At 40.7% G+C, this 72,089-nt stretch overlaps 1 protein-coding gene across 1 annotated transcript; it reads right to left on the bottom strand.

Moving 5' to 3' along the window:
* Window positions 1-24,269: 24,269 nt before the first annotated feature.
* LOC145101219 (uncharacterized) lies at window positions 24,270-25,833 on the bottom strand. Its single transcript, XM_079038403.1, has 3 exons — window positions 24,837-25,833; window positions 24,653-24,730; window positions 24,270-24,542 (listed from the first exon to the last, which is right to left on the bottom strand). The coding sequence occupies exons 1-3, from the start codon at window positions 25,659-25,661 to the stop codon at window positions 24,537-24,539; spliced, it is 909 nt and encodes a 302-aa protein (XP_078894529.1). The 5' UTR covers window positions 25,662-25,833; the 3' UTR covers window positions 24,270-24,536.
* Between the last annotated feature and the right edge of the window lie 46,256 nt (window positions 25,834-72,089).

The raw sequence follows: 72,089 nt of genomic DNA, 5'->3' as shown, positions 1-72,089 counted from the left end.
AACACTTCCTAAGTGTACATGCAACCCTAATAACCTTGAATCTATGTTTTCTCTATATACATGCAAATTTCTTTTTCAAGGTTATTTCCTAACTAGCATGGCATGGGGAATATATGAAACATAAAAACTAGTATAAATACATACCTTGTTGTTGCTTGGATTCCTTCAAGACTTTGTGAGCCTAGCACCCCAAATGTTGTGCCTCAAATGCTTCACACAACACCACAAAACTTGGAATAACTTGAGAGAATACTTCTAGCACTTAAAATCGGTTATGCCCTCTCTAGTAACCTTACTATCCCGATTTCACTAGCCAAAGGGTCTCTTTTATAGTGGTGTCACAATTAGGGTTTTCACATGAATACTCTTAATTGTCATGACTCTTCATTTCTCATGACCCATGGGTTTGTAACTCCCATGGACTATCCATGGAGCTCCAAATGGTTACATCCATAACCCATAAACCATGGATCATTAATCCACCATAAAAGATTTGATGATTGTCATAATCAACCCTATATATTTAATTAGTCTCACTTTGATCACCAAATTAATACTAGATTAATACTTGATCAAATACTAATTAAATAATACTATTATTAATATATTAGAACTTATAATATATTAATAATCATAAGTTCCATATTCTCTCATTTAGTCTATCCAAGTATTGCAATGCCATGAAACCCAAATGGACCATGCCGGGTCGGATAAAGTACATACCAAATAAAGTTATGGACTTAGACACTATATCCAACAAAGGTCTCATCATAGTCACCTCCGGGAGTTTGAGTAAAGCCCTTCACAACCAATCCCGCTTTATAAGTATGCACTTTCCCATCCATGTTTGTCTTCTTCTTGAAGATCCACTTGCACCCGACTGTCTTGCGACCCGGTACATTATCAACCAAATTCCAAACTTGGTTGTCGTACATGGACTGAATCTCGCTGTCCATCACCTCTTTCCATTTAGCAGACTCTGGGTCTGCCATGGCTTCCTTATAGTTGTTAGGTTCATCCAAATTTACTAGTGTACTATCACTAATAAATGTATCCCCTTCAGTAGTAATATGAAATCCATACAATTGTGGTGGATCACTAGCCCTAGTGGAACATCGAAGAGGTAAGGACTCGTCAATAGGTTCAACAGGAGTTTCCTCCTCAAGTTGAGTGCCAGTGTTAGAGGCTCCTTCATCGCTTTGATCTTGAATCTCTTCAAGTTTAATTTGCCTACCACTGTCTTCTTGGCTTATCAATTCCCTTTCTCGGAAAACTCCTCTTCTAGCAACGAAGACAACATTGTCATTCGGTCTATAGAAAAGGTAGCCAAAAGACTTCTGTGGATAGCCAATGAAATAACACTTCTCACTACGAGGTTCTAGCTTGTCGTGAGTCTCTCGTCTTACGAAAGCCTCGCAGCCCCAAACCTTGATATGTGCCAACGAGGGAGCCTTCCCTGTCCACATCTCGTGAGGAGTCTTGGAAACCTTCTTGGTGGGAACTAAGTTAAGGATATGGGCGGCAGTCTCCAAGGCATACCCCCAGAAAGCTACTGGTAACGAAGTCCGACTCATCATAGAACGAACCATGTCCAACAAGGTCCGATTACGTCTCTCAGCCACACCATTCAATTGTGGCGTCCTCAGAGGCGTCAATTGCGAAACAATTCCGCATTCTTTTAGATAGTCGTGAAACTCAAGACTTAGGTACTCTCCTCCTCGGTCTGACCGAAGCATCTTGATTTTCCTGCCCAGCTGATTCTCCACTTCATTCTTAAACTCTTTGAACTTTTCAAAGGTTTCCGACTTTTGCTTGATTAAGTAGATATATCCATATCTGCTATAATCATGTGTAAAAGTCACGTAGAAGCGACAGGCATCCCTTGTAGTGGATCTAAAGGGCCCACACACATCAGTGTGTATGAGATCCAATAAACCCTCACCCATTTTACAAGTGCCAGTAAAGGGTGACTTGGTCATCTTCCTAAGTAAACAAGATTCACACGTGTCATCGTCCCTAAGGTCGAATGACTCCAACACTCCATCCTTTTGGAGTTGGGCTATGCGTTTCTTGTTGACATGGCCAAGGCGACAATGCCACAACCATGCTTTGTCTAGACTAGTAGACGAATCAATATTCAAAACATTATTTCCTAAATTATCAACAATCATCACAGATTCATAAATCCCATTACAAGGTAATGCATTGAAATAAAAGACACCATTCAAATAAACGTTAATAAAACCATTACTATTATCAAAAGAATATCTGAAACCTTGTCTAAACAACCCGTGAAATGAAATATTGTTTCTTGCCATATATGGCGAATAACAGCAATTGTCTAAATCTATCCCTAACCCATTACTCAACACTAAAGAATAAACACCGACTTTGGTCACAGGCGACGATCTTCTGTTTCCCATAATCAGGTTCATCTTCCCATGTTCCACCTCCCTACTTCTTTTTAGGCCCTGCATATCAGAACAAATGTGGTAACCACACCCTATATCAAGAACCCATGAAGTAGCAAATGATGAGTTATTAGATTTAATAGAATACATACCTGCAAAGGTGGGCTTAATCTTCCCATCTCTTATGTCTTGCAGATATTGTGGGCGGCTTCGCTTCCAGTGGCCCTTTTGGTGGCAATAGAAGCACTATGCTTCTTTGGGATCGAAAGAGGGTTTAGTAGGGCCAGCTTTGGTCCCACTTGAGGACAAACCATCTCGGGGATTTCCCTTATGGTGGCTCTTACATGGAGCCTTCCTCTTTTTACCCTTTCCTTGACCTATTGCCATCATAGGAGCGGCCACAGCAGGGGACGGTGCAACGGATTTGTCCTTGAGTTTGCTCTCAGCAGTCCTCAAGAGTCCTTGGAGCTTGCTTAAGTAGACCTCCTCTTTGTTCATGTGGTAGGTCATCCTAAACTGTTTGTAGCAGGAGGGAAAGGAGTGGAGGATTATGTCGATAGACAAATCCTCATCAAACTTAACATTAAGTTTGAGAAGACGATCAACATACCTCTGCATTTTCTACAAATGAGAGGTTAGGGATTATCCACTCCTCATCTTAGCAGTGATCATGTTAGTAATGATCTCATAGCGCTCTTGTCTCGCGCTCTGGTGATACCTGTCCAGCAAATCCTGATGCATTTCATATGGATACATGTCCTCATAGGACTTTTGGAGTTCGAGGTTCATGGTGGCCAGCATGATGCATTGAACTTTCGTAGCATCAAGCTCATGGGCCTCAAAGGCGGCCAACTCTTCAGGAGTAGCAACATCTGGGATGATCTTCTCAAGCTTTTCATCGAGGACATATTCTTTGTCCTCGTAGCGTGTGATCATGCGAATATATCTCATCCACTCGTTGAAGTTTGAACCATCAAATGTCACTTTCTGACACAAGTTCATCAACGATAATGACCCAGAAGTGTTGTTGTTGTTGTTTGCAAACATCTGAAAAAGAAAAGGAACAAAGTTTGGTTAGAAATGAATCCCTAATTAAACACCCAAATGATAAATTAGGGCTAGGATCCAACAACATTATTTACAACTTAGAAAGGGATGTCGTACTCTAAAAGTAAATAAGTTGAAGGTAAGTGAATGATGATTCACTAATTCTCACCATGAAAACGAAAAGGCAATTTAGGTTTTAAATGTATTGAAAACTCCTATATCTTTGAGATTCATTGAACTCTTCAATGGCATGTTTAAATCTCGATATGCATTTCAAATTTGCGACTGGGATACCGAGGATCGCAAACAAATTGTGAATAACCATGCGAATCAACATGGTGCACCCAATGTCTCTATCACCTAATCAATGTGTCGGTAAACCACACACGCTCTATTGATCTATGACAAACATCGAGTCACCCTTCGCTACTAATATCATCCCCAAATTGATGTGTCGGTTAACCACACGCGCTCCATCAACATTTGACAAGGGTACGAAGTGTAATTCCATGGATTAGCATCATTTTTCACATTTTACCCTAAAGTAACTAAGATTGGGAATTTGAAAAACATATAGTTACTTTGTATCTTACATTATACTTTTAATGAGGAGAGGGTTGCCTTATCCTACCCGTTCGTCTAACGACCCTCCACCAGTCAAGCAAGCGGTAAGTGTGAGTGTACACCCATTAAGCACCATTTTATAGGCAGCAACCTTATACCTACCTTATAAACTGGATTCATGAATGAGGCCTACTAGCGGTAAGACTAGCATTTTAAGTTATACATATATATATATATATATATATATATATATATATATATATATACATATATATATATATATATATATATATATATATATATATATATTAATTAAGCTTGTAATTATATATAATAGTATAGGGTTGAATTTTAAACTTGTAAAATTCTAAGGGTTTGAAATTTAAACCATCCAAAATTAAACTTTTAATCACAAAATTCAAATTTCAAAACCTGAGGGCAAGTTTTGAAAATTTCAAAACATAAGCGATCAAATAACAAATAATTCAATTAAACAATTAATTTCATAATTATCTATATTTGACCTAATCTTATTCTAGTCATTAGATAATTACCAAATAATTTAAAATAATCCATATTTATCATATAAATAACCAATATTCAAAAGATTTGAAATTATCTATTGTTTTGGCAAGGATAATCATTAATTCAAGATAAAAATCGGATTTTAACTTCAAAAAACAAATTAGGCATTAAATCCAAGTCAAAACAACAGCTAAATCCCGAAATACCCTCTGTCTGACTCTCGAACTCGCCGAGTCAGCACTGAACTCGCCGAGTAGGGACCAACTCGCCGAGTCCAGATACTGACTTGCCGATTTGAGTCGGGCAGAGGCAGAAAACTCGATTTTTAGCAAACAAAACAGTTAAGCATCACATACAACTGAAACCAATCAAGGCTCTGATACCACTGACGAGTTTTATGCATAAGAACATTCCTATGTGCTCATACAAACCCTAATGCTTGGATCTAGGTTTCTCTATTGAACATGCTTTGATTCCAAGACTTGCAAACCCTAATCTAGCATACAAATAACAAAAGCCAACATATAGAATCAGATCTAGATGTTTACCTCTTCAAATGTTGGCTTATATCTTCTTCTCTTCTTCTCTTGAGCTTAGAGTCACAAATGCAACTCCTCTAATGGTTCACAAACCCCACAAGCAAGCAGGTAATATGAGAGAGGCTGAGAAAAGCTAGAAATCGGCCTAGGGTTCTCTTAGAATCAAGTGGTAGCCGAATTCAATGCCCTAGGGGTCTTATTTATAGTTACAGGCTACTAGGGTTTCAGTCTAAACCCTAATGGACAGCTTAGCCACCAAGAAGCCCAAGGAACCTTCTGGAATAAGGCCTTGGACGAAAATATGATGGATACCCATCATAATTTCGTTCCCCCTTAAGTCCATTAGGTTTCCTTAACCCAAAACTCAACTATCAAACATTTGACAGTTTATACCCCTTTATTCAATTAATCTCTTTTGGTCACCAAATTAATTCCTAATTAACTTATGACCAATACTAATTAAATAAATATGATTTCTCCTTTAATACATTATTCTTATAATATATTAATAAATCATAATATTCTCTCTTTCTCCTTAAATTACCTTGTTAAGTTGCTTTGGAGAAGGCAACCCAAAAGGACCATGCACAACCGGGTCAAGTACAAACCAAATATAGTTACGGGCTTAGACACTATTCCAAAAAGTTGATGTAGTGATATGTGGTATACTAGTTGGTTATATGTTATGTGATATGCTAGTTGTCGTTGTGATACTTTCATGGAAGACCATGGGGGAGCCTGTGGCACTTAGTTATAAGACCATGTAGGGGAGCCCATGGCATTCCAGTTAAAGACCATGGGGGTGCCCATGACACTTGGTTATAATACCATGTGGGGGATCCCATGGCATTCCAGGTAAAGACCATAGGGGGAGCCCATGGCACTCGGATGTCAGACCATGTGGGGGAGCCCATGGCTTTCCAATAAAAGACCATGGGGAAGCCCATGGCACTTAGGTGTAAGACCATGTGGGGGAGCCAATGGCATCCTGGAGTATGACCTTGGGAGGAGCCCACGACATCCTTATATGTTTGTATGTGTGGCTTATGTAGCTTATGTAGTTTATGTAGCTTTATAGCTAATAAGGATTATGTGATTATGTGGATTGTGTGGGTATGCTTTGGGGAACTCACTAAGCTTCGTGCTTATAGTTTTGTTTATCGTTTTAGGTATCGTTGATTTGGAAAGGAAGGGACCTGCTTGATCGCAGCGCACACACCAGTGTTTCCGCAATATATCATCTTGGGACGAACTCTGATGAATGTTTTTAATTTATCATGCTTTCGGAATGTTTGGATTTAAAAATATTTGTGTTATGACTGTATTGAAAATGAATTTTTTACCCTTGATTTTTGGTTCGTTACATCAAGTTTGGATGGTTTTAATTCAAAGGAGATTTGATGAGACTTTTGATTTTCTTATTACCTTTTCCGAGCATATTAACAATGCTGAAATCGGAGTTGGGACGAAAAAGTTATGGCCTTCGAAAGTTTAAATGAGTAAGGGGTTGGCTAGTATGTTGGGTGTACAAGGTATGTACGTTAGGCGTACTTGGTTGTATGGATCGCTGAGGTTCAACCTGGTACGTTGGGTGTAAGCAACCCAGACTCAAACCCTAATATTTGGGTATTGGATCCTATTTAAAGACCTTAACTTATTCCAAACCCATATTACCTTTAGCCTCCATCCTCTCTAACACTAATTTCAAAACCCTAGCCCCATTTGTGAGATCCTTGAGTTTGTGAGTACTTTGGAGTGTTCTTGGTACATCTTGTAGAAGAAGGATCTCATTGGAGAAGTGTTAGTTGCATTGGAGCTTGAAGATCCAGACCTTGTTCACCTTGATCTTTCTTCTTGAGGTATAAAGCTTCAATCTTAATGGTTCTTTTTGTAGATCTAGTTTTGGGTTAATTTTCCATGTTTTGATCCCATGGTTTTGGTTCTTAAGAGTATAATCTACTCCAGAGCTTAAGGGTGTCATTTCTTGTTAGATCTGAGGTTCATGTAGCATAAAAATCGAATCTTCATGGCTATAATTCTTCCATGCATGAGCTAGTGGCCTTTTGATGAAGTTATAGATTTAGGGCTTTGGTTTGGACACCATTAAAGCCATGAAAAGTCATAAATTCAAGAACGTTTTTACTTAGGACGTCCCAAAAGAATCAGATCTGGAAGTTAGACGTTTTGTCTTAAGTCATTAAAAGCTAAAATAGAGTTTTTGGGCTTCAGCACCGTACGTCGGGCGTATTGGGGTGGTGTGACATCCCCAAAATCTCGGCCAGAAAAGACCGATTTTCATTTATGCTTTTAAATATTTTCAGAGTAAATCCTTTTGATTTGAAAGAGTTGCGGAATTTGTTCCCAAAAACAAAACATGATAAAACAATGTTTACCGAAGCATTTCATAAAAGAAATGTATTTTCATTATAATCAAAACTCGGGGTGTCATGTTCCGATACAGACCAATAAGCATAAACGAATACATTACAAGTCATATAACAAATATAAACATATGCAGACTTGTAAACAAAACAACTTGATGGATCATCCATCTCATGCCCTTCCGCCACTTCCTGTAATACAATTTAAAACTGAGTGGGTCAGGCTTGGGAGCCTGGTGAGCATATAGGGTTTTCAACCCACAATAAATATCATATTTAATTTTCACCAACCAACAATAACCCAATTACCCATTCCCGTTATTCTCACTTTAATGTCCCTAAAACAACTAACATAAGGGACCTAGTCTAAGAATATTTCATCGGGGCGACAACACATGCTTCGGGGGTACCTCAGCAATATAAGTCAAATAAGGCAACCATGAGGGGGATGGAGTACAGCGAATGAACACCCAAGTTCATTAACACCTACAGGTGGCGAACCTGCTAATGTTTCCACAAGACTGTCTAGAATAGCCAGTGGTCGTCATCTAAACTCCGCTAGATGACTCAATCAAACAACAACGAGGCCTCTCATCTGTTTATTACACACCAACTGTCTACCCATGTTCTACCCAACATATTAGTAGATAAAAATATACATTTGTATACATAGTTTAAAAACCTGTATAGCATGCTTTAATCAACACATATATCACATAACAGATGAGGCACACACACACATAACACATATCTCATAGAGAAATGATCAGATCTATAAGATAGAAGAGAATGAATACACATTCACACATAACACAACCAAATATATACACATAGCACGTATTTTTATATAAAATACTTCGTATTATTGTATTAGAAAGAAAATAACTACACACTCACACTTATAAACAACAATACACTTAATACACTCGGACCAAACTTGTATTATTATCGTGCTTATGAAAGTTAGTATACACTCACTTGATCAGAAGATGATCGGACAGCACTACAGCTTATAGAAGTAGTAATCCACAGCAGATCTGGAAGATCTTCACAAAAATCGAACTTCTCGCGGGCAGAGCTTCGACTCGGGAACCGCACTTCTTGGGATCTTCGGGATCTCGGGACTTGCTTCGGGACTAGAGTATGATACCGGGGCTTCGGGGTGGCTTCGGGGGTAAAAATGCAGAGCTTCGACACGAAAATGAGAGGGAATTGGCAAAAATACCCGGAACCCTCGCATCCTATTTATAGGAGGCTGGAGCCTCGGAGTACGCGGGGCGTACTGCGTTACGCGGGGCGTACTGCCCAAAACGTCATTGCTTACGTATCCGAAGTGCTCGAGTGCGAGTGTCGACATCCCTCGGAGTACGCAAGGCATACTCGAGTACGCGGGGCGTACCTCGGATCAGATCGGTGACTCCTTCGGATAATGCTTCCGAATTTTGATTTAAATTTAAATACAAAATGATTTATAAACTTCGGAAATTCATAACTTCTTCATACGAACTCCGTTTTCGATGTTCTTTATATCCACGGAAAGGTGAGACCATGCTCTACGACTTTCGTTTAGACTCCGTCGGCTAATTTCGACTTTATTTTTATTATTTATTTTTAATAGGCCGCGACAGAAAAACTTTCGTTATAAATTCATAACTTCTTCGTTTGACGTCCGTTCTCGCCTAACTTTTCATCGCTTCAATACCAACAATGAGATCTTCGATTCTCATTTAGATTGCTTCGGCTAACAACCGCTCGATCTCAAATCGAGTAAAACAGGCTGTATATCGCTAAGCCGGAACTTCGATAAATCATAACTTCCTCATACGAAGTCAGATTTGGGCGTTCTATATATATTCGGAAACCTCGTTTCAATTAGTACAACATTAACCAAAGATATTAAGTTTATTTTACACTTAAATTTTGACGCTTATTTTTATTCTTAATTAGTCAAACCACATAATTAAGCAATTAAGCACAAAACACATAATACTCAAATAATACACTTTTATTATTTCAAAACGAGTTACAAAGGTTAACCTAGACCATTACATTGCTAAAAGTGGCAAGCCCGGAAACACAGGCGTTACAGGTGGTACACGGAGCGTACGCACCAAGGTGCCATAATGGGCCATTTTTGGGCCTTGAGTATTTTGGGATTTGGGCCATGAGTTGTTGGTTCAAATATGGGGAAGGTAAAATGATCTTTTACCCATTCGTATGATCGAATATGAATTGGACCTTGGATTATGGGAAAATGCCTTAATTATTGATTAAGGATAATTTGGATGTGTTCAGTGTGAGAAGCCCCATGGTAGAAACGTGTTTGATTCGATATCTCTAGATTGAGGTGAGTCTTTTCACTTTACTCATGGGTTGAAGGCATCAATGTCGGCCCATTGTATTATGTTTGTATGATAATAATGGTCATTGTGACACTTACAATTATGCGTGTATGTGCTTATTATCTTTGTGACTCTTGTTGATATGATTGAATGCTTAGCGGTAGGGGGTGAAGTAGACCTAATACCGATTGAAAGAGATCGATGGGGGTAAAATAGACCTAGTTTAGTTTTGAACTGTTTTGTATGTATGGTATGTGGTATTCTAGGGAACTCACTAAGCTTTGTGCTTACAGTTTTATGGTTATGGTTTTAGGTAGTTCCAATTCGAAAAGGAAGGGCCCATCGTGACTGCACAACATCCCCCAAAGTTTATTTTCGCGTGAATGTTTATGATTTTACTATGATATTTAAGCAATATATCCATTTTGATTGGTTTTGAAACGGATGGTTTGTACAGTTTAATGTTTTAAAAATGAAAATTTTTCCTTGGATTTTTGGGACGTTAAATATGTAACCTATAGAGCTGGTATTTGGAGCACTGATAAGTTCTGATATCTTTTGGAGGTTGGGGTGAGTTTATCACTATACTCGTGGGTCGAAGGCAAAATGTCAGCCCCTAGATTGTGTTATGTATCTTTGTGAATAGGATGTTGATATGTTGTAGTGATCTGATTGATTGGTGGATCTATATGATTACCTATGCCAGTTGGTTATTTGTTTATGTGCATATATCGACATATTGTGGTTGGGTTTAAGCGGTCCTACTTTGTGCTAAAGGTCATGATACCCGGGAGGTCCAATTGATACTCTAGGCCCAAGGGATCAGTCTAGCTTATAGTTGATGGTTCAAGTGGCAGTCCTGCCTTGTGTTGCAGGCCTTGTGTGCATGCATTGTATATGTATTGTTGTGTGTGGTATTTTGAGGGAGCTTGCTAAGCTTTGGCTTACAGTTTGATTTCATGGTTTCAAGTATATCAGATGACCGGGGCAAGGTGAAGGTATGGTTATGCACATCATCCTTGGATATTATATTGAGAGATGTTTTTGGATACTCTAATTTGATGAACATGTTTTTGGAAACAATGTTTTGTATGACTTATAGATTACAAAATGGTTTTGAAAATGAAATACTTTGCTATGATTTTTGGGAAATTACAAGTTGGTATCCGAGCCCTAGTTTGAGAGAATTGGATGAATACTTGTGTGATTCTAGACTCGAACTAATTTCTATAAAATATTTTTCAAAACTAACTCTAAAATGATCAACGAAGAGGATGCGATGTGTAGAATCAACCAGAGCTAGGAAAGTATTCCCCAAGATACCCACACTTGTTATATGTATTGATGATATGATAAAATTGCATGCTAGTATGTAGGCTAGGGATCTTCAGGAATTGCATGATAGAATTATTTGATGTATGATGCCTGATCGCCTATGAGAATTTCTTGATATCCTATGTGGAACTGACATTATTACTATGGTTGCTTATTGTGTGCATCATATTTGTAAATAACTAAGATTTTATAGCATGAGAATGCTTAATTTAGCCCTATTTCATGTTCCTTGTTTGGTTGTGGGTTAGGGTAGAATCAAGTTTTCGACTATCTATCAAATCCAATGTTATGTATGATTTAGCATACACGAGCGGCTACAGGGTTAGATGAAGTTTCATGAGTGATTATGGTTTGTAGAGGGCCAACTTGAGGAATGATTAGCCACTCTCAAGAAAATAAGTATAGGATGTATGCGTATCCTTGTTTTTGGGCCTTGTGGTTAGGTGGTCCGTAACGATCCTTGAGAGAGATACGGGTAGGTATGGAAGGTGGTATAGGCCCATACTACTGGAAGCACATGACCCGTACGTGTATTGATGATATGATAAAATTGCATGCTATATGTAGGCTAGGGATCTTCAGGAATTGCATGATAGAATTATTTGATGTATGATGCCTGATCGCCTATGAGAATTTCTTGATATCCTATGTGGAACTGACATTATTACTATGGTTGCTTATTGTGTGCATCATATTTGTAAATAACTAAGATTTTATAGCATGAGAATGCTTAATTTAGCCCTATTTCATGTTCCTTGTTTGGTTGTGGGTTAGGGTAGAATCAAGTTTTCGACTATCTATCAAATCCAATGTTATGTATGATTTAGCATACACGAGCGGCTACAGGGTTAGATGAAGTTTCATGAGTGATTATGGTTTGTAGAGGGCCAACTTGAGGAATGATTAGCCACTCTCAAGAAAATAAGTATAGGATGTATGCGTATCCTTGTTTTTGGGCCTTGTGGTTAGGTGGTCCGTAACGATCCTTGAGAGAGATACGGGTAGGTATGGAAGGTGGTATAGGCCCATACTACTGGAAGCACATGACCCGTACGTGTATCAAGGAAGTCACGAAGCCACCAAAGTTCGGCGTGGTCAAAGACCAGATCGTGGCAATGAGGTGGATATTTGATGTGGATGTTTATTTATTCACATGCTCGTGCCCAGAGGACTTGAAGATCAAGTTTTCCTTGAACCTTCTTCGATTGGGCGCGAAGGATTGGTGGCATCTGGTGACCGGTGCTTATTCTTCTACGGAGAGGGTCGTAGTGACTTGGGAGTAGTTCCTTGATATGTTCCGTGTTGAGTATGTTCCATTGGCCGAGAAGGAGAGGTTATCCCAAGAGTATATGCTGTTGAAGCAGATGACAGAGTCGGTGACGGAGATCACTAAGATGTTTACTGAGAGAGCTCTTTTCTGCCCCGAGTAGGATGCTTCAGAGTAGGTTCAGATGTCCTGCTACTTGAGCATGCTCATGACGGAGATCCACAAGTTTGTGTCGACCCAACGGTATAGTTCTCTCTCAGCGTTGCAGTCTTTTGCTCGGAGGATGGAGATTGAGATTGAGACCCATACGAGAGAGAAGAGGCAGACTCCAACTTAGTCAAAGCCAGCAACGAAGCGGTTCAAGGCTGCTGATTCATGATCTGGAGGTCAGAGGGGCCACACCTATGGCAAGTGTGGAAAGATGCATGAGGACGCATGTCGATCAACTGTTGGGTGCCACAAATGTGGCAAAGAGGGTCATTATGCGAGGGATTATCATTAGCAGGCCCTACCGCCAAGTACTTGGATTTGTTACCACTGTCATCAGGTTGGCCATGTGAAGGTCAACTTTCAATTGCGCACTGCCAGACCAATTCAAGCACTGACCCCGAACACTCCTCGGATCATAGGTGGATGCCAGGGGAGGGTCAAGGCCCTAAAGGCCAATGATCATGTATTTCATCTCACCTCGTAGGAGGCCAGGACGGCGTCAGATATCGTTACTAGTACCTTCTTAGTGAATTCTCTGCCTGCTCTTGCGATTTTTGACTCGGGTGCGAGTCGGTCTTTTGTGTCTCAATCCTCCAGTAGAGATTTTGGCATGAATCTTGGGGAGTTGGAGTGTCCGTTGTGAGTTTCCATCGCCACAAACACGGGGTTTCTGTTTCGAGTGTTTTTTGGGATTGTACTTTGGAGATATTCGGGGTATCTTACCCGATTGACTTGATTCCCATCCCTACGGGGGATGTGTGTGTGTGTGTGTGTGATTGTAGGGATGGAATGGTTGATCGGGTTTGGAGCCATGATCGACTATGAAAGACAACTAGTGGTAATTCAAACCCCAAGTGGGGGAGAATTAATTATCCATGGTGAAGGTACCAAGGTTAGTTCAACCTTTTCTTTAGCTTCCAGGGCTTGGCAGCATCTTCAACATGGGTGTTTGGGTTATCTTGCTTACGTGGTCGATACTCGAGATGAGAGGAGAGTTTTTGTAACGTCCCAAAAATTTAATACTAAAAATTTTATTTTTAGTTTAATAAAACCATATTCAAAAACATGTTCACGGAACCATAATAGAATCAAAATGTAATCAAACATCCAAATACATCAGTGTCAAACAAAATGCGGAACAATCATGGTGTGTGTGATGCGATCACCCCGAGCTCTTCCCTTTCGATCCATAAGTACCTAAAACATAAACTGAAAACCGTAAGCATGAAGCTTAGTGAGTTCCCCAAAATACCACATACCATACATATCAAACACATAATGGGCCCCGCCCGACATACATACAAATACATAAACGCATGCAAGAATCACAAAGATAAATAGCTTACAAGATAGTCATCAAGCCCCACCTAGCATCGGGTCCTGCTCGGTATACATAGCAGATATCATAAATACAGAGTCACACAGACAACTAGCATCCTAATCATAATAAACCATGGGCCGACATTGGTGCCTTCGACCCGCCGGACACAATGAGGAAACTCACCTCAAGCTGTTGAATATCTCAGATAAAAGCTCGGACTATTGATTCAGACAAATCCCCGCGCTAGCATCATCAATAATACCCAATTAATAACTCGGTCATAACCCATAAGCAAAAATCTAGTTCACTTGTCCAACATCCAGGGTAAAAAACCAATTTACCCTTTTTCCTACTTGGCCCAACCCAATTGCTCCTAAAAGCCCAAATTCCTAAATGGCACCCAAAGTCCAATATGGAAGAATTTAAGAAGGCCCAATATCCAACAATAGCCTAAAGTCTATAAATGATCCATGGGAGTTAAGGGGCCAAGCCCAATCAAAACATAACCCAAATAACTCAAGCCCAAAATTCATTCGGCCCACAGACTAGCGTAAGCTCGGCATACCAGGCTCGTATGCCCTGCGTACACGATCAATCCAAAAACATCCCTGCACCCAGTACGCTCAGCATACCAAGGAGTACGCCCCGCGTACTGGCCTGATCCCACACCCTTGGCCAAACGACTTAACAATTTCAAAACTTATCCTCCAATCCACAAAATAACATCATGTTAAGGTCCTAACCCATAAAGCCGAAGATTTTAAGCCTTTGAATAGCTAAAAATACCCTAAGGTCCAATTCTAGCATCTTAACTCCATAAGGAGAAACATCAACCTTGCATGGTTGAACAAAACCCAAAAAGTTATCATTTTTATGAACAATGGACCTCAGAAAAGCCTAGATCTATCATCCCAATTTGCTGGGGTAGCCCATACTCCCAAACAAAGTGTAAAGGACCCAAAAATGCATAAACAAGGCCCTAAACTAGATCTAGCAAAAAAACATCAAGTTGAGAGCTTTATACCTCAAATAGCTTGCAAAGTTGATGATGGTTCTGGATCTACAAGCTCAAGCCATACCAAAGCAACCTCCAATCGTTCTTCCTTCAGATCACCAAAACTCACTTCCAAGCTCAAAACTCACAAATAGCACTTAGGGTTTTGTTCTTAGGGTTTAGGGGAGTGGAGGCTGACCAAAAGATACCACCAAGGCAACATAAGTTGTTTAAATAGGGAACAAACCCTAAAAATTAGGGTTTTGTCGCTAATTAGCGTACGCCTCGCGTACTCCCACATATGCCCAATGTACATAGCCGCCTCCGCGACCAACTAATGAGACAGTACGCCTAGCGTAATCAGCTAGGGACTAAAATGAGAAGAATTCACATTAAGCGTTAAAAAGGAACATACCACTAAGTCTCGAATGTTACAGTTTTGATCTCAAATGTGCCTGTAGTCAGAGAGTTTCTAGATGTATTTCCGTAAGATTTACCCAGTGTGCCTCCCGTGAGGTGGGTGGAGTTCAGGATCGATCTGATTCCTGGTGCGGCCCCGATTACTAAGGCGTCATATCGACTCACCACCAGAAATGGAGGATTTGTCCTCATAGCTTCAGGAGCTGTTGGTCAAACAATTTATCAGACTGAGCAATTCACTCTGGGGAGCACCGATTCTATTTGTGAAGAAGAATGATGGGTCTTATCGTATGTGCATAGATTATAGATTGTTAAACAAGTTGACGGTAAAGAATCCTTACCCACTCCCTAGGATTGATGATTGTTTTGATCAATTGCAGGGTGTATCTTGGTTCTCCAAGATTGATCTTAGTTCAGGTTACCACCATATGAGAGTCAGAGAGGAGGATGTGGAAAAGACAGTGTTCTTGATCCGTTATGGTTATTACGAGTTCATGGTGATGTCGTTTGGGCTCACCAATGCACTGAAAACATTCATGTATTTGATGAACTGGGTATGCGGGCCAATGCTCAACCGATAATTTATTGTATTCATTCATGATATTCTGGTCTACTCCAAGACCACATAGCAGTATACAAAGCATCTTCAGGAGCTACTGGCCAGAGTAGGCAAAGTGGCCTACCGAATGGATCTGCCTGAAGAGCTTAGTCATATTGAAAACACCTTTCATGTTTTTCAGCATCAAAAGTATGTGGTTGACGATTCAGTGGCGGTTCCTTTAGATGACATTTAGATCAATGAGCGCCTGAATTATATAGAGAGACCAGTGACTATCCTGGATAGGAAGACGAATGCCTTGCACAACAAGGTCGTACCTTTGGTCAAGGTTCAGTGGTATCATAGGAAGGGTTCCGAGTGTACATGGGAGCCCGAGTTAGAGATATGTGAGCATTACCCGAAGTTATTTGCAGCTGAGGATTTCGAGGACGAAGTCTAGTTCAAGTGGGGGAGATTTGTAACACTCGGTTTCCTTAGGTAAAATTCATATATATTTATAATAAGTCCTTGCGTTTGTGAAGTTGGCTCCTACATAGGACGTAGGATAGTCTCATGTGCATCGCGTAGGAGGAATCTAAAAGTGGGGATTAAATGATATATGCCCTGTATAGATCAAGCTGCATAGCACATAGCGGCCCGTAACCAAACCTTAATTTCGCCATTTTGAGCCCTATTTAAAGGCTCTAATACCCTTGAGACATTTCCATCATCAACTTCCATCCTCCCAAACGTTCCCTTTGAAACCCTAATTCCCTTTTGCTCCATTTATGAGCTTAAGAGTGTTTTTGTGTGCTTTTTGAAGAAAGAAGAAGGTAGTGAAGTTGCTTAGAAGTTTGAATCAACATTGGATCTAGATATTCATTTCCCTAATCCATCTCCAAGAGGTATAAAATCTCCACCTTGATTTCATGCTTTTGTCCCCATAACCATGGTGTTTATGAGTAAGAGATACTACCATTAAAGAGTCATTTCCAAATGTTTTTAGGGTTACTAAGCCATAAAGGTGAGAGCTTGGTCACTCTCATCCATCCATACATGTGTTTTTGAGCTTTAAATGGCCTTTTGGACTTAATTATGTGTTTATACCCTTGATATCCATACAAATCGATAAAGTTAGATACTTTATCCATTAAGATGTCCATCTAGTGTAGATCTGGAAGTTTGGCGGTTTAACTTTTTGTATTAAGAGCTTAATGATTAAGTTGGGATTCAGCTTATTACGCGAGGCATTTTGGCTACGTTGTGTGTAGCCTCATTTTCCCAGTTCCCCCCCCCCCCTTGGATTCTACGCAGGGCGTAGAGCTATTACGCATGGCATAATCTAGCTAAATGTTGACTTTTGACTTTTGACTGTTGACTTTGACCAAGTTTGACTTTAGATAATTTAGGGTATTTCGAGTAGTAGATTGAGGCTTGGTCCTTATTTGTTGTACATGTGACTTGTAGAGCAGGTATTTGGAGTAGTGATCAACTTAACTATCTTTTGGACCTTGGGGTGAGTTTCTCACTATAATCATGGGTTGAAGGCACCAATGCCGACCCACTAGATTGTGTTATGTATCCTTGTGTATAGGATGTTTTTAGGTCATATTGATCTGTTAGATTGGTAGATCTATATGATTACCTCTGTCAGTTGGTTATTTGTTTATGTGCATATGTCGACATATTGTGGTTGGGTTGAGGCGGTCCAGCTTTGTGTTGAAGGCCAAGATACTCAGGCGGTCCAGTTGATACTATAGGCCCAAAGAAGCGGTCAAACTTATAGCTAAAGGCTCAAGTGGCAGCCCAACCTTGTGATGTAGTCCTTGTGTGCATGCATTGTATATGTATTGTTGTGTGGGGTATTTTGAGGGAACTCACTAAGCTTTGGCTTACGGTTTGATTTCATGGTTTCAGGTACATCATATGATTGGGGCAAGGCGAAGGCATGATTGTGCACATCATCCTTGGATATTATATTGAGAGATGTTTTTGGATACTCTAATTTGATGACTATGTTTTTTGGAAACAATGTTTTGTATGACTTATGGATTACAAAAATGGTTTTGAAAATGAAAATTTTTAATATGACTTTTGGGACGTTATAAAGGATCATCATTTGTTAAGGATACAAAGATAGTATATTTTAATCAAGTGTCACTCATAAAAGTGATCCATGGGAGATCTTGATTCGGGTCCGTCCAGTATCAGTTCTATTACAAATACCTATGAAACTTGGTTACAACCACTTGCGTACTTTCATCTGGTGAGAGTCAACTAATCCAATGATATTAGTCTTACTTCATAATTACTCTCACAATTATAACCAACTATGAACTTTTAGAATAATAAGATTATTTATTGATTTAACATGTTATTATAAAACACAACAAGTATTGATGTGATGATTATATATCAATATATCAAAACAATATAGTAGTTGTTGTCTTAATGTTCCAATATCCAAATACTAAATTTAAATCAAAATCCCATTTCTAGAATAATGAAGTCCTATGACAGAAGTATGACCACTCATACTTAGGTTAAAAATACGGCTTCATTAATGGGCTCGACTAGATTTAATTTGTGTGAATTCTACGAATACTATCATCTCCATATTTGACTATATTCTAAGTATAGTTAAATATCTTATGATGTGACATAGAGTCTCTTAGCTTGGTTAAGTATACTCTTGAAGTCATAAAATATTTCGAGGTTATCCATGAAATGAAGAACTAAACCTAGTTTTTCAGGGATCTTGTTCATCCGATCATATTTAATTTCAACTTATAAAGTAGCAGTGTATTCTTATTTAGTAGATAGTGCAATTATGTTTTGCTTGGACCTCATTCCTACAAAACTTACTCTTCATTCCATAATGAAGTCATAATCCAATCATAATTCATATATATATATATATATATATATATATATATATATATATATATATATATATATATTGAAGTTAACATATTATGTAGCTCTTTACATAAAGATATTGTTCTAAACTTATTATCATACACCTTGTCTCGTGTATAATATGACATAAATGATGAGTTCATTTGCCAAGCAAACTGAATATAAATTATTTTATCTAGCTTAAACTTATGTGCTAGGTCCTTTTGATGCTAGCTCAAAATGGTGTCATGTGACAATGTCAAGAATCCTTTAAAGGAATCTTCTATCTTGATCTCTTTCAAGACATTGTCAATATATGCATAAACATTTTTAACTTTAACATTTATTTTTATCTATCTTTATAGATTTTACATTCCAAGAACGTATCTTATCATTCCAAAGTCTTTCATCTTAGAAACACATTACGAGTCAAGTTGAAAAAACCTGGCATGGTCAGAATATAATTTCTCATGATTAAGTATGACTCATTCATACAAGATTATGAGTATCACTATGCTCCTACTAGTTCTTAGTAAATACAAATATTACCTTCATGTTGATATAAAAGTACACCTTGTATTTATATATTAAAATGGGAATTTTAACCTTGAGATGTTTGTTTTATATCCACAAGTGGATCTTAAGCTGTGCGTATTTTGGGCCATTCTACAAATACAGCTGGCCTAAAAATGACATCTATTTTTATGGGGTGACAATCCCAACTCGAACCCGCCAACCCAACCTGAACCTAACCTAATAAATAGCAGATTGAGTTGAAAATTTGAACATATTTAATTAAATGGGTCAACTCGTCTAACCCGTTTAATTAAATGGTTTGGGTTACGGTTGAAATTCCTAACCCGTTTACAACCCGCCAACCCGTTTAAAATCTTTAAATATTTTTTAATTTTCTATTTATTTAGTATTATTATTTAATTGATCATTATATTTTTGATTATTTTTTATTTATCAGGAACCATGAGTTTTGATTATCTTTTATTTATCAGGAATCAAAAGTTAGTAACTCTTGCTAGAATTCGAGTTGGTAAAAGTGATAGTCAAGTTGCGTAGAATTTAAAAATTAAATATTTATAATGTTTTATGTTTGTAAGCACTTATTTGTGTTTGTGTTATAGACATGTAAAGTTATTATTGTATATTTTTCAAACTTGAACAATTATTATACATTTTAAATTGTATGTAATTCTATTTAATGGATTAGTTGAACTTTTAAAGTTTTTTTTTTTTTTGTTGAAAATTGAAACGGATCTAACATGTTTAATAAATAGGTTGGGTTGAGAAAACAATAAACATGCTAACCCGATTTCAACCAATTTATTTAAAAGGTTTGGTTGGGTTTAGAATTTTCAAACCATTACTTAATCAGGTTGAGTTTGATAGATATTTTCAACTCATTTAATTAAAATGATCAATCTGTTTATGATTCAACCCAACCTTTTTTCACCCCTATTTATTTTCAAATTTTAATTTGAATGAAAAAAAATAAAAAATAAAATGAAGTTTAAAGGAAAAAAGGTACAAAAAATATATAAGAATAAGATTGACAGAAAGAAAGAAATATGTGGATTTAAAATGATAGAAAATATATCTATAATAGAAAATAAAATTTTAAAAAAATATATAAAACAAAATAATTTGAACAGTTAGAGGAATCACAAATTCCTCAGTCTGTTTTGAAAGCCAAAAACTCAACGAGTCCGAAAACAATGTAATCCCTCCAATGATCCCACCTGTATCACGAGCCAACCCACAAAGGGCAAAGTTTTATAGGGGCAAGGGGGTTGTGCCCCCACCTCCAGAGGCGGAGGCAGTAGGGAGGCTGTCGGATGCTCAGAGGCCTCCTAATCTCTTCCAAAGTTCACCAATATAATACTAAAAATTAAAATAAGGGAATCAGTAAACTTTTAGCCAAGTTCATTGGGCACCTTCCAATTGTTATATATACATACAATGAGGGTATGGGAATTTTGACCAAAAGTAAAGCCCACGTCACCTTAAATCTTTTTGACTTCGCCTTATTTCTTTTATTTTAATTGGCTAATGATTGTATATCCTATTTACATCAAATTGTCACTTACTATTTTTCTTTTATTTTAATTGGCTAATGATTGTATACCCTATTTAACATCACATTGTCACTTACTATTTTATTCCTGCATAATATTTTTGATTGTCAATAGCTATTTTATTCCTGTATAATATTTTAGTTAAAGAATTTGTTTTGGCTAAACTATTATATCAACAAGATCTTAATTCTAAATGGTACATTTTTACTTTTATTATATATTTTACTTCCTGTGACTTGTAATTAATAGTTTATGTTTATGGTTTGGTTTATTATAATAATAAGGTAAATCATACATAAAAAAAAATCATAAATTCTTTTTGTATGACCTATAATTGCATTCGGTTAGTGATAATACTGAAAACCGATTTAATTTCTATTTAGATGATATTTTTTCCTTTTCGATTTTTTTTTGAATTTTTTGAATTTTATGAACTCTTATGATATAAAAATTAATTTAATCAATTATTATGATGTAAGCCCTCCCATATCCTAAGAATCTGGCTCCCCCCCGCCCCCCTCTGGTTTTTTTGTTGGAAATAAATCATTTACTTTAATTTTATATATATTAAACTTAAAAATATAAAATTTTAGTTATAGCTCTTCTATTCACCAATTTTTATACATTTTAAATTTTAAGCCCAAAATCAAATGTTAGAGCTCTGCCCCCTGCAACCCACCTCCTCCCGAGCCACTCCGACCACCCATTATCCAAAAGTCGATGACCCCCCCCCCCCCTCTGGTTTTTTTGTTAGAAATAAATCATTTACTTTAATTTTATATATATTAAACTTAAAAATATAAAATTTTAGTTATAGTTCTTCTGTTCACCAATTTTTATACATTTTAAATTTTAAGCCCAAAATCAAATGTTAGAGCTCTGCCCCCTGCAACCCACCTCCTCCCGAGCCACTCCGACCACCCATTATCCAAAAGTCGATGCACCCCCCCCCCCCCCTCTGGTTTTTTTGTTAGAAATAAATCATTTACTTTAATTTTATATATATTAAACTTAAAAATATAAAATTTTAGTTATAGCTCTTCTGTTCACCAATTTTTATACATTTTAAATTTTAAGCCCAAAATCAAATGTTAGAGCTCTGCCCCCTGCAACCCACCTCCTCCCGAGCCACTCCGACCACCCATTATCCAAAAGTCGATGACCCCCCCCCCCCCCCCTCTGGTTTTTTTGTTAGAAATAAATCATTTACTTTAATTTTATATATATTAAACTTAAAAATATAAAATTTTAGTTATAGCTCTTCTGTTCACCAATTTTTATACATTTTAAATTTTAAGCCCAAAATCAAATGTTAGAGCTCTGCCCCCTGCAACCCACCTCCTCCCGAGCCACTCCGACCACCCATTATCCAAAAGTCGATGACCCCCCCCCCCCCTCTCTGGTTTTTTTGTTAGAAATAAATCATTTACTTTAATTTTATATATATTAAACTTAAAAATATAAAATTTTAGTTATAGCTCTTCTGTTCACCAATTTTTATACATTTTAAATTTTAAGCCCAAAATCAAATGTTAGAGCTCTGCCCCCTGCAACCCACCTCCTCCCGAGCCACTCCGACCACCCATTATCCAAAAGTCGATGACCCCCCCCCCCCTCTGGTTTTTTTGTTAGAAATAAATCATTTACTTTAATTTTATATATATTAAACTTAAAAATATAAAATTTTAGTTATAGCTCTTCTGTTCACCAATTTTTATACATTTTAAATTTTAAGCCCAAAATCAAATGTTAGAGCTCTGCCCCCTGCAACCCACCTCCTCCCGAGCCACTCCGACCACCCATTATCCAAAAGTCGATGACCCCCCCCCCCCCCCTCTGGTTTTTTTGTTAGAAATAAATCATTTACTTTAATTTTATATATATTAAACTTAAAAATATAAAATTTTAGTTATAGCTCTTCTGTTCACCAATTTTTATACATTTTAAATTTTAAGCCCAAAATCAAATGTTAGAGCTCTGCCCACTGCAACCCACCTCCTCCCGAGCCACTCCGACCACCCATTATCCAAAAGTCGATGACCCCCCCCCCCCCCCCCCCCTCTGGTTTTTTTGTTAGAAATAAATCATTTACTTTAATTTTATATATATTAAACTTAAAAATATAAAATTTTAGTTATAGCTCTTCTGTTCACCAATTTTTATACATTTTAAATTTTAAGCCCAAAATCAAATGTTAGAGCTCTGCCCCCTGCAATCCACCTCCTCCCGAGCCACTCCGACCACCCATTATCCAAAAGTCGATGATTACAAATGTAACAAAACTACCTTTTGGTGGACCCAAAATAGAAAACCAAACTATCAAATAGTATTTTGTTAAAATATTAACTCACATAAATCACATTGGCGAAAAATGTCAAATATAAAATTCTATTCGTATTTTTTGCAAATAAACAAAAGCCTAAAGCGTAGGTTACACGTCATGGCCATCCTACCTCGTCACCATACTCTTGTCTTGTCAGTTGCTTCTATTGGTGTCAACAAACACCCCCCACCCCTATTTACACTTTACCACTTTTATGTTTCAAATTTAATGCTCTATTGCCCCCATAAAACTATGATTAGTGCTAAAGTAGCCTTAGAACTAAGAAAATACTTCTAATCAAACCCAATTTCGACCACATTTCTCCAAATCAACGTCATATCCATAATGGCATAATACATTACATCGTTTCTATAAATTTTGCATCCATAAAGATGTCCAAACTCGAGGGTTAGCAAATTGCAAGGCAAATCTTTTCAAAAAAGTCATAAATTTTTTTTAACAGAAAAATCCAATTATTTTAAAAAAATCATATAATCTGTCATTGTTTAAATATATAAAAAAAAGACTTTTTCGTTAATTAAGGCAAAATGATAAATAATCGAAACTCTTCTATTAAAAAAAACTTTTAGGACTTTATTGAAACTTTTTCCAAAAATTTGGGATTTTTCTATAGATTTCCGTTGCATCAAATAGCAATGTACTTTTATAGGCATTAAGTTATGATAAATTGTAGAAAAACTTTATTGGGTTTAAGTTATGAATAAAATAAAATATAGTGATAGAAAAACATAAATATGTTGTTATTTTGTTGCAATTTCCTCGTTTTCAAAAACTGGTTGTGAAACCAGATTAATGAAAACGTCAAAAATTCGAGATTAATGTACAAGTTTCGTTACATAGAGTACAAATTACTAAAAGGGTATCACCCAAACATAGAAAGCACTTCATGAAGCCCATAAGAAGAAAGAAACCAAAATTATGAAGATATGAAGAAAATACAAAAATGATCAAAATGTTACCATTTAGCATAACTTTGGTTCTTCATGCATACGCTGCTCTTGATCTACAAAGCTAATTAATAAAAAGAATGATCAACAATGGCAAAATTCAAAGAAGCTTTCACACTTTATTCATTTCTATAACCAAGAACTGTCAAAAAAAGAAACTTATATATGAACACATATTGACTATAAGAAGCAAAATTAGCAGAACCCAAATGAAAAAAGCTAAGCTTAATTCAAGATCTAATCAGGGAATTTCAACATTTGGAAATCAAACCCCCGTTTTGAAGAAATCAAACAGCAAGTATTCCAGTTATTAATGATTATACTTCACCATTGTTATCAGCATCATCCTTAGGCGTGTCTCTAATACTACCTCTGCAAAAATTCAACAGAAAGTAAGAAGATGATAAGAAAAACTGGAGTTTGGAATCTATGGGTAGATCAATTAGATAACAAGATTGCTGAATTGTTGATCGGATGATTACCTTTGCGGTTTCGGTATCATCGGGAACTCTGTATAGGTCGGCGGTGATTTCCGTCAGCCACAATCCGGGAAACAGGGTCTGCATCGGAGAAATCAATGCAACAGTGATGAATTTGATCGTGATCTTAAGGATTTGTAGTTTGAAGAAAGTGAAGGAGTTAAATTGGTTATGAAATTTGACTTACATCCAATTGCTTTTGAATAATCCTTGGTCGTTTCTTCGGCTTACGTGGAAGTCGCCGGCCGGCCATAGCCGTGAAATCATCTTCCAATTCGCGGCGAGAAAGTGGAATTGAGAATTTGGGTCTGTCTCTCTTCTCGCCACTGGTAGTTACGGTGGCTGTAGCGACGCCACCGACAGGTCGGGGTCTCGGAGATTTGTTGCCTTCGTTTCTCACCGGAGATACATTAGGTTTCACAATATCACCATTGCCGTTGACTCGATTCGAAGGGGAAGGAGCTTTGCACGCAGCTCGTCTAGTCCTCAAATTCCACGGCCTCTCCGCCGGAGAAGTAGATGTCGTTGCAGTCGTTGTTGTTGTCGCCGGCGGCGGCGGCGGATCGACAAGAGTTTCTCTTAGAATCGCATCCTTCATCTTCCCGACCTCCGTCTGGAAATCGAACATCAGCTTCTCTCTAGTCGCCTCGATCTCACCGTCTCCGGCTCGCGCCTTCAATTTCTCCGACGAAGAAAACTTATAATAACTCTCCACCTTGCGATCATCACTTGATCTAAATCTTCTCTCAAACTCCATCTCCCTCCGCCGTGTTCCAATCACGGTGCCCTTTCCCCCATCACAACCACCGCCGCCGCCACTCTCCGACGATTGTTTGCGATCGACGGCCGACACGTCGCCCTTTGAATCCACCTTCATACACCGAAGAAGCTTCTGATTCCCCCACTTCAAACACGGCAAATCAAAATTGTGCAGCCGCTTCAATCTCTCCATCTCTTCTTCCTCCACCGCTTCTCTTTCTCCGCCGCCTCTTCTCCTGCCGGAAAATACCATCAAAACCTCTCTGAATCTCCCTTTAATCAAAATTCGTGACAGATTATCAGGAGGGTTTTCCCTGGTTCTCCTCTTGTGTTTATGTGAAATCGCCGCGAAACGTTCATATATGAGGAGTCAAGAGGGGTGGAGGGTGCGATTTAACGTTCGAGGTGGCAGGTTCCCAGTGCTAATGTACGCATTATGAGTTTTGTGCGCATTTTTGGTGTGAGGTGAAATTAGAGGCGACTGAATTTCAAATATGAGTCTTAATATGGGCCGTTGATCTACACGTACTATTTTCTGCCAGCCGTTGGATTTTATTTTTATTTAATCATTTCTTATATAGGGATCCCCATTAATTATTCCTATAACAAGGCTTAGTTGCCGAAAGATCCTTGCACTTTGGTGTTATTGCAATTTAACACTTCCAAATCTAGATAAGAACCCTTGGTTATTGTATAGATATAATTACTAATTTATAAGATTTATAAGGAAACTAGTAATCTAGCCACTGTTTAGTTGTTTTTTTTAAATAACCATAAAAATGTATTTTTGAAAAATTACAATTTGGTTTGGAATGTTCGAATCCGTATTTCGAAATGGATAAACGTGTATAGTGATCCGACAGGGTAATATGGTTCTCCTATAAATAACATTTTGAACCCCACTTCTATTTCGGACTTCATTTCGAACTTGCATTCATTCCAGACAACATTTCAGACAACATCAAACTCAAACAATGTCTTCCTCTAGCAATAAAGCGATTTAGTTTTTTTTTTGGGTGTCTCGATATTTTCGTTTTTTTCTTTTTTGATTTGGTGTGGTTACATAGGTATTAATCGTTTTCCTTCAAATTATAGTAGTTTTTAGGCTATTGTAGGATTATATGTGAGTATATGTGTGAACTAGAACAACAAATTTAAAAAAAAAAACTAATTCTAAAATAGTTGGTAATGACTTTGGAATATGAAGATCTTGTCCAGAATCTGTAGAACAAGTCAAGTCTGGAATGCATAGAATTATTTCGGAATGCATCAGTGCAGAATAGAGTCGATGTAGTCTGGAATGTTGTTTCCGGAATGTTCTCCGAAATATAGGTATTTAAGTCAGGAATGTGCAACAAACGCCTAGTTATAATTCCTTTTATTGTAGCATAAAAAAACATATGATGTGGTTCACTACAACCTGCAGACTTGAACTGGATCGGGAAATCATGACCCGTTTACACACACCACAACGTGCGACTATGCTAGAGCACCTTGTTTTGGTGCTTATGTTAACATATCGATGGGTGTCAATGTCACGCTTTACTATGTCATTATCTTATATGCAAGGAAGTTAGTACTTATCCTTGGGTTGATCTATATAAGCTTTTATTTTCAGTAAACGACTATTGGGTTTTCTTTAACAGGAAAACTTTCTACCTTATTAACGGCTTGCAGTTCGGGGACTATTTCCCCGCTACTTAATCTTCGACACAGTTCAGATATCATGTCTCCATTTGTATTTCCCTCAGAGTCAGTTAAAGTTGTTGACATTATTCATTTGTTTAATTATTCACTTCATCAATTACAAGATGCATATTTTGTGGAGTTTATTAGGCATATATATCAAACGATACATATAATTATTAAATGTAACTGTTAACACATGTGTAACGTCCTATTTTCACATAAAAAAATCATTTTTAATTAAGGTAAAACTGTTCATTTTTAGAGTTACGAAAACCATTTATTCCAATTTACAATTATCGTAAATCAAAGTAATATAATGACGTGGAATCCTCAAAGTTGTGGATGAGTGTGTATAGTTACACCTTCGCATTTCCACAAACTGTTGATACCTGAAAAACAATAGTAACTGGGTAAGCATAAAGTTTAGTGACTTTTACCCAAAATACACATACGACAAACATAATAGCATGCATAACGGGAACACAGTCATTGGATTGGATTACCCCAGGTGTGTTGGTCTGCCACCTTAACCCAACCGTTCTTTCCGAGCTTCCGTGCTTACAGCTTACAGCCAGCCTGTGTGACACCTCCAAACCAGAACGACGGAAACATTCGGGGGCAGATGATGTCATGTACAGTATCATAACAATTGGATAACAGTAATCTAAGCACAACAACCATCATCTTGATAATGTATAGTTTTAAAATTTGTGTTCAAATCATTGTATACTTGACACCAAAGGTATATAGCATAACTAAAAGACGTGACACTATGATGCTCCATCTTCCCAAAACCTGTACGAATACTTGTCTATTGATTCCCTGAGAATACAAGTGGTTTTGAAAAGAGTGTCAACAATTAAGTTGGTGAGTTCATAAGCATTTTTATATTAGAAGTCTGTCATTTGTTCCTTGAATACCATTAGTGTGTTCTTCCAGAAAATCCAATATTTTCTATTGTAAATGAATTGTAGTCTTAATACCTTAAGACCAAAATGTATAAGTGTTGTTGTACTCTAAAATATTATAATGTAGCTTTAATTCACATAAAACCATAAAATGAATGTTTCAATAAATGTAAGTTTCTCTGTACTGGGAAATAGTATATTGTAACTGTACTTGTGTGAAACTCTATAAGTGTATGTGATTGGATCTACCAATTGTATTGTAAAATATTGTATTGTAGTTTTATTATTAAATAAAACTATTTGAAGTTATTTATGTATTCATACATTAATCGTATTGTTTAATACCAAATTGTGAGTTATTATAACCATGCTTGATGACCTAAGATGGTCTGATACGGCGTTCTTCAGGCGTCAGAAATGGTACGACATTTGTCACTCCAGACCTGCCAGTCTAACTGTAGCTAACAGTTTAGGTGCAGGATTGTCAGTCTCATATAGATCTATACACAAGTGTCACGCTCTCCCTCCATGAGACTCTAGTTATAATTCTTGACTTTTGTTGGTACTTGGATAAGTACTTGAAGATGTGACTCACAAAGCTATATTGACGGTTACGTGTAGGATAATGAAAAGTCATTTTGTACTGAATAAACCATATGTATGTCTCCTTTCATAGTTGTAACACCCGGATTCCCAAGTATTATTTTTATCCTTTTAATTTTTGAATGATGTGAGGAGACTCGACGAGTTGAAGTCTAAACTCGCCGAGTAGGATCGCGGTTTGGCACGCGGGTTCGCATCTGGACTCGGCGAGTCCACGCTGTTTAATGAAACCCTAATTTCCAGGGTTTGAGACCTATTTAAAGGGGCTTATGGCCGTCATCTGCGGCCACCAACCCCATAGAGAAACCCTAAGGAGATTTTGAGCATTTTGGGAGAGAGAGGAGGCCATTGTTGACCTTTGAAGCTTTGTTTTGCAAAGTAAAGGAGTTTCTAGCCAAGAGGAGGCAAGAGAGGTGGATATCCTTCGATTTTGGAGTCCAAAGCATCAATTTGGAGGTATATTTTGGCTCCCTTTTCTGTTATTATGATGAACATGGGGGTTTAGGTTTTCTTGCCCCCTTTGTTGGTTAGGTTTGATGTCCATTTCGTCCCTATTTGTGATGAGGCTTGAAATGGGATCCATAGAGGTCCAGAGAAGCTTTATTCCTTAAGCTTTATGAGGATTTATGGGAGCTTTGACCAAGGGTTTTAAGATGTGGGGCTAAAACATCATCTAGGAGCAAATATTTGTTGTTTGAGTACCAAGGTTTGGACTTTACGTGATTATCATGCTTGGGGAGGCCAGATCTATGATTGTATGGAACAGATCTGACCTCAGAAGTGAGTTTGAGTTTTTGCATGGCATGGACTCGCCGAGTCTGAAGAACAGACTCGGCGAGTAGCATGAAGTTTGCCTGTAACCACTCAGCGAGTGGTCTTGTCGAGTTGAGGGGTCCACTCAGTGAGTCAGGGAGAGTCAGGGGGGCTGAGTCAATCCGGAACTCGCCGAGTTGTTCTTGAGACTCGGCGAGTTGAGTCGAGGTGGCCCCGCGATTCATGCCAGGTGGAACTCGTCGAGTCAGAGAAGTACTCGGCGTGTCAAGAGAGGATCCAAGAGAGTCAGTGGACACGTATAGACTCACCGAATCGCCCTAGTGCACTCGCCGAGTCCGGTCAAAGTTGACCGTTGGCCTTGTTGACCTTTAGGGTTGAGTGCAGTTGTATTTATGAGTGTATTACCTTGTGTGATTAGGCGGAGGCTAGATCACATTTATTCCGAGACAGATATTTGCCGAGACATCGAGGTGAGTCTTCTCACTATACTTACCTAGAGTGGTATATTGTGTAGACTGGAGGGTCTTATGTGTTATGTATGAGATTATGTGCTATGTGCTATGTGTATGTTGTATATTGATATAGACCGGACCGAAGGGTCCAACGATACAGACCGGGCCAGAGGGCCCAACGAGCTATGACCGGACTAGAGGGTCCAACGAGCTACGGGACTGGAGGGTCCCGCTGAGACACATCGACCGGAGGGTCGTATTATAGCCTTGAGTGGCGTATGTGTTGTATGTGGTATTTTGGGGAACTCACTAAGCATTTATGCTTACAGTTGCTGTGTGATGTGTTTCAGGTACCAGTGATGAGCGCGGGAAGGCGCCGACATGATCCGTACACACTTGTGGAGTTTATGTTATGGATTCTGGGGAGATTTTTTTGTAATAAATACATTTGAAACAATGTGTTGATGTTATTTTGTGAAAAATGATGGTTTTGAAAATGAAAAATTTGTTTTGAAAATTTACGTTGTTACAATAGTGTAATCGTAGTGTAAATAATTATACTTTTATATAATTATTTTTGTATTGTATCCCGTACTAGTAAAATGATATGTATGATCCATAAACAATACCTATTATAGTTTAAAGTGTATGTTCTATTTAGATGAAAACCTTTGTATTTTTTAACAACTTTGTATGTTTATATTTTTTAAATCTGAGATAAAGATATTTCGAGAATTTAACATTTTTGTACAAACGGTAAAAAAAAATAAGTGCGAAAACATCCTTTTTGCTCGACGTGCTACAAAAGGGTAAAGTTTTAATGGAATAAAATTTTATACTTATATATAAGACATATATGATTAAGATTGAAAAGTCAGTCGAATAAATGATTATACCCTAAGTCACAACCAAACAAGGAACATGAGTTAAGGCGAAATCACCAATTCTAAGCTTGTAGAATCTTTATATATATATATATATATATATATATATATATATATATATATATATATATATATATATATATATATATGGTAAAATGACAGTTGAAACAATTTGAATATTAACACAAGATTCCTTGTGTTTTTGTTGGGTCAAAAATATGGTTTATACTTTACTTTTCTAGGCAATTGTATTTTTCAGTCTAGGACCATAAACGGTCTGGTGTTTATGGTTGTTTGGGTTAAAAGTTTGGGTGTTCACGGTTGTAAGGTGTTCACGGCCGTGAACATGTTCACAGCCGTGAACCCATTTGCAGTCACTATATATAATTGTAAGGGTGAGGAGTGTTCACAGCTAAGAGAGAGAGAGGAGCTTAAGTGTGTGTAATTCAAGGTGTGATAGAGAGAGAAAGCAGAGAGAAGAAGAGAGTGTGTGTGTGAATCTTGTAAGGAACTTCATTCTAATCATCAAATTATTCAAGATTCATCTTATTGTTCTTCTCCTTCTTCTCTATTTTTATCTGACATCATCCAATTGATTGGGATTCTGCACCATCAATTGGATCTGATTGATACGTCAAGCAAATTTAGGACTTACAGTTGGTATCAGAGCTTGGAGTGTATCAATCATTTTGGCCAGATCTGGAGAGTTTTTTTATCTTATTTTTGAAGGATTTTTGCGTTTTTGGATAGATCTTGGCAAAATAGCATGGGTTTGTTCTTTGTGATTTTTATAAAAACAAGTTTTTGATCGAGTTTTGGAGCAAAAAAGGGCAAAAATCGTTGTTTTTCATGTCATTTGCGAAGTGTTTCACGGCCGAGTCCGAAGAAGCTTTCACGGCCAGTCCTCGGTGGGTTTGTGGTCCGCGTTTCGTATACGACCGAGAAGTGTGTGCGGTCCGAGGTCTTCGTTGGTTCACGGTCTTCGGACAGTTCAGAGTGAGCAGCGTTTACGGCTCAGTAGCTTCGTTCTCGGCCTTGCAACATATCCTCGCAGTCGCGATCAGCAGTAATTAAAAACTTTTTGGGGGTTGCCAGGTTTCGAACCTGGGGCTCCAATTCTTTCCACCTTCGCGTCTTACCAGTTAGGCTAGGCTGCATCTTATTACAATCCTTCGCAATTTGTCTCAAATATTAATCTTTCGCACCAAATTTCGCAATTTTAACCCTTATAGCCCAAAAATCAATTTTTCAAATTTTCAAAATCCATTTTCAACTAAAAATTTTAGTTTTTAATTTTTTACTTTCATTTTTGATTTTTGACTTTAGAATTTTGACTTTGACTTTCAAGTTTTACCTTTGACTTTAAACTTTAACTTTCTCGTTTAACTTAAAATTTTTCAAATTTAGCTTTTCGGCTTGACTTTTAAATTTGACTTTTTGAGTTTGACTTTTAAGGTTGATATTTGAGTTTTTAGACAAATGGCAATGAAGTTTCATGTTCTAAATCTTGTGAAGCTACAATTAAATTTCTTCATGAACAAATTGAATTGATAAAGAGGGAGAACGAGGACCTTAAATGGGAGGGGTACCAACTTAGGAAAGGCCAGAAACCATTGAAAGAACAACTAGAGGCCAAGACTAAGGACTTCAGGAAACTACAAGAGGACAATAGCAACAAGTGTGTCAATTATAGATATCTTCAGAAAGAACTTGCTACTGTAACTGAAGAACTTGACACATTGAATATCCGTTTTCAAAATGCTGATTTTAACTTCAAGAAAATCGATGTGTCAAGTGAAAAGGTTACAACCATGATTGAAAAAAATTAACATTTAAAGATAATCCATCTAAGGGGTTAGGGTATCATAGTGTTCCACCTCCTTTCAGTGACAACTATAACCCACCCCTTGAGACCAACAAGGAAGAGACACCTGCTCAGTTTGGCCCACTCCCTGAACCAGCTCAAGCTTCAGTTAAGATTGAACAATCTTGGCTAACTAAGGGTGTTGACATGAAGAATACTGATGTTTCTACTTCTTATGCAGGTAAAGTAGCGGAAGATGAGAACATGGAGAACACTATTAAACAAACAAATGACTCCTTGAACTCTGAATCTGTTGCTTCTAATTCTGTTACTCCTAACAAACCTGCTGTTGAGAAATACAGGCCTCCAAAACAAGTGAAACCGACGGCTTGTTGTATGTGTGCATGTGGGAACAACCAGAAGCGAGGCAAAGGTACGCCACCAAGGGCAGGAAGAGACAACTTTACATTGAAGAAGAAGACATGTTTTCACTGTGGAACACCTAGACACATTGCCCGAAACTGTCCAAATCGTGCACACATTCCCTACTACGCACAAGGCTGGCAGAATGTGCCAATAGGGAGATACCCCAAAAGAAGCCCTTCAAGGTCACAATCGTGCAATGGTAATTGGAACACGTAGAAGGAGAAAAATCAAAATCCCAAGGACAAGATGGGAAAGTCGGCCAAGAAGCCAAGCTCAAGAGATGCTCCAGTGAAGCCAAGACCGGTTAGGTCACAGTCATCTCGACGGCCAACATCAAGCTCAAAAGCAATTGATAGGGCACCCATCAGATCGAACAAGAAATAGGTTAAACCAAGCTACAAATGGGTACCAAATGTTCAATCTCCCAAATCTCCTAATGCTTCTAATGTTTCTTCATATTCTGTTTGTGATAAGTAGGATATGTCATGGGAGAGAGTACCTTGCAAAGATGACAAAGGTCAACCCAGTTTCAAAATGGACTGGGTTCCAAAGACCAACTGATCCCACTCTGTGCTGGATCAGCTATGGAGGCATATCATCAGGCTTCGGTTTGTTGGTAGTGGCTGTTCTAGGCACATGATAGGAGGCATCTCTCAACCATACAACATTCAGAACTTTGTTTGAGAGTATGTATCCTTTGTGGGAAAGAAAAGAAGGAAGGGACCACTCATGGTTTTTATGCTTAACGATGTGAAGAATTTTCGGATCTATTCTAAGATTATGCGTGTTGTTCTCAAACCTTCTGGATGCAAATTCAATCGGTGACTTACGGTTTGAGTTTTCTTCTCGATACTCCTGAGTTTATCTTAAACTGATTCATTTTGATGACATTTTTTTTCTTATAGTTTTTCTTTAGTAGGTGTTGGTTGGGAAGTGATATCAAGAGAGTGATAACGGGCAGTCTAAACATGTGTAAGGGACTAAATCTGAATTGTCTAGACTCTGTGTTCAATGTGTTGATAGGCATGAAGGATTTGACAGTGTGGATTTAGATAGGACTGTTTGGACTGACCATACAATGCTCGAGTAGATTTAGCAATGATATAAACACGGGAACCCACGAGATACACTAAATTAATACGCATCTAGAACAGTGGTTCAACTTTTCCTTGATGTACGGACTTATGTCCTTTATTCTGGTTCTGATAGGGCAACTGGGGGGTTATGATAAATTAGGTCTGTAGGAAATTATTTTCTTTCTTTCTATCTGTCAGTCATATGTTGCTTCCTCTACGTGATTGGAAGAGGTCCGACCTGGATATCAACATATGCAACTCTAATTCTACGCACCTTGTTATCTATGAAATTCTTTCTATCTGTTAGCCATATGTTGTTCCCTCTGCGTAATCGGAAGATCCGATCTAGGACACAAAATATGCAACATTCTACCTCTCAATCCCTCTATCTCTGTTAGTCATATGTTGTCCCCTCTGCGTGATTGAAAGAGAGCTGACCTGGGACACAACATATGCACCTATTTCTAAATCTGACTACCTCCTTGATAATTGTCTATTCACCTAAAGTAAGGACTTCTTTGGAATTTCTTGATAATCAAGGTATATCGGGAAGTGGGGAACATGTTCTAGTGCAACTAAAATTGAACCATTTAGAGGTTGTCTGTAGATCTCGCTGCTTAATTTAAGTGGACAACAATACATCTGGTCATCATCAGCTAAATGGTTTATTTACAAAAGTTTAATATTCTTTATGTTTAAGTGGACCACAATACCGACAATTGACTAGATCTATTCATGAAGGTGAAGGTACTGATAAACAAAGTTAAGACTGTCTCACTACTTTGATCTCAATTATTTTTGTTTTTGTTAAAGTTGTTCATAGTTTTCCTCTATGCACAAATTTAAGGGGAGAATTAAAAAATATTCAAAAATCAAACAAAAATCAGAAAATTAAAAATCTAAAAATAGTGTTATTTCTGTTTTATTTCTTGTTAAAAAAAATATGAAAAATCCAAAAAATTATTGCGTGCTGAGTTTCTTTTTAGTTTTTGTTTTTATCTCAAATTTTCTTTGTTTTGAAAAGTGAATTCAGATGTAGATGAGACTTATGGAGACTGTATCGAGATTTTTTGAGCCAAAGCTTCATCCGTGATTGTCGAAGAATTCTCATTCGAAGGAACATGAAATGAAGATTATTCTTTCAAGATTCAATCTTTCAACCCCAAAAGCAAGGTGAAGTTGTTCTTGAAGATTATGTGACAAATTGCATTGAAGCCTCCTCAATCAATTTGTTGCTATCTTGTACCTGCTGAAGTGATCCAGAAGATTCGTTCTCTCAGATATTCTCTCTGAAGATTCTCAAGATGAAAGCGCTATCTTTTAAGAATCAGTACATCAAGCCTCCTCACCCAATGTGCATTCAGAGTCAAATTTTGAAGAAAAACCCAACTGCTCAAGATGAAGTCATTTATCGAAGATTCATCAAGTTCATCTTGAAGATGTGAAGAAATCGAAGATAAATGCTGAAGCCAAGCTCCCAATTAAGATTGAAAATAAAAGCCAGCTACATTTTTAGGGGTTTAAAGTTTGGGTCAAAAATATGGTTTATACTTTACTTTTCTACGCAATTGTATTTTTTAGTCTAGGACCGTAAACGGCATGGTGTTTACGGCTGTTTGGGTGTTCATGATTGTAAGGTGTTCATGTCCGTGAACCCATTTGCGATCACTGTATATAATTGTAAGGGTGAGGAGTGTTCACGGCTAAGAGAGAGAGGAGCTTAAGTGTGTGTAATTCAAGGTGTGATAGAGAGAGAAAGAAGAGAGAAGAAGAGAGTGTGTGTGAATCTTGTAAGGAACTTCATTCTAACCATCAAATTATTCAAGATTCATCATATTGTTCTTATCTTTCTTCTCTATTTTGATATGGCACATCCAATTGATTGAGATTCCGCACCATCAATTGGATCGGATTCATATGTCAAGCAAATTTGGGACTTACAATTTTACTTGTATTCCCTCCTAAAACATAGAAAAAAAATGTGAAAACGTAGGGGTATAAACTCACCTCGGGTGTGTTCTCGGCTGGGTAACGGTGTGAGTGGCGATGTTCTTCGCGTTAGAACACGTAAAAATAACTGTATGCTAATTTATTTTAACACATGATATCATGCATAAATTAGATAAACTATTAATAAAGTGTTATTTAGAATAAAATGATATAAGTAGACTTACCAAATTAATTCCTAAGAATTAGTTAAAGTGTGTGTCCTTCCTAGAAAATTTGTTGAATGTGTTCTTGGAATGTTTAAGGATGTACTGGGAAAGGTCTTTAAAGATATGAAGATTTGAAGGATTTCTTATGATCCTTGTGAGCAAATGTGTGGAATTTTCGAATGATCCTTGATGTTCTTGGCTTATCCTCTAACCGAGAACACCTTGTTTTCGGTCAAGATTCCCACCAAAATCACTTTGATTTCGGTCTAGATTCAACCGAGAAGTGTGGTTTTCGGTCCAAAGAGAGATTTCGGTCAAGAGAGTTTTTGGTCTATATGGTTTTCGGTGGAGGCTGATTTCGGTCGGAAGGGTGGGTCATCGGATGAAGTTTTTGGTCTAGAAAGGGATTTCGGTCCTAGTGGGATTTGATTCCTAAAACCGAATCCAAAACAAAGGAAATTTTCTTGATAAATTTTAATTATTTGGCATTTGTTTGAACATTTGAGTTTTGGTTTGACTTACATTGACTTTTGTTTTAGCTTGAAATAGCCGGTTGTTACAGCCTGCACCAGGTATCTTGGCTTACAACAAACAACATGACTGCTTCAACCTAACTAACAACCATATGTCGACATATAAACAATTTGTAACACTCTAATCTAGGTAATCACCCTTCTTTCCTTTGAATGAAATTATTTTGGAAAAATGGTCCCTTTTGTACGCTGGGCGTACTTAAGAGTACGCTTAGCGTACTGTGGAGGAATGTGTTGGAATAGTGTCTAAGGCTGCAACTATATAAGGCAAATATTTGACCCGATTGTGCATGGTCCTTTTGGGTTGCCTTCACTATAGCAACTTGATGGGATGATTTATTATGAGAGAATAAATATTATTGATATATTATGAGAATAATATAATGAATAATAATATTGTTATTTGATTAATATAAGTCATAAATCAATTAGTATTAATTTGGTGACTTAAATAGATTAATTAAATAAGAGGGTATGAACTGTCAATTGTTTGATAGTTTCACTTTGGGCTGTAAATCCTTATTGGATAGAGGATGGACTAATTCTAGGGCTTGGGATAGCCTCAAATTCGTCCAAGGCTTATCTATGGAAAGGATTTGGATTGCTTTAAGGAAAGATTATCCAACTAGGGTTTAAGGGTGAAACCCTAGGAGCCTACAAGTATATATAGACCCTAAGGGCATGTGAAATCGGCATATCTTCTAAAGAAAGAAAACCCTGGCCGAATTTCTTCCCTCTCCTCTCTCTCAAATCATCCTCCTTGCTAGTTGGTGTTTGTAAGCCATTAGAGGAGTGACAATTGTGACTCTAGAGCTCCAAGACAACAAGATCAAAACAAGAGATTCAAAGGTAAACTTCTAGATCTGATTTTGTATTGTTCTTATACCTAATTAGTCATTAGAAGTCTTGGATTCAAAGCACGTTTAATTAGAGAAACCTAGATCCAAGCATTAGGGTTTGCATGTGCACTTAGGAATGTTCATATGGCCAAAAACCCATCAGTGGTATCAGAGCCTAGATTGGTTTCTATTAAATTGTTGCTTGTTTATTTGAATCTTGCTTGAAAAAATTTGATTTTTATGTTTCTGAGTCATGGACTCGGCGAGTCCCATTGTGGACTCGGCGAGTCCCATGGTGCACTCGGCGAGTCCAAGCGTCACGAAGGGCCAGATTCGGGATTTTTTTATATTTATCTTATGGAAACTTGCCTTTATCATATTAGATCAACCCTAATCCGATTTTTTGATATATATATGACTATAATCTTGATCTATTTAAAGAGATTTATCAATTAATAAAATATTTAATTTCCTTATGTGATAATTAGTTAATTATTTTGATTAAATTGGTAAATTATTATGCAAGAAATCTTAAATAAATCAAAAATAGATAATTATGGAATTAATTGTTAATTGAGATTATTTTTTATTTGATCCTCCATGTTTTAAATGTTTAAAACTTGTCCTTAAGTTTTGAAATTTATGTTTTGTGATTAAAAGTTTTAATTTAGAAAATTTAAATTTCAAACCCTAGAATTTTACAAGTTTAAAATACAACCCTATACTAATATAATATTACAAGATTAATATATATATATATATATATATATATATATATATATATATATATTTATATATATATATATATATATATATATATATATATATATATATATATATATATATATATATATATATGTATAACTAAAATCCTAGTCTTACCGTTAGTAGGCCTCATTCACGAAGCCGATCTATAAGGTGGGTATAAGGTTGCAACCTATAAAATGGCGCTTAATGGGTGTACATTCACACCCACCGCTTGCTTGATCGGTGGAGGGTCGTTAGCCGAATGGGTAGGATAGGGCAACCTCATCCTCTCATTAAAAGTATAATATGAAATACAAAGTAACTACATTTGTTTAAATTTCCCAATCTTAGTTACTTTAGGAAAAGTGAATTGATGCAATCCCATGAAATTACACTTTGCACCCTTGCTAAGAAGTTAGTGGAGCGTGTGTGGTTTACCGGCACACTAATTGGTTCTAAGCAAAGGTGGCAAAGGGTGATTCGTTGTTTATCATAGTTCGGTGGAGCGTGTGTGGTTTACCGGCACATCGAATAGGTGATCGTTACAATGAAGGCACCATGTGAATTTGCATGGTAATTCACACCCGCTTTGTGATCCTCGGTATCCCAATCAAAAACAAGAGAGGCATATCGAGATTTAAACATGCCATTGAAGAGTTTCAATGAATCTCATCCAAACCTAGGAATTCTCAATACATTTAGAACTTAAAGTTATGTTTACATGGTGGAGAATTAGTGAATCGTCATTCACTTACCTTCAATTTGTTTGCATGTTAGATTACGGCATCCCTTTTCTAATATGTAAATATTGTTGTTGGATCCTAGCCCTAATTTTTCTTATTGGGTGATAACTAGAGATTCATATTCTAATCTATCTTTGTCTTTTCTATTTGTAGATGTCGAACGCAAACAACGCTGCTGCTAGTTCATTCACATTGATGAGCCTTTGTCAAAAGGTCACCTTCGATGGAACGAACTTTAGCGAATGGATAAGATACATTCGCACTATTGCTCGCTATGAGGATAAGGAGTATTTCCTCGATGAGAAGCTCGAAAAGATCAACCCTGAAATCGCTACTCCGGCTGAAATGACCGCTTTTGAAACTCACGAGCGAGATGCAACGAAGGTACATTGCATCATGATAGCCACTATGAACTCCGAATTCCAAAAGTCCTATGAGGACATGTACCCGTACGAGATGCATCAAGACTTATTGGAGAGATACCACCAAAACGCGAGACAAGAGCGTTATGAGATTTTCACTAACATGATTTCCGCTAAGATGGGTCATGGAGAGTCTCTTACCGTGAACCTGCAAAAGATGCAAAGGTATGTCGACCATCTTCGCAAGTTGAATGTTGACTTTGGGGAAGACTTGGCGATCGAAATGGTGCTTCACTCTTTGCCTCCAAGCTACAATCAATTTAGGATGACCTACCACATGAACAAAGAAGAGGTCACCCTAAGCAAACTCCAAGGTCTCTTGAGGGTTGCTGAGAGCAACTTCAAGGACAAGTCTGTTGCACCAACTCCCAATCCACCCGCTACTCCTGTCTTGGCTATTGGACAAGGAAAGGGAATGAAGAGGAAGGCCTCGTCTAAGAACTATCGCAAGGTTAAAGCCCGAGATGGTGCCTCTTCTAGTGGGACCAAAGTTGATCCTGCTAAGCCCTACCCTAACCCAAAGGAGGCAGAGTGCCACCACTGCCACAAGATAGGACATTGGAAGAGAAGTTGCCTAGAGTACCTGCAAGCCATCAAGGAAGGAAAGATCAAGCCGTCTTTCGCAGGTATATACACAATGAAATCTAACAGTTCATCTCATGCTATTTCTTGGGTTCTTGATACCAGTTGTGGTTACCACATTTGTTCTAATGTGCAGGGACTAAGAAGAAATAGGGATGTGGAGGCTGGAAGAATTAATCTAATCATGGGGAACAGAAGATCGTCGCCTGTGACCAAGATTGGAGTATATTCTTTAGTGCTTAGGAATGGTTTAAGTTTAGATTTGAACAATTGTTGCTATTCGCCAGAAATGGCTAGAAACATCATTTCATTTCATGGTTTGATTAGACAAGGTTTTAGATTTTCTTTTAATAATGAGAATGGTTCTATTTTGGCTTATCTAAATGGTGTCTTTTATTTTGAAGCTATACCATGTAATGGAATTTATGAAACTGTTATGATTGTTGATAACTTAGGAAATGATGTTTTGAACATAGATTCTTCCAAAAGTATGGATAGAGCATCCTTGTGGCATTGTCGTCTTGGACATGTCAACAAGAAACGCATAGCCCAACTCCAAAAGGATGGAGTGTTGGAGTCATTCGACCTTAGGGAAGATGACACATGCGAGTCTTGTTTACTTGGAAAGATGACCGAGTCACCCTTCACAAGTACATGTGAAAGGGGTGAGGGTCTATTGGACCTAATACATACCGATGTATGTGGACCGTTTAGATCAACCACGAAGGATGGGAACCGCTTTTACGTGACTTTTACCGATGACTATAGTAGATATGGGTATATCTATTTAATCAAGCAAAAGTCAGAAACTTTTGAAAAGTTCAAAGAGTTCAAGAATGAAGTGGAGAATCAATTGGACAGGAAAATCAAGATGCTTCGATCCGATCGAGGAGGAGAGTACCTAAGTCTTGAATTCCACGATTATCTCAAGGAGTGCGGAATAGTTTCACAATTGACGCCTCCTAGGACACCGCAGTTGAATGGTGTGGCAGAAAGGCGTAATCGAACCTTATTGGATATGGTTCGCTCTATGATGAGTCGTGCTTCACTACCTATCTCTTTTTGGGGGTATGCCTTAGAGACTGCCGCCCATATCCTTAACCGAGTCCCTACTAAGAAGGTTGCCAAAACACCTCACGAGATGTGGACAGGGAAAGCTCCCTCGTTGGCACATATCATGAAACGACCCAAAAATACGACCCAAAAATTTTGTTTTTAATATAATCAAAACTGTAATCAGAGCATCATATAATAAAACCATGCGTGATGTATTCCATAACATAATAAAATACTGTGCGGGAAAACTGTATCATACTACATCAAATCAAACAACTAAATCAATCCCAGGCTAAAGCTGAGGCGGTGGTGTGTGCGATGCCGTCATCCCGAGCTCTTCCCTTTGCTTGCGGAAGTACCTGAAACCAAAACTGAAACTGTAAGCACGAAGCCTAGTGAGCTCCCCCAAAATACCACATACCATACAATAGCAATATCATATAAACACATATCGGGCCTTGCCCACTGCATCGGGACGAAGCCCGGAAACTGCATCGGACCGAAGTCCGGAACTGACTGGGACCTTGTCCCCTGCATCGGACCAAGGTCCGGAACTAACTGCATCGGACCGAAGTCCGGAACTGACTGGGACCTTGTCCCCTGCATCGGACCAAAGTCCGGAACTAACTGCATCGGACCGAAGTCCGGAACTGGCTGCATCGGACCGAAGTCCGGGACTGAACATAGCATAGCATATCATAACAACTAGCATGAACACATATACTGCGTACTATATCGGGCCGTAGCCCGGAACACATAATACATAACACATAAAACATAGCTCACAAATCCTGGCTGAGCCACGAAGGCATCAAACATACTAACTTCTGCATCGGATCAAGTCCGGAAACTACTGCTAACTGGACGGGCCGGCATTGTGGCCTTAGACCCGTCCCTACTGGAAGGAAACTCACCTCGTAAACTGGCGGCTGAGTGTGTGTCTCTGAAAGCTACCGGCTGCTGCTCCTGAATCTCCTTGGCTACAAGCCCATGAACACACTCAATCAAATACTAAACACTGCACTTGGGGTAAAATGACTCTTTTACCCTTGGTCAAAGTCAACTTACTTTTGGGGCTGACTCGCCGAGTTGGGCCGCCCAACTCGCCGAGTCTCACTCTCACTTCCAACTCATACTCACTGCGACTCGTCGAGTGTGGCATCGACTCGACGAGTACCCTCTTGATCCAAGAACTCAGAAAATCTTCATCCGACTCGCCGAGTCGTATGAACAGACTCGACGAGTTGTTCTTGATCCTAAGGAGATTGCCTTGGACTCGCCGAGTTGTATGAACAACTCGTTGAGTCCCTCCATCACTGAGTCTACCCTCAACTCGCTGAGTCCACTCTCTAACTCACTGGATTCACTCGACACAGATCAAAATGAAGGACTCGGGAACTCGCGACCCAACTCGCCGAGTCGTTCTTCCTGACTCGCCGAGTTGCCGCCATGCAACTGATTTTTACTCGATTTTGTTTGAATCCAACACATACAATTGATAGATCTGAGTCCAATAAGCTGATTTACCACGTAAAGTTTCCAACTTTACGTGCACAACCTCATGAATAAGGGAAATAAGGCTAAAAGATGCATAAAATGGGTAGATCTATGATTAATATGCAAAGTAACTCCAAAAAGACAGTAGATCTGGGCTCTACAACACCCCAACATTCAGATCCAAAGGTATTTCGACTTATTAAGACATTCATGCAAACATAAGGCTTGGAACAAACATCAAATAGCTCTTAGAAGAGCTCTAATGGAAGTTTAAAGCATATAACAAGAAGGGAACTCTGAAAATACCTCAATAAACTCAGATTTGCCCTTGGATCTTTGCACTACAACTCGTTTCCTTGCTTCTTTCTTCTTCTCCTTCTTCACACCTTCACAAAATGGCACCAAATCACTTATAAGCTCTCAAGGGAGGATTAGGTTTTTCTCACTGTGTTCTCAGGGTGAGGGAGGCGAGAATGGGGCTATAAGGTGGTTTAAATAGTGGGCAACCCGGGGATTTAGGGTTTCACCCAAACGGATGGACTCGCCGAGTCCAGGATATGGACTCGCCGAGTCCCCGGCTCACGCGTGCTCGCAGCCGCGACCCTACTCGGCGAGTCAGGCTATGAACTCGCCGAGTTCCTCTTGCAAAACTTACAACAATTACCAAGGAATTAACATACCGGAAATGGGTCGTTACAATTCTCCCCCACTTGTCTCAGACTTCGTCCTCGAAGTCTGCTACGGCTGGATCTGCAAATAACTCTGGGTAGTGCTCTCTCATCTCCTCCTCAGCCTCCCACGTCCACTCGGACCCCTTCCGGTGCTGCCACTGCACCTTTACTAACTGAATTTCCTTGTTCCTCAAGGCCTTGGTCTTCCGGTCCAGAATTGCGACCGGTCTCTCAATATAATTCAGGCTGCTATCAACCTGAATATCCTCTAGGGGAACGACTGCTGACTCATCCACCAGACACTTTCTCAACTGAGACACATGGAAAGTGCTGTGGATCTGACTAAGCTCCTCAGGAAGATCTAACCGATAAGCAACCCGACCCACCCGGGCCAAAACCCTGAAAGGACCAATAAATCTGGGGCCCAACTTGCCCCTCTTCCGGAACCTGATGACACCCTTCCAAGGTGAGACTTTCAGAAGGACCATATCTCCCACCTGGAACTCCAAATCCGAACGCCTTCTATCGGCGTAGCTCTTCTGCCGACTCTGAGCAGTTTGCAGTCTACTACGGACCTGCTGGATCAACTCAGTCGTCTTGAGCACCACCTCTGTGCTCCCAATGACTCGCTGACCGACCTCGCCCCAACAAATCGGGGTCCTACACTTCCTCCCATACAACATCTCAAAGGGAGGTCGATCAATGCTCGCATGATAACTGTTGTTATACGAGAATTCCGCTAACGGAAGATACGTATCCCAACTGCCACTGAAATCTAGGACACATGCCCTAAGCATGTCCTCGAGAGTCTGAATCGTCCTCTCGCTCTGCCCATCTGTCTGAGGGTGGAAAGCGGTGCTGAAATGGAGACGAGTACCCATCTCGTCGTGGAACCGCTTCCAAAATCTGGATGTGAAACGGACATCTCGGTCAGACACCACTGATACCGGCACTCCATGACGTGCCACGATCTCACGCACATAGATATCGGCTAACTTCTCCGCCGATATACTCTCCTGGATCGGGATAAAATGGGCACTCTTCGTCAACCGATCCACTACTACCCATATCGAGTCCACTCCACGTGCGGTCCGGGGAAGCTTGGTGACAAAATCCATGGTAATGTCCTCCCATTTCCACACGGGAATGTCTAACGGCTGCATCCTGCCGTGAGGTCTCTGGTGCTCTGCCTTGACCTTCCGGCAGGTCAGGCATCTCTCGACGTACCAGGCGACGTCCCGCTTCATGCAGGGCCACCAATAATCGGGTCGAAGATCTCGGTACATCTTTGTCGCTCCTGGGTGGATAGAAAATCAAGACTTATGAGCCTCATCCATTAATACCTGCCGTACCCCACCCCAGTACGGCACCCATACCCTACCATGAAGTGTCAACAAACCCCGACTGTCGTAATCAAATGAAGCTACTCGGCCTACTATCCTCTCACACTTCTGCCTCTCCTCCTTGAGGCCCTCCATCTGAGCCTCCTTGATCCGCTCCAACAGTGGAGTGATCACTGTCAACCTCATACACAGATCCTTGATAGGGGCCGCCGACACCTTGCGGCTTAGGGCGTCGGCCACCACGTTGGCCATCCCTGGATGATAAAGGATCTCACAGTCATAGTCCTTCAGCACGTCCAACCACCTCCTCTGCCTCATGTTCAAACTCGGCTGATCCATAAGATATCTCAAACTCTTGTGATCCGTGTATATAGTACAACGGACCCCATAAAGGTAATGCCTCCAAATCTTGAGGGCAAACACAACTGCCCCCAGCTCCAAATCATGGGTAGGATAATTAGCCTCGTGAGGCTTCAACTGTCTCGAGGCATAAGCTATCACATGGCCTCGTTGCATCAGAACTGCTCCCAAACCTGTGATCGAGGCATCACAATAGACTACAAGGTCCTCTACTCCCTCTGGCAAGGTAAGGATCGGAGCCTCGCACAATCTCTGCCTGAGGGTCTCGAATGCTGTCTGCTGCTCCGGACCCCAACGAAATACCACCGACTTCTTGGTCAGTCGGGTGAGCGGCACTGCTATCTTGGAGAAATCCTGAATAAATCTCCGATAATACCCTGCCAACCCTAGGAAGCTCCGAATCTCAGATGGAGACTTCGGGACCTCCCACTGCATCACGGCCTCTATCTTGGCCGGATCTACCAGAATACCCTTCTGGTTGACGAGGTGACCAAGGAACTGCACCTCGCGCAACCAAAACTCACATTTGGAGAACTTTGCGAAAAGTCTCTCCCTCCTCAAAACCTCCAGCACCTCCCGCAGGTGCTCCTCGTGCTGCTCCTGCGTCTTGGAATATACCAAGATGTCATCTATGAACACTATCACTGACCGATCCAGCATCGGTCTACACACGCGGTTCATGAGATCCATGAACGCGGCTGGAGCATTGGTGAGCCCAAATGGCATCACCACAAACTCGTAATGACCATACCTGGTCCTGAAAGCAGTCTTCTGAACATCCTCATCTCTAACCCGCATCTGATGATATCCGGAGCGTAGATCAATCTTGGAGAACCAAGACGCTCCCTGAAGCTGATCAAACAAATCATCTATCCTCGGGAGTGGGTAACGGTTCTTCACCGTTACCTTATTCAACTCCCGATAATCAATACACATACGATGCGACCCATCCTTCTTTCTCACAAACAGGATCGGCGCTCCCCAAGGCGAACTGCTCGGCCGAATGAAACCCTTGTCTAACAGCTCCTGCAGCTGTATAGACAACTCCTGCATCTCAGGGGGAGCTAGTCGATACGGTGCCTTGGCTATCGGAGCCGCACCAGGGACGAGGTCGATCCTGAACTCAACCTGTCTCTCAGGAGGTATCCCCGGCAAATCCTCAGGAAACACGTCCGGGTAGTCTCGAACAATAGGAACATCATCCACTGTCGACTTGCCCTTCTCCCGGGCATCCAAAACGTAGGCTACAAAACCAGCGCAACCCTGCTGAACATAGGGCCTCGCCCTTGCGGCGGAACAAAAGGTCGGTCCTCGTTGTGGCCTCTCGCCCTGAATCACCAACTCTCCCCCACTGGGAGTGCGAACCCTCACTAGCTGAAGCTCGCAATCAATCACCGCCCCATTGGGGCTTAGCCAATCCATACCCACAATAACCTTATTCCCTCGCAGGGGAATAGGTACCAGATCCACTGAAAACTGCTCATCAAATAACTGAAGAGAACACCCTCTGTGCACTCTGCCGACCCTCACGGTCCTATCATCCGCTATCTCAACCTCTAATGGACAATCCAGCTCCCCTGGAGCCCTACTGAACCTCTTGCTAAGCGCAAGAGATACGAATGATCGGGTAGCCCCCGAATCGAATAATACCAAAGCAGAAATGCCGTTCATAGAGAACGACCCTGAATAAAACATACAATCATAAGCAACATTTAATCAATAATAATAAAGAGATAAAAGGGAAGATACATACCCGACACCACATCAGGAGTCGCTCGCGCCTCCTCTGCTGTCATCTGAAACACCCTACTCTTCGCCACTGGCGCATCAGCTCGGCCCTGCCGGCCATCTGTAATCCTCAAGGTAGCAGGGGCAGGTGCAGCCACCTTCCCTGCTGAAGCTAAACTCGGACACTGAGACTTTTTATGTCCCCTCTGATTGCACTGAAAGCAAATCAGATCTGATGCTGCGACGGCAGTAGCAGGGGCCGTACAATCCCTACTCAAATGCCCAATCCGACCGCACTTGTAGCAGCCGGAACTCCCTGCCTTGCACGCTCCTTCGTGTAATCTCCCACACTTGCCACATCGACCGTGGCTCTGCTAACTCCTAGATCTGTGATCCGAAACCTTGGGCTTTTTGCCCGAACCGCCTGAACCCGAAACCGCCTCCGGTTTCCTCTTCTTCTCCATCTCAAGATCAATCTCCCTCTCCCGAGCTCTAGCAATCATATCTTCCAGCGTTTTACAGCTGGACCGGCTCACAAACTGGCGGATATCGCTCCGCAACATCTCATGATAACGAGCCTTCTTCATTTCCTCATCAGCTACATACTGAGGAACGAGAAGAGCCCTCTCCCTGAACTTGGCGGTGATCTCCGCCACTGTCTCCGTAGTCTGGGTGAGGTCCTGAAACTCCCTAGCTAGCTGTTGCACCTCAATGACCGGTGCAAACTCCGCCCTGAACCTGGTAGAGAAGTCAGCCCAGGTCATGGCGTCCAATGCTGCATCATCCCCAATGGCATGCCCGACCTCCTCCCACCAATCTCGTGCCCTGTCCTTCAAAAGACAGGACGCCAATCTGACCTTGTCCCCCTCGGGACATCTGCTAGTGCGGAAGGCGTTGGCCACATCCACCAACCATCTGCTGCTCGCTATGGGGTCTCGCGCCCCATGGTAGTCCGGAGCTCCACATGCCCTGAACTCCCTGAAAGTAAGGGTGCGCGACCCCATCATGGCCGCCACCTCGGCACGGAAGGTGCCCAATCTCTCATCCATCAGCTCTAGAATCCCCTCCTTGATCGAACCGAAGATCACAGGAGTCTGCTCTATAATGATGCGCATAATCTCCGAAGAAAGGAACTCTCGGGTCTGCTCATCCATGCGCTCATCCCCCGAACCTGAACCTGATCCCTCCCCGGCACCTCCGCTGCCGGCTGCTGGTCTCGAACGCAGAACCACCATTCTGAAACACATCACAACTATATTAGAAAACAAAAATATCTTGAGGGATCATTGATACTACAACTAGCTTCCTGGTCTTGTCTCAGCCTTTCTTGATTCGAGTACGGATCCTCTGCTTCCAGTAGTACGGGCCCATACTACCTTCCACATCTATCCGTACTTTCTTCAAGAACTGCCCTGACTCCACCAAGTCACTTATACTACTACTGATCTCTGCTACTCTCATCCTAGGCTTGCCCCAGGGAAACCTCAGACTCAACTCAACTAGTCCTCAGCTGCTGCAGGTCTCCTTATAATGCTAATTAACCATCACCTGAACACCATCACATGTGACGAAGATCAGATAATCCTTCAAGTAAAAGACCCGTCCCTATAACGGTTGGACTCAAACAAGAGCTGCGCAATAGGGCCAGTTCCAGCACTCTGGGATTATTTAACCCTGATCACATATGGTGTAACGTGTTCACTTAATGGTTAACTTCCATCATTCAGAACTCCCACAAAGCACGAAGCAAGCAGCATTCGGAATTAGGGAACATACTTAGGCAAAACTATTCTCAAAACGAGAAACTGATCTAGCATAAGATGCTAAGCTCCTGCTATCAGGCATAACCTAATCAGGCTATCCTACTGCTGTCTACTCAGTACTAGCATGCAATACTCATAAAGTTGTAACACATAAGCAGGCACATAAGGCATTCTCCTAAATCCTTAGTCCTATACTAGCATGCTGTTCTACTAAAACTGAAATTGAACAAATAACTTGTATGGGTAATTTGGGAGTACTTACTTGAGCTCGGCTGACCGCATGCACACACCTCTATCTTGTTTAAAAAAATTCTTCCTTTCTAAGTACTTTCAAAATTCTTTTTATAAAACGTTTTTATTTTAATAAAATCTTTCATTTCCCTTAGTTTAAGTTCAGATACACCCGGAAGTGTATCCGAATCCCTCAAACCAGGGCTCTGATACCAACTTGAAACGACCCAAAAATACGACCCAAAAATTTTGTTTTTAATATAATCAAAACTGTAATCAGAGCATCATATAATAAAACCATGCGTGATGTATTCCATAACATAATAAAATACTGTGCGGGAAAACTGTATCATACTACATCAAATCAAACAACTAAATCAATCCCAGGCTAAAGCTGAGGCGGTGGTGTGTGCGATGCCGTCATCCCGAGCTCTTCCCTTTGCTTGCGGAAGTACCTGAAACCAAAACTGAAACTGTAAGCACGAAGCCTAGTGAGCTCCCCCAAAATACCACATACCATACAATAGCAATATCATATAAACACATATCGGGCCTTGCCCACTGCATCGGGACGAAGCCCGGAAACTGCATCGGACCGAAGTACGGAACTGACTGGGACCTTGTCCCCTGCATCGGACCAAGGTCCGGAACTAACTGCATCGGACCGAAGTCCGGAACTGACTGGGACCTTGTCCCCTGCATCGGACCAAAGTCTGGAACTAACTGCATCGGACCGAAGTCCGGAACTGGCTGCATCGGACCGAAGTCCGGGACTGAACATAGCATAGCATATCATAACAACTAGCATGAACACATATACTGCGTACTATATCGGGCCGTAGCCCGGAACACATAATACATAACACATAAAACATAGCTCACAAATCCTGGCTGAGCCACGAAGGCATCAAACATACTAACTTCTGCATCGGATCAAGTCCGGAAACTACTGCTAACTGGATGGGCCGGCATTGTGGCCTTAGACCCGTCCCTACTGGAAGGAAACTCACCTCGTAAACTGGCGGCTGAGTGTGTGTATCTGAAAGCTACCGGCTGCTGCTCCTGAATCTCCTCGGCTACAAGCCCATGAACACACTCAATCAAATACTAAACACTGCACTTGGGGTAAAATGACTCTTTTACCCTTGGTCAAAGTCAACTTACTTTTGGGGCTGACTCGCCGAGTTGGGCCGCCCAACTCGCCGAGTCTCACTCTCACTTCCAACTCATACTCACTGCGACTCGTCGAGTGTGGCATCGACTCGACGAGTACCCTCTTGATCCAAGAACTCAGAAAATCTTCATCCGACTCGCCGAGTCATATGAACAGACTCGACGAGTTGTTCTTGATCCTAAGGAGATTGCCTTGGACTCGCCGAGTTGTATGAACAACTCTTTGAGTCCCTCCATCACTGAGTCTACCCTCAACTCGCTGAGTCCACTCTCTAACTCACTGGATTCACTCGACACAGATCAAAATGAAGGACTCGGGAACTCGCGACCCAACTCGCCGAGTCGTTCTTCCCGACTCGCCGAGTTGCCACCATGCAACTGATTTTTACTGGATTTTGTTTGAATCCAACACATACAATTGATAGATCTGAGTCCAATAAGCTGATTTACCACGTAAAGTTTCCAACTTTACGTGCACAACCTCATGAATAAGGGAAATAAGGCTAAAAGATGCATAAAATGGGTAGATCTATGATTAATATGCAAAGTAACTCCAAAAAGACAGTAGATCTGGGCTCTACAACACCCCAACATTCAGATCCAAAGGTATTTCGACTTATTAAGACATTCATGCAAACATAAGGCTTAGAACAAACATCAAATAGCTCTTAGAAGAGCTCTAATGGAAGTTTAAAGCATATAACAAGAAGGGAACTCCGAAAATACCTCAATAAACTCAGATTTGCCCTTGGATCTTTGCACTACAACTCGTTTCCTTGCTTCTTTCTTCTTCTCCTTCTTCACACCTTCACAAAATGGCACCAAATCACTTATAAGCTCTCAAGGGAGGATTAGGTTTTTCTCACTGTGTTCTCAGGGTGAGGGAGGCGAGAATGGGGCTATAAGGTGGTTTAAATAGTGGGCAACCCGGGGATTTAGGGTTTCACCTAGACGGATGGACTCGCCGAGTCCCCGGCTCACGCGTGCTCGTAGCCGCGACCCTACTCGGCGAGTCAGGCTATGAACTCATCGAGTTCCTCTTGCAAAACTTACAACAATTACCAAGGAATTAACATACCGGAAACGGGTCGTTACATATCAAGGTTTGGGGTTGCGAGGATTTCGTAAGACGAGATACTCACGACAAGCTCGAACCTCGTAGTGAGCGCTGTATTTTCATCGGCTACCCGCAAAAATCCTTTGGATATCTCTTCTAGAGACCGAAGGACAATGTTGTCTTCGTTGCGAGGAGAGGAGTTTTCCGAGAGCGAGAACTCATAGGCCAAGGAGATAGTGGGAGGCAAATCGAGCTTGAAGAGATTCAAGAGTCGATAGATGAAGGAACCTCCACCGCTGGCACTCAACCCGAGGAGGAAACTTCGGTTGAACCGATTGACGAATCCTTACCTCTTAGACGTTCCGAAAGAGTTAGAGTTCAACCCCAGTTTTATGGTTTTCATATTACTACCTAAGGGGACACGTATATTAGTGATGGTACACTAATAAACCTTGATGAACCTAATAGCTATAAGGAAGCCATGGCAGGCCCGGAGTCTGCGAAATGGAAAGAGGCAATGGATAGTGAGATCCAATCCATGTATGATAACCAAGTTTGGAATTTGGATGATAATGTACCTGGACGTAAGACCGTTGGGTGCAAATGGATCTTCAAGAAGAAGACTGACGTGGATGGAAACGTACACACATATAAGGCACGATTGGTCGCGAATGGCTTTACTCAAATTCCCGGAGTTGACTATGATGAGACCTTCTCACCAGTTGCGAAGATAAAATCTATTAGAGTGATGCTAGCGATTGCCGCATTTCATGATTATGAGATTTGGCAAATGGATGTCAAGACCGCTTTCCTTAACGGAAAGTTGGCTGAGGATGTTTACATGGCTCAGCCAGAGGGGTTTGTGGATCCGAAACATCTGAATAGAGTGTGTAAGCTTGAGAAGTCCATTTATGGACTGAAGCAAGCGTCTCGCAGATGGAATCTTTGCTTCGATGAGAAAGTCAAAGAGTTTGGATTTGTACGAAGCGAAGATGAATCGTGTGTATATGTCAAAGCCAGTGGGAGTATAGTAAGCTTCCTCGTTCTTTATGTCGATGACATATTACTCATAGGAAACGATATCCCGAATCTGCAGGAGGTTAAGTCCTGGCTCGGGAAGTGCTTCGCTATGAAGGACCTCGGAGAGGCTTCTTACATTTTGGGAATAAGGATAGTAAGAGAAAGAAGTAAGAGACTAATAGGACTTAGTCAGAACACTTACTTAGAGAAAGTACTAAAACGTTTTAGTATGGAAAACTCAAAGAAGGGAGAATTACCGATACAAAGTAATGCCAAGTTGAGTAAGACTCAAAGTCCGAGTACCGAAGCTGAGATAGCAGAAATGAGCCGAGTACCATACGCTTCCGCAGTTGGCTCAATCATGTACGCTATGACTTGTACTCGCCCTGATGTTGCCTTTGCTTTGAGCATGGTCAGTAGATATCAAGGGAACCCTGGCAGAGCCCATCGGATTACGGTTAAGAATATCCTTAAGTACCTTCGGAGGACGAAGGAATGGTTCTTAGTCCTCGGAGGGAGTGATGATTTGAAGGTGCATAGTGACGCCAGCTTTCAGACCGACAGGGATAACTACCGTTCGCAGTCGGGCAGGGTCTTTACCCTGAATGGAGGAGCAGTGACTTGGAAAAGTTCCAAGCAGGAAACCATAGCTGATTCAACGTGCGAATTAGAGTACATTGCAGCGAGCAAAGCGTTGAAGGAGGTAGTATGGTTGAAGAACTTCATCGGTGATCTTGGAGTTGTACCTGCCATAAAGGAGCCCATAGAGATTTTCTGTGATAATGAAGGAGCGGTTGCCTTGACCAAGGAACCGAGAGATCATGGTAGATCACGACACATCGATAGAAAATACCACTTTATTAGACATAGTGTAGAAGAAGGATAACTCGTAGTGAAGAGGATATCATCAGAAGATAACCCAGCAGATCCGCTTACGAAGGGACTGAGTAGGATTAAGCACTTGCAGCATGCTAGGAGTATTGGGCTGAAGGATGATATTAGCATAGATTAGATAGTAGTAGAAACGTGTAATAGATAAATGTAATTAACATTTGATGATTAAATAAAGGAGTTTTCTTTATAAGTAATGTTACTGTCTTATGTTAATTGTTTAACTATTGTTTCATTTTGCATGTTTTGACTTCCAGAATAATTGAATTTATTAAGAATAATCGAATTATTCAAATTGTCCACAATCGTTCATATATTGGAAGTAGATATGAATGAAGATTGTCGTGAATTGGTGCGTAGATTGTCTAAATGGTATTAGACATGGCAAAAGATTGCTGCGACGTTCATGAGTGCTTATGAACTGGTGTTAAGCATTGGAACAAACCCGCGCTTGCTGGAATCACCTTATGGAATATGATATTTAAAAGGGTGATCGCAAGACGATAATATCATATAGTCTTAAAACCTAGATATATGGTTTGTTATTTGTTAATTGGTTGTACATTGATAATGCGAAAACGCATCGGTAACTCGATGTTATAAAACACATTGTTGTGTATAGTTGATTAATGAATAAGTAAATGCATATAAGTCGAAGTTTATCTGTAACTTTTATCCTAAGAAGGTAAAAGCGATATCTCAGCCGCTCGATGATTTGATTTGACTTATGTGTCGGGCCCGGTCAGAACTAAATTGATGTGTTTGATTAAGTTCTATGTCGAATAAATCAGAGATCGAGAAACCTAAATGCTTGACTAATCATTCCATAGAATTGTCAGCATGATATCTAACAGAGGACTGTACGATCCCTTATCAAAAGGAAAAGATTCATTAGATCAGAGTTTGACAGCGTCTTTGACAGCTACGATTGCAAATCGAATTATACTTGAGCATATAGTTACTAGACTTATCCAAGTGGGAGACTTTTGGGTTGCCTTCACCATAGCAACTTGATGGGATGATTTATTATGAGAGAATAAATATTATTGATATATTATGAGAATAATATAATGAATAATAATATTGTTATTTGATTAATATAAGTCATAAATTAATTAGTATTAATTTGGTGACTTAAAGAGATTAATTAAATAAGAGGGTATAAACTGTCAATTGTTTGATAGTTTCACTTTGGGCTGTAAATCCTTATTGGATAGAGGATGGATGAATTCTAGGGCTTGGGATAGCCTCAAATTCGTCCAAGGCTTATCTATGGAAAGGATTTGGATTGCTTTAAGGAAAGATTATCCAACTAGGGTTTAAGGGTGAAACCCTAGGAGCCTACAAGTATATATAGACCCTAAGGGCATGTGAAATCGGCATATCTTCTAAAGAAAGAAAACCCTGGCCGAATTTCTTCCCTCTCCTCTCTCTCAAATCATCATCCTTGCTAGTTGGTGTTTGTAAGCCATTAGAGGAGTGACAATTGTGACTCTAGAGCTCCAAGACAACAAGATCAAAACAAGAGATTCAAAGGTAAACTTCTAGATCTGATTTTGTATTGTTCTTATACCTAATTAGTCATTAGAAATCTTGGATTCAAAGCATGTTTAATTAGAGAAACCTAGATCCAAGCATTACGGTTTGCATGTGCACATAGGAATGTTCATATGGCCAAAAACCCATCAGAATGATCGCGAAGTTGCACCACGTACACGGGGCGTGCGAGAAGGTATGCGGGTCGTATGTGGCAGATGGCCAAAACCCTAACTTTTGGACTTGTAACCTATTTAAACACCCTTAAGTCATTTGGACCTCACCCTAGCCAGCCTCCATCACTCTCAAACGTCCCTAAAACTCTAAATCCATAGTGTGTGTTTCTTGATCTTGTGAGTGCCTCAAATATTTCATTCTTGGTGTGTTAGCTAAAGGGAAGAAGTGGAAGCAGGCTTGAACGAGGGAAAGGCTTCTGGATCTTGCATATATAGCAGCTTAGGAAGTTTGTGGAGGTAAAAAGCTTTCTCCTTGTTAATCCTTGTTACTTATGGAGCTAGGGTTTTTTATGTAGTCCTCTTTTGAGTTCATGAGTCATATCTTGGGAGTTTAAGCAACTCCATGGATTAGGGAGGGTAGATCTGAGGCCCTTTAGCTTGTTCATGTCACAAAAATGTAGACTTGTTGGTTATTTTGACTCCATGCATGAGTTAAGACCCTTGGAAAGATCTTAATTGGTTAGAAAGAGTTGTTGGGAGCATATTGGGCATGCAAAGGCATAAAGTTCCAACTTTATGGCTTAGAACTCTTCAAATGATCTAAATCTGAGTTTGGAACGAAAGGTCTTCATGCATTAATCACTTAATGGAGGATGTGCTTATTCTGTTTGTAAGCTGAGCTTACCAAGCTGTACGCTTAGCGTACTTCTAATAAACGTCTGGCGTACGCTCAACTGTGATAGTTGGGCTTCGGTGGACTTTGCAGACCATTTGGACTTCACTTAGACTTGGGCCTGGACCATTAGGATAATGTTGGATCTTGGGAATTGCTTTGGGTTTTTGGTGTTTTGATTGGGCCTTATTGGGTCATGTGGCCCATTATAGTTTGGACTTTGATCTTGGGCCCATTATGGTAGGATAGACTTTTGGGCTTGAATAGTGGGCCAAAGATTATGATGTTGTGCCCTTAGCTGAATTATGTTGGAAATCTAATTAGGTTAATTTGTATATATATATATATATATATATATATATATATATATATATATATATATATATATATATATATATATATATAGTTAGAGATTTGAGATACTATTCGAGCAACTATTGTGTTTGGTAGACTGAGGTGAGTCTTCTCATCACACTCATGGGTCGAAGGCACCAAGGCGAGCCCATTAATGGTTATGAGATGATTTGTATTGGAATATGTAATTGTTTGCTATTGGATTTATATGTGGACTTATGTGTAGACCATGGGAGGAGCCTATGGCATTTAGCAAGACCATGGGAGGAGCCCATGGCTCAGGGATATAAGACCATGGGGGTAGCCCATGGCATTCCAATGAAGATCATGGAGGGAGTCCATGGAAAACTTATATGTGTATATGTGTAAATGGCATTACGTGATTATATGATTCATGTGTTTCTGGCTGTTACAAAATCAAGGATCAAGTAGGCATATAATACATGCAAATACTAATCATACAACTTACTACCGTCAATTAGCATAACCATAAGTAACCAAATGTGAGATGGACACCCGAACAGATGATCCTACTCTACAACCAAGCAAATAATAGGCATCAAATCCTAGATCAAGAGTTCTTGGGCTATCTTACAAGATTACCTACAACACTAAGACACTCCATTAGACGATAACCATCATACCACTACTACTACCTCCTATCAAAGTAGGATATATATATATATATATATATATATATATATATATATATATATATATATATATATAACAGATCACTACAACATAACAACATTCTATAACAACATTATAGGATATATATATATATATATATATATATATATATATATATATATATATATATAACAGATCACTACAACATAACAACATTCTAGGATACATAACCAACTTTCCAAAGAATGTGTAACCATATTTATAACACGCTGTTTCAAATCGTTTCCTAATTCGGGGTCGTGACCCGAAGATCATTTATCATAAGTCTTTTGGCCTTGGGGAAAGAGATACTTCGGCCCCTTGGATGTGGATAATATAGATTAGGTGATCGGGGAGTTCGGTTTGTGTTTTGGAGCCCAAGGGTATAACCTTAAAGTAATAGTTTGAACCTTTTATGAATTTTGGATTTAAGCTCGGGAAGCTTTAAGGAGAAGGAGAGTTAATAGAATTGTAGAAATTCTCATTACCTTTCTGTGGATATAAAGAACGTCTAAATCGGACTTAGAACGAAGAAGTTATGGCCTTCGGAAGTTTAGTAGTTTTAGTCCAAGGCCGACTATGCGGGGTGTACACTATGAGTATTTAGGGCGTACTGGTTCGAAGTTGGGCCACGTAGGAAACCCACATACATTGGGCATACGTGGGAGTACGTAGGGCGTACGCTCAACAAGGATAAACCCTAATTTTTAGGGTTTCTACCCTATTTAAACAAGTTATGTTGCTTTGGGTGGTTCTTATGTCCAGCCTCCACCTCTCCAAAGCTTAACAACGAAAACCTAGCCCTCATTTGAGTTTATGTGAGCTATTTTTGAGATCTTATGGTGTTTTTTGATCATTTGAAGGAAGTGAAGCTTGGTGGTGAAGCTTTGGTGGACTTGGAGCTCGAAGATCCAGAATCTTCATCAACTTTGCAAGCTATTTGAGGAATAAATCTCTTAACTTGATGGATCATTTGGTTAGATCTAGTTAGGGCTTTTTTGTATGCTTTTTGTGATCCTTTAAGCCATGCTTTAGAGTATGAGCTACTCCAGAAGCTAGGAATTGTAGATCTTGGTATTTTTGAGGTCCCTTGTTCATAAAAATGCAATCTTGATGAGTGATTTTGGACCATGCATGAGTTAGGATAATTATTATGGTTCTTTTTGAGTTTTGGGTCCCATTAAGCCATGAAACAGTGTAAAGTTGCCAACTTAACGTGTTAAGACACCATTTACGATCAGCTCTGAGAATTTGACGTACTGTCTTAATCGTTTAAGCTCTTAATGGAGAGTTGGGGTGACTGCAGAGTACGTTAGGTGTACCCAGCTCGTATGCTGTGCGTACTAGCCAATGAAGGAAGTACACTGGGCATAAATCTGAGTACGTCGGGTGTACTCAGCTGCCATTGACTTTTGTTGACTTTTGCTATTTGGGCCATATGTGGACTAGTAGGGTTTCAGGCCTTGGTAGGCCAATAATCTTTCTAACTTGGGACATTATTAGGCTTTAGGACTTCTTGGATTTGGGTACAAAATGGGTTTTGGGCCTACTTAGGAATTTGGGTCATATTGGGCTTTTGGAGCCATTATTGGGCCTCGGTTGTTGGGCCAAGTGAGGAAATGGTAAAATGGTCTTTTACCCTGAGAGTTGGACAAATGAATGAGATTTATAGTTATGGTCATGGCCCAATTATTAATTAGGTATTGTTTGATGGTGTTAGTGCGGGGATTTTTCCGGATCAGCAATCCGAGCTTTTATCTGAGGTATTAAGCAGCTTGAGGTGAGTCTCCTCTCAACATTTAGTGGGTCGAAGGCACCAATGTCGGCCCATGAGTTATTATGGTTATGATGCTATTTGTCTGTGCAAATCTTGCATGTTCTGTATGTAATATGTATTTCGGGCGGGGTCCAATGCCATGCGAGGTCCATTTCATGTGTTTATGTGTCTATATGCATACCGGGTGGGGCGTGATGTATGTGATGAGGCGGGGGCCATTTCATATTATTGATATATATGTTTTGAGCAGGGCCCGATCTCGGGCGGGGCCAATGGTTGTTGGCATGAACCTTTGTATATTTGATATGTATGGTATGAGGTATTTTGGGGAACTTACTAAGCTTCGTGCTTACCGTTTTCAGTTTATGTTTCAGGTACTTTCGGGTCGAAGGGGTGGAGCTCGGGATGATCGCATCGCACACACCATACTGTTCCACGTTTTATTTAACTTTGATGTATTTTGATGATTATTGACATACTCTAATTTCATTATGGTTTTATGAAAATGATTCGGAGGGCAGTTTTATTATTATAAAAATGATATTTTTGGTCTAAAATTTTGGGACGTTGCAAGTTGATATTAGAGCCTTGGTTTGAGGAATTCAGGCATACTCTTGGGTGTGTCTTAACTTAAACTAAGGGTTTGGTAGATTTTCTTTTATAAGGTAAAAGTTTATTAAAGGATTTTCTAATAACAGAAAGGGGTGTGGTGTGTGCAGTCAGCCGAGCTCAAGTTAGTGATTTCCAGAATACCTATACATGTTTGCTATGTTATGAGATTTTCATTCTAGATTAGAGAAAAGGATCTACTCGGGATTTCATGTCAAGAGAGATGCCTTTGTATGCATGTTGTTTGAGCTTTAGAATTGCATGCTAGTATTGATTTTAGATGATTGGATATAATGGATTGATTAGTTGGTACACTGGTTAGACTTTCTGATGCTCAAATGCTACATGCTTTGTGCTTTGTGGGACTCATACCGATGTGAGCTAATTATTTCATGATTATGTTAATTTGCATGTTGCAAAGGTTAAATAATCTCAGAGTGATGGATTTGACCTTATTGTGCAGCTCTTGTCTGAGTCCAATCGTTGTAGGGATGAGTCCTTTACTTGAAGGATTATCTAAGCTTTGTTGTATATGATTGTATTAATAAATTAGTTAACCGAATTTAGTGGGAGTTCTTCATCAGCTGATGGTAGGGTGAGGATGAGGAACCTAGGAAAGCCTAGGAAGTGTTGTAGTAAGTTGGTTGCGTTGTTTAGCAGATACTTGGGGTACTAGTTTGAGAAGGCGACTATCAGGATTTGGGATGATTCTTGAGGAAGGTATGGATAGGTATGGAAGGTAGTATTGGGCCCGTACTACTAAAAGCACAATATCCATACTCAAATAGAGAAGAGACATGTAGTATCTAGGAAGCCTATATATGAGGGTTCTTTGGGTATGTTTTAATCATGTGCATGCTTGCTTCTCAGTATGGTGATGAGCACTCGTGGATGAGGTTCATGTTCTGGTTTAGGATCAGGTACTGGTACTGAGCTGATGGATGAGCGGATGTAGGAGTTCATCTCGTTGAAGATCACCCGTGGTATTTTATAACAGGCTCGTATAATGTTTGGTACCATCAAGGAAGGGATCATGGAACTCTTGGATGATTGTCTCGGGGTTTTTTTGGCTGATAATTACAACAGGACAGTTGGGGGCTCATCGGGAGCTTAAGGCTTATGGAGCCGTAGAACCTTTCGGGGAAGAGGATCCTATTGCTAGATTTTGTCATGAGGGATCGAATGTTATATTTGCTTCCTGTCTTCTGAAGGACAGAGCTCGATATTGGTGGGAGGAGGTAGACTTTGCTTTGGAGGACGATGCCCTGGAGATGATGACTTGGGATGAGTTGTGACCCGGTTTAGGGCAGAGTTTGCACCAGCTATTGAGGTGCAACAGTAGGAGAGGGAGTTTCATGACCTTTTCCGGACGACTGAGACTATGACATAGATCACTACCAAGTTCCGAGAGAAGGCCTTCTTAGATCCACAATATGCCGTGGATGGGGATAAGAAGAAGGTAATGTATCATGATATGATTGCTAGAGACCGTGTATTAGAAATTGATTTAGAGAACCTCAGGAAGAGGAAGTCAAAGTAGAAATAGATCGTAGTAGGCTACACAAAGAGGCCCAAGACTCAGGATTCACGTTTGGGAGGCCAACAGGGTTGGGACTGTTGTGAAAAGTGTGGGAGGATCAATGAGGGAGTATGTCGGGAGATAGGTTGGGGATGTTTTAATTGTGGTCAAATGGCTCATTTTAGTAGGGTTTGCCTCGTGGGCCGGTTCCGATGTGCTTCACTGCTACCAGGTTGGCCACAAGGAGGATGACGACGTTGAGGAGTGAGCAGTGAGTGCACCTGCTCTGGTTGCTTTGAGGTTCACTGGCGGTCGTGAGGGTAGGACAGTAGCCCCAGCTAGAGGTGGCAATGGGTCGACTTGGGTTGGGTTCGGGTTCAACCCATTTAATAAATGGGTTGAAAATTTCAACCCAATCCAAATTGTTTATTTAAATGCGTTGATATTTCCAACAAGTTAGGATTGAATCCTAGTTAGATCGAATAGATTCAAAATAGGTAAAGAATATGAACAAGACAGAAAGATCAAAATGTGCTTAATTACTAAAAGTCACATCCTCAGAAGAACTCGATGAAGAATTGCTACTGTAGAGGCATGTAGGGTTACAAGACTATTCCCAAAGATACAAAATACGGTGCATTCATACACCTTAAATGTTGGATTAGTGTCTAAGGCTGTAATTATATTTGGTAAATACTTGACCCGGTTATGCATGGTCCTTTTGGGTTGCCTTCACCATAGCAACTTGATAGGATGATTTAGAGAGAAGTATTATTATTATTAATGTATTATAAGAATAATATGTTAAAAGAATAATAATATTATTTGATTAATATAAGTCATAAATTAATTAGGAATTAATTTGGTGACTTAAAGAGATTAATTGAATAAAGGGGTATAAACTGTCAAATGTATGAAAATTGTATTTTGAGCCAAGAACCCTTATGGATATGGGTTGGATGATTTTAGGGATGTGGATCACCTAGAAATCGTACAAGGCCCTATCTAGAAGAGGATTTGGATTGATTTGAGGCTAAGTTATCCAATTAGGGTTTTAAGGTGAAACCCTAGGAGCTCACAGTATAAATAGACCCATAGGGTTGAGGTAATCGGCCACCCTTGTGATTGGAGTAACCCTAGAGCCGATTTCCCTCTTCCTCATCTCTCTCAAATCATCTTCTTGCTAGTTGGTGTTTGTAAGCCATTAGAGGAGTGACATTTGTGACTCTAAGCTCCAAGAAGAAGAAGGTTTCAAGCAAGTAACTCAAGGTATTATTCTAGATCTGTTTTTCATATGTTTCAATTGTTAGTTTACATTAGATCTAGCCATGAAAGTCTTGGATATGTTGCATGTTCAATTAGTGAAACCTAGATCCAAGCTATAGGGTTATATGTGCACATAGGTAAAGTTCTTATGTCCAAAACCCATTAGTGGTATCAGAGCCATGATTGGTTTCAATTGAATATGATGCTTAACTGTTTTACTTGCTGAAAATCGGTTTTCTTGCACTCTGTCGATCCAACTCGGCGAGTCAGTGTTTGGACTCGGCGAGTTGGCCCTACTCGGCGAGTCCAAAGCTTGACTCGGCGAGTCAGTGTTTGGACTCGGCGAGTTGGCCCTACTCGGCGAGTCCAAAGAGGATAATTCGGGATTTTGTTGTTGTTTGTCTTGGATTGATAGCTAAATCGTTTTATTATGTAAAAATCCAAATTTTAACTTAATTTAATGATTATCCTTGACATAAATATAGATAATTTCAAATCTTTTAAATATTAATTATTTATATGATAAATATTGGACTATTTAAGATTATTTGGTAATTATCTAATGACTAAAATTGGATTAGGTCAAATATAGATAATTATGAAATTAATTGTTTAATTTGAATTATTTGTTATTTGATCCCTATTGTTTGAAAAGTTCAATTTCTATCCCGATGTTTTGAAATTTGAATTTTGTGATTAATAGTTTAATTTAGAAGAATTTAAATTTCAACCCCTAGAGTTTTACAAGTTTAAAATTCAACCCTATACTATTATATTATTAAAAGATTAATAAATATATAAGTAAAATGAAAATGCTAGTCTTACCGCTAGTAGGCCTCATTCACGAAGTCGGTCTATAAGGTGGGTATAAGGTTGCTGCCTATAAAATGGCGCTTAATGGGTGTACAATCACACCCACCGCTTGCTTGACCGGTGGAGGGTCGTTAGCCGAACGGGTAGGATATGGCAACTCTCTCTTCTCATTAATAAGTATAATGAACATATAAAGTAACTAAACTATTTTTTAAAATTCTCAATCTTAGTTACTTTAGGAAAAATGAATTGATGCAATCCCATGAAATTGCACTTTGCACCCTTGCTAAGAAGTTAGTGGAGCGTGTGTGGTTTACCGGCACACTAATTGGTTCTAAGCAAAGGTGGCAAAGAGTGATTCATTGTTTATCATAGTTCGATGGAGCGTGTGTGGTTTACCGGCACATCGAATAGATGATTGTAACAATGAAGGCACCATGTAGATTTGCATGGTAATTCACACCCGCTTTGTGATCCTCGGTATCCCAGTCACAAAGTAGAGGGGCATATCGAGATTTAAACATGCCATTGAAGAGTTCAATGAATCTCTAAAATCTAGGAATTCTCAATAAAAACTTAAGGTTATGCTTTTGTGGTGAAGAATTAGTGAATCGTCATTCACTTACCTCCAAATTATTTGCATGATTGGATTACGGCATCCCTTTTCTAATATGTAAATAATGTTGTTGGGTCGTAGCCCTAATTTTTCATTTTGGGTGTTTAATTAGGGATCCAATTCTAATCAAACTTTGTCCTTTCTATTTGTAGATGTTGAACGCAAACAAAATTGCTGCTAACTCATTCATGTTAATGAGTCTTTGCCAAAAGGTTACCTTCGATGGTATGAACTTTAGCGAATGGATAAGATACATTCGCACCATTGCACGCTATGAGGACAAAGAGTATGTCCTCGACGAAAAGCTCGACAGGGTCAACCCGGAAATCGCTACTCCCGAAGAGATGTCTATCTTTGAGACACACGAACGTGATGCAACGAAATTCCATTGCATCATGATAGCCACTATGAACCAAGAATTCCAAAAGTCCTATGAGGACATGTATCCGTATTAAATGCATCAAGACTTGATGCAGAGGTACCACCAAAGCGCGAGGCAAGAGCACTACGAGATCATCACTAACATGATCACCGCTAAGATGGGAAATGGAGAATCGTTGACTGTGCACTTGGAAAAGATGCAACGATATGTTGATCGTCTTCGCAAGTTAAGTGTTAACTTTGGTGAGGATTTGGCCATCAACATTGTTCTTCATTCCTTGCCTTCATGCTACAACCAATTTAGGATGACCTACCACATGAACAAGGAAGAGGTCTGTAGCACCTGGTTCCTGGTACGTAAAATTTATCTTAGTGTTTTTCATATTTAGCCTTGGACTCGGCGAGTTGTAGGTCTGACTCGTCGAGTAGAGAAGGGATCCGGAACACGTTTAAGTTGGCGACTCGGCGAGTCCATATTCTGGACTCGGCGAGTCCCCGCTGTCTGATGAAACCCTAAATTTCAAGGGTTTACACCCTATTTAAACCCTCTTATCCGCCCCCAAGCTCGCCCCTTCACCCTCAGAGCTCTATACTTCGTTCAAGCCTTGTTCCTTGTGAGTTTGAAGCGTTTTGGTGTGTTTTCTTGAAGATTTGGAGAGGGAAGGAGAGTAGATCAAGAAGAGAAGAAGGAGGCCAGGCACATTTGTGTTATCTCAGTGATTTCCTTGAGGTATAATTTAGTTTCCCTCTGTTTTCATGCTTATTGTCCCTTGTAGCTCCATGAACGTCCTTCTTGAGCCTTTCTCCAAGCTTGTTTGTCTTTTAGGGTTCGTAATAAGTTGTTTAGCCTCTAGATCTAGGCATGATTGAGCTCCAGGAGCTTGGATCTACTGCGTTTATGGATCCATATTGCATTAAAGCCCTAGATCTCCTCTTTTGGTGCATTTTGAGCCCTAAAACCCTCATGGGTGATTATTTACACGTAAAGTTGGAAACTTTACGTGTTAATCAGGCCCTGGAAACTCAGATCTATGAATGACATGAGCTGGCTTCAAGAAGAATCACATGTATAGTATTTGCATGTGGCAGACTCGGCGAGTCGAGACGCGAGTCCTCGAGTTATCCCGTTTTTCGTGTTGCGCGTTGGAGTAGTGAGTCATGGGGTGTGACTTAGTGGGTTGGAAGCCAAACTCACTCAATAAGTAACTCGGCGAGTCCATGCCATGACTCGGTGAGTTCAAGGCAATCTTCTTGCCTTAAGAACAGACTCGACGAGTTGTTCATACAGCTCGGCGAGTCTCAGCATAGAGTGTTCTTCGAATGAAGATGAACTCGGCGAGTTGTTCATACAACTCGGCGAGTAGGATGAAGGACTATTGGCCTTTAGTTTAGAAGGAGGACTCGTCGAGTCAATACTTAACTCGACGAGTAGAGATGGGTTTATGGTCGGACAAAGGGATAGGGACTCGGCGAGTTGGCAAGTTAACTCGGCGAGTCGGGCCAACTGGCAGTTGACTTTGACTTTGACTCTTGATTGGTAACGGTTAAATGGTCATTTTACCCTGAGGTCGGTTAGTAGTATTTGACTAAGGGTTTTATGGGAATTATAGCCGAAGGATTTCCGGAGCGGCAGTAGTAGAAGACAGTCAGTTCCCACACAGATCAGCAACTACTTTGAGGTGAGTTACCTTCCAGTAGCGGTGGGTCTACGGCCACAATGCCTGCCCACCAGTAGGAGTTGTATGTTAGATGATTGTCTTTGTGATATCATCTAGGTTTGCTACTACCTGATATGTTATATGCTAGCATGATATGTATATGTGATAGTAGTAGAGTTCGGTTGTTAGGACCATAGGGTAGGTCAGACACCCCATATATGTCTGACAGTATGTGATTATATCTTTATATGTTGGCATGATATGTTATATGTGATAGCGGTATTAGGAGGGGAATAGTCCCCAAGTTCATTCATTAGGACCGAAGGGTAGATCGGACACCCCAGATATGTCTGATAATATGTTATGTTATGATATATGTGATAGTAGTAGTAGGGGTGAAATAGTCCCCAAGGATCGGTTGTTAGGACCGATGGGTAGTCAGCACCCAAGAATGGCTTGACATGGGTAGTCAGTACCCCAGAACGGCTTGACACGGGTAGGTCAGCACCCCAGAATGGCCGTACCAGGTAGGTCGGGCACCCCAGAATTGCCCGACAGTGTGTATGATATATAATTGTATGGTATGTGGTAATATGGGGGAACTCACTAAGCTTCGTGCTTACAGTTTTCAGTTTTGGTTTCAGGTACCTCTTCTTCGAAGGGGAAGGAGCCGGCACGGTAGCGGTACATCACACACACGCTTTGTATTCCGCACTATGGGATCCTCCTGGGGTTTTGTACTCTGATAGTATTATGTTTTACGAAATGGTTTCCAGACAAACAACATCTTTTATGAAATTTCATGATCCGTGAATGTTTTATTTATAATGTTTTGCAAATGGTATGTTTTAAAAATGAAATTTTTGGCTCGTATTTTTGGGATGTTACAAGTTGGTATCAAAGCCCTAGTATGAGGGATTCGGACACACCTTCGGGGGTGTTTGAACTCAAATCGAGGGATTAAAAGATCTTAGAAAAAGAAAATGTTTTCTAAAAGGCTAAGTAAAGGGTTTATAGAAAGAACAAAGTGTGTGATGTGCGCGACCGACCGAGCTCAAGTAAGTATTCCCCAAAGTACCCATACAAGCTTATGTTATGTTTATCAGTTTCAGTAGAACAGCATGCTAGAATAGGACTAAGGATCTAGGAGTGATGCCTTATGTGCCTGCCTCGTGTGCTTCAGTGTATGAAAATTTCATGATAGAATTGAGTAGACAGCAGTAGGGTAGCCTGTTAGGGTTATGCCTGATAATATGAGTTTAGCATTGTATGCTAGTACAACTGTCCTCTATGAGGACGGAATTGCCTGAGATTGTTCCTTGTGTCTGAATGTTGCTTGCTTTGTGCTTCGAGGGGACTCTGAGTAATGGGAGTTAGACATTAGATGAATACGTCACGTCACATGTGATCAGGGTTGAATAATCTTAGAGTGCTGGATTTGGCCTTACTGCACGGCTTTTGTCTGAGTCTAACCGTGTAAAGCCGAGTCTGATACTCGAAGGATTATCTGAGCCTCACCACATGTGATGGTATTCAGGTAATGACTAATTGGCATTACAAGGAGGCCTTTAGCAGCTGAGGACCGGGTAGGGTGGAGTTAGAGATTTCCAGGGGCAAGCCTAGGATGAGTTTAGCAGTGATTAGCAGTAGTGAAAGGGACCTGGTGGAGTCGAGGCAGTCCTTGGAAAGGGTACGGATAGATGTGGAAGGTAGTATGGGCCCGTACTACTGAAAGCAGAGGATCCGTACCCGAACTAAGGAAGGCCAAGATAAGATCAGGGAACTTGTAGTAAGTGTGATCCCTCCAGAGGTGTCAGTATCGCTAACAATTATTATTTTTGTATTTCAGAATGGTGGTACTACGTTCGAGGCCAGCAGTTGGTAGTTCAGGGGAGGGATCGGGTTCGGGATCAGGTTCCGAGCCAGTAGATGAGGGGCTACGCGAGTTCATCGCGTCAGAGATCACCAGAGCCATCCTTGAGTCGACCCCCATTATCTTCGGGTCGATCAAGGAAGGGATATTGGAGTTGATGGACGATCGCCTCAGGGAATTCAGGAGCGACATGGCATCTGGCCAGTCGGGATCTCGCATACTGTCCTTCAAGGACTTCTGGGGAAGTGGTGCGCCAGATTTTCACGGGGCGAAGGACCCCATAGCTGCCAGGCGATGGATTGCAGACATTGAGTCCGCACAGATGATTAGCTTCTGCCCTGAGGGGTCAAAAGTAAGGTTTGCAGCAGGGTGTGTATGAGATCGAGCTAGGGATTGGTGGGAGTCTGTGGGTGACTCGTTGGGAGCCTCGGATGTCGAGGCTATGACTTGGTCGGACTTCGCGACCAGGTTCAGGGCAAAGTTTGCGCCGGCTGTCGAGCTTCAGCAGCTGGCCAGGGAGTTCTTGGATATGAGACAGACGAAGGAGACTGTGGCGGAAATCACCGCCAAGTTCCGGGAGAGAGCGTTGCTGGTACCCCAGTACACGGGTGATGAGGATATGAGGAGGACCCGCTATCATGACATGCTACGAGCTGATATTCGGGAGCATGTCAGTTTTTCAGCTTGCCCTACCCTGGACTCTATGATTGCCAGGGCAAGAGAGAGGGAGATAGATCTAGAGCACATCCGGAAGAGGAAGACAGAGGAGGGTCAGGCAGGAGGGGCTTCGGGGAAGAATCCCAAGGGGCCAGATGGTAGGCCGAAAGGCCAGTCAGGACCGAGTCGTTGCAAGAAACGTGGCAGACCTCATGAGGGGGCATGTAGGTTGGGAGTGTCGGGCTGCTATAAGTGTGGCAAGACGGGGCATTTCATCAGGGATTGTACCGCCCCTGCACCTGTGATCCAGACATCGGAGTTGTTGTGTTTCCACTGCAACCAGAGGGGCCACAAGAAGGCCAATTGCCCCCAGTTGACAGCATCAGCGCCGGCTAAGGCGCCAGCTCCAGCTACCCTTCGGATTACAGATGGCCGGCAGGTCATGTCAGAGGCTCCAGTGGTGAGGAGCCAGGCATTTCAGCTGACGACAGAGGAGGCATACGCCGTACCCGATGTGGTGACGGGTATGATTCTTTCCCTCTACTTTATTTTTGCAATGTTATGATATTGATATGTGCTCTGTGTATATGCATTAGGATCGTTCCATGTGAACGGTATTCCTGTTCAGGTGTTGTTTAACTCGGGTGCCACCCGATCATTTGTTTCCCTTGCACTTAGCAAGAGGTTTATAGAGTCTTCAGGCATGTTGGATTGCCCTTTAGAGGTAGAGATTGCGATGATCAATCGGTGCGAGCGTCGGCAGTATTCAGGGATTATGTCCTAAGGTTATTTGAGGAGCGCTATTTGGTGGATTTGGTTCCCATACCATTGTGGGGGAACAAGGTGATTATAGGCATGGATTGGTTGAGCCCTAATGGGGTGGTGATAGATTGCGCACAACAGTTAGTGCGGATCAGGACCCCAAGTGGGGGAGAGTTGGTGATCCACGGCGAGAGGCCACGGCGTGGACCAACAGTATGTTCAGCAGCGAGAGCTAGGCGCTACCTTCAGCAGGGTTGTGCGGGATACGTCGCGTATGTTATGGATACCCTGGATGCGGGTAAGACAACGATGAGCGAGGTTCCAGTGGTGCGAGACTACGCTGATGTGTTCCTGGAGGAGCTTCCTGGAATACCTCCGAAGCGTCAGGTAGAGTTCAGGATCGACCTAGTTCCTGGTTCAGCTCCGATAGCCAAGGCACCATATCGGTTGGCTCCTCCCGAGATGCAGGAGTTGTCTACGCAGCTGCAGGAGCTGCTAGACAAGGGATTTATTCGACCGGGCAGTTCACCGTGGGGAGCCCCGATCCTGTTTGTGAAGAAGGTAACAATGAAGAACCGTTACCCACTCCCGAGGATTGATCACCTCTTTGATCAGTTACAGGGAGCATCTTGGTTCTCCAAGATCGATTTGCATTCAGGTTATCATCAGATGAGGGTCAAAGAGGAGGATGTATAGAAGACCGTGTTTCGAATGCGTTATGGCCATTATGAGTTCGTGGTGATGCCGTTTGGGCTCACCAATGCTCCTGCCGCATTCATGGACCTCATGAGCCGCGTGTGTAGACCGATGCTGGATCGGTCTGTGATAGTTTTCATTGATGACATCTTGGTTTATTCCATGACGCAGGAGGAGCACGAGGACCATCTGAGAGAGGTTTTAGAGACCTTGAAGAGGGAGAGCTTGTACGCCAAGTTCTCCAAATGTGAGTTTTGGTTGCGCGAGGTGCAGTTTCTTGGGCACCTCGTCAACCAGAGCGGGATATCAGTAGACCCGGCCAAGGTGGAGCTCGTGATGAGATGGGAGGTTCCGAAGTCTCCATCCGAGATTTGGAGTTTCCTAGGATTAGCAGGCTATTATCGGAGATTCATTCAGGATTTCTCCAAGATAGCCGTACCCCTGACACGGTTGACTAGGAAAGTCGTGGTCTTTCGATGGGGGCCTGAGCAGCGGGCAGCGTTCGAGATTCTGAGACATAGATTATGCGAGGCGTCAATCTTAGCCCTGCCCGAGGGCGTAGAGGATTTTGTGGTATATTGTGATGCGTCCATCTTGGGATTAGGCGTGGTATTGATGCAGAGGGGTCATGTCATTGCTTATGCCTCGAGGCAGCTGAAGCCTCACGAGGCGAACTACCCGACGCATGATTTAGAGTTGGGGGCGGTGGTCTTCTCCATCAAGATTTGGCGGCATTACCTCTATGGGGTTCGATGTACCATTTATACGGACCACAAGAGTTTAAGGTACCTCATGGATCAGCCGAATTAGAACATGAGGCAGCGTCGGCAGTTGGACGTGGTGAAGGATTATGATTGCGAGATCCTTTACCACCCGGGGAAGGCCAACGTGGTGGCCGATGCGCATAGCCATAAGGCGGCACCGATCAGGGATGTGTGTATGAGGATGACGGTGGTGACACCACTGTTAGAGCAGATTCGGGAAGCCCAACAGGAGGCTATGAAGGAGGAACACCGGAAGAGTGAGAGAATAGTGGGTCAAGCACCTCCTTTGATTATGATAATCGAGGGTTACTGATACTACACCGTAGGGTGTGGGTGCCGTATCACGGAGGCGTGCGCTAGATTTTGATGGAGGAGGCGCACAAATCCCGATTTTCTATTCATCCAGGGGCGACGAAGATGTATCGGGATCTTCGTCTAGACAATTGGTGGACCTGCATGAAGCGGGATGTGGCCTGGTACGTCGAGCGATGTTTGACCTGCAGGAAGGTCAAGGCCGAGCATCAGAGACCGCACGACAAGATGCAGCCGTTAGATATCCCGTTATGGAAATGGGAAGATATTACTATGGATTTTATCACGAAGCTTCCCCGGACGGCGCGAGGAGTGGATTCGATTTGGGTCATCGTGGATCGGTTGACCAAGAGCGCCCATTTTATTCCGATTCAAGAGAGTGTCTCGGCCGAAAAGTTGGCCGATATCTATATCAAGGAGATAGTGGCACGGCATGGGGTGCCAGTGTCAGTGATATCAGATCGTGATGTGCGGTTCACTTCCAGGTTTTGGAAGAGGTTTCTTGATGCGTTGGGCACTCGTTTGCATTTTAGCACCGCCTTTCACCCGCAGACGGATGGTCAGAGCGAGCGGACCATCCAGATGTTGGAGGATATGTTGCGGGCATGCGTATTAGACTTCGGTGGTGATGGGATTAAAACAACCTTTAATCTATGAAGATCGATTAGATCTTGAACAAGTATATGAATATAAAAACAGTAAGAACGCAACAAAAAGAACAAGACAATATTGAATCAAACGAGTCGAATGATTAAAACAAAATCCTCAGAAGAGCTCGATTAAGAACATCAACTGTAGAGGATTGGTAGGTTACAAGAACGATTAAAGAAAACCTTGAAATTACTATCGTTAAGCTCTCTATCGTAATTCTCTAAAATCGTTAACCTAATATGCATGCAAGCATTAACTTATATACAATACATAAAAGGCTCTCGGTTGGACAGGCCCAAACCGGAGAATACATGGCTAAACTAACGAGTCCAAAAGATGCAACATCAAAATAAAACTTCAGCCCAACAATCTCCCCCTTTGCATCAATTTGGAGCGAGACCTTCACTTTTTACTTGGGCCGGCAGCTGAAGCAGGTACCTTCTTCTTCACGGTGCTAAACAGACACTTGGTTATGGAGAGGATGGTCTGTCTAAACCGAATGTACCAATTGATCATATCATTGAAGTACTTGATGTCATCAGCCGAATTCTCCTTACACCGCTTGATAATTGATAAGATGTGCTCCAAGCAAGCTGTGGTGTAAAGGTGCTTGTCAGCTAAAGCGAACAGGCATTTCTGTCCTTCGGCTCTAGTGAACATAACCGAGTTACGCCTCGGATCAATCTTGCCCATTTGCATTTGGTTTAGATCACTTGCCGATCCCACAGGAGCTATCTTCGGTTTCTTCTTGAAGACTGTGGCGACCTCCTGATCCATTAGGGCAACCTCCATGATGTAGCATGCTAACATCCTCTTGACATGGTCTATGATGGGACCATATTCAGATTCATCTGTCAGAAGGATATTGTATAAGACAATCCAATCATGAGGATTTAGATTAGGCAGATCCGCCAGGGAGATAATGTGAGCAGTTCTTGCAGATCCTCGAATAAGCTTGAACTTGACGTTTGTGAATCTCCCCACGACATAAGGCTTCAGCACACGAACGTTTACAATCTTCTGGGCGCTCCATGTAAGGTATTGAGGGCGAGCAGCTTCCAGGTAGAAGTCAATGAGCTCCCTGTCAAGCTCATCGTTCGGATGCGGGACTTCAAAAATGTTAGAGAAAGCGTGGAAGATGAACGCCTTTCGAGTCAGCGGCATATCAAACTGCGAATCGACAGTGTTGTTGCAGTCGAAGGATATAACCGGCTCGAGCCATAATATGCTTGGAGTTTCTATGGCCTCTTTTATCATACAATCCCTGGTCCAGGCAGGGAAGAGCATCTTTCGGCTCTCAAGGAGATCGTGGGCTTCTTTTTGCTTTCGTTCGGCTTCTTCAACCTCACGCGCCACACGACTGGCATCGTCTTCAGCATTGCGAATGTTCTTTCGTTTCAACATGTCGGCAATGGTCTCCCTGTCTTCATTTTTATCTTCATCTTCCTCAGCTATGTTTTTACCCTTGTTCTTCACACCCGAACCCGA

This window comes from Lactuca serriola, chromosome 4 (genome assembly GCF_051521515.1).
Source record: "Lactuca serriola cultivar US96UC23 chromosome 4, Lser_US96UC23_V15, whole genome shotgun sequence".
Lineage (NCBI taxonomy): Eukaryota > Viridiplantae > Streptophyta > Magnoliopsida > Asterales > Asteraceae > Lactuca > Lactuca serriola.
Note: the sequence above shows the minus strand (reverse complement) of the source record. Positions and strands in the feature narration are given on the sequence as shown.

Excerpts from the sequence above, each read along its gene's own strand:
- LOC145101219 (XM_079038403.1), bottom strand. The coding sequence starts at position 25,661 with ATGGTATTTTCCGGCAGGAGAAGAGGCGGCGGAGAAAGAGAAGCGGTG. Across the intron at positions 24,731-24,836 it reads TTATTCAAAAGCAATTGGAT|ACCCTGTTTCCCGGATTGTG; the intron begins GTAAGTCAAATT and ends TCTCCGATGCAG.